Here is a 72089-nt window from a genome sequence, read left to right on the forward strand (position 1 = left end):
AAAAACACATATAATTTGTTACAGATAAACCTCAAATCCTTGCAAATCCCCTGAAATAGGAGAGAGAATTAACCTTGTACAACTGTATATAAGATGCTGGAAATAGTAATTTTCTTTTTCTTGGTCTCGGAATCCAGCTGTATTTGAAGCAGCAAAGTAATTTATAAAAGCATGGCTTTGGGTTTGCATGAGGGGGTCGGTGACCTTTAAGTTTATCCTGCCGTCTGCATATTGCCGTGGCTAATTGGATCACTTCCTCTAGCTTCTCTCTGCCCAGCGGATGATGTATTCTGTACCAGTTTCTGACATTCTTTCTCTATGTATTTGGCATGCCTTTGATCAGTGATCATGTACCTGGTAATTAAGTATACATAGCCCATGGGCTTTTTGCTGTTGTGGTGGATATGAAGTGATCATTCTGGGGCTGCGTGGCCTTGTGTTTGAGAGGTCCTGCAAACTGGGTTTCCAGTCTGGTAGCAAGGCATAACTGGAAGATAATATCTGCCATGTCTGTATACATCAAGCCCTGTTTTTTTGCAAATATTACAACATAGCCTTATGAGGATTCTTTATGTCAAAAGTGGTCTTGGCTGGAGAACCCCCCCCCCCAAGTTAGGAATCATCAGAAATCAATCAGAAGCATATATATGTGAAGATAACAACCTACATACGAAAAATAGGTCACTGGAGTAGAATGGATATAATCAAATGGACTGATGCATCAAATTCTGGATTTTGATTTGGCCAAAGTTGTGAGTACATGAATTGGGATTTGGATTCACTTTGGAATCATGTCCCCTCACAAGCATCTTTGCTCCAGAGAAAACAATCCCAACCATGACAGTCTAACCTCATAGTTTAAATCTTCCATCCCCTTTACCAGTTTAGTTGCAGTCTCTGCACTCTCTCCAGCTCATTAATATCCTTCTTAAGGACTGGAGCCCAAAACTGCACTGCATACTCAAGGTGAGGCCTTACCAGGGACCTATAAAGAGGTGAAATTATGTTTTCATCCCTTGAATCAATGCCCTTTTTATACAAGACAGCACTTTATTTGCTTTAGTAGCCACTGAATGACACTGCCTGGAATTAGACAACTTGTTATCTACAAAAACCCCTAGATCCTTCTCCATTAAGGATACCCCCAACACACTAACATTCAGTAGATAGTTTGCATTTATATTATTTCCACCAAAGTGCATAACTTTGCATATGTCAACATTGAACCTTATATTCCATTTTGCTGCCCAGTTTTCCAATTTTATCAAATCACTCTACAAAGTGGCAGCATCCTGCATGGAACTTATAGTTTTGCACAATTTAGTATCATCAACAAAAATGGAAACAGTACTCTCTATGCCCACCTCCAGGTCATTAATAAACATGTTAAAAAGCAAAGGACCAAAGACAGACCCCTGCGGTACCCCTCTAACAACACCAGTCCAATTAGAAAATGTTCTTTTTACCACCACTCTTTGTAATCTATCCTTCAGCCAGTTCTCTAAATACAAATATTACATTTGAGACATTTAATTTTATCAATAACCTTTTGTTCAGTACTGTATCAAATGCTCTACCAAAGTCCAAGTAGATCACATCCACTACCATGTCAGAGTCGAGGTTCCTGCTCACCTCCTCATAAAAAGGTAATTAAATTAGTCTGGCAAGATCTGTTATGCATAAAACCATGCCTTATTACCATGTAAGAGAAATTTCTTTCCACTATGTACAACTTTTCTTCACAGAAAAAGAAAAGGCTGCCATGTTGCCAGCTTCTTGCAAACACAGTGCCCAGAGTGCCCACCACTTATTAGTGAGTATATTTTCTCAAGCAAACCCCTTCCCTGATCAGCTCCAAATACTGATTAATTTGGGGTGAAATGGTGAGCTGTGGAGGAGGCCTAAAACCCAAGACTTGGACGACCAGGTCACCAGACAAGTAGATCTTGCTTTCAGTTCCAGGCAGCCCTATGATGTCAGTCTCTTTAGCCAAAACCTGTTAGATGAAACCCAAGCTTTGCTGATAGTAGCAAGGATCTGTGTTTAAAAAAGGCTAATTTCTGAAATAGCTCAAATATATTCTCTCTAGCAGCAGGCATATAATTCCCTTTCCTCTTACATACAAATGCTGGTGGAATACACAATTTCTTATTTACATTGTATACTTTAGCAAAAGCAGTCTCCTTAATAAATTGTGTTTGTGCTGCCTAAGCTGTAAATGCATAGCTTGGAGTGCTTGGTGCTCTTATGAATACGTCCACCTTTATTATTGCTTATATTAACCTTTCTTTTCCATATAGAAATAAACCCATTTATATGCATGCCTTAGTTAACCCCTCTGCTGCCAGAACAGACTTTGACTTCAGTTAACCCTGGAAGCCTCTTACTGTCTCTTAAATTCAAATATACGGATAATTACCCAAATGTATTTTTATCTAAGGACTAAGCTTAAGCCTTTTCTCTCACTGTGCAGTAACGTGTCTTTAGTACCAATCAGTTTGCAAGAAGGCCGTTAGGCAGCGCCTGAATAAAACTAATAAATTGGGGTGGTCTGATGTTGCAGCGAAATCCCTATAATCATGAATTTTATTTCTTGCAGAAATGAAGTGAGACAGAGCGAGATAGGGATCAGAGATGTATGGGTTCCATTGACAGCTGCTGAACAAGCCTAAGCTGCAGAAACATGAGAATCGGCCTCTGGCTCGATCAACATTTCACAGGGGGCTAAGTAATATTTAAAACCAATTTAGCCCATGCAGCAAAAGCCGAAGGTGAGATTGTCTGTGCATATGATCTATATTACAAATCAAGTGCTTGTGCTAGCTTTTAATGCAATAAGCTGCTACGATTTCAGTGTGTGCTTTAGATCCTGCTTTCTCTTTCAGTCTATTAGAATTCCAAGGCATCCCGTAATCCTTACTCCATCTTCTGCCTTCCTGTGTTGCTTTTAGGAGAAAGAGAGAAAAATATGTGTGTATAAATATGTTTATAATGCAATTGGCTTATGCAATATCAGATACGACCACTGTGGTCTTACCAGTCTACCTAACACGTTCTGCTGGTCCAGACCACATACTCCCCTATACCCCAAATAGGCAAATAGCCTGTGCGGAGCAATGCCAGGGGAAGCAGGTTGCCAGTGTGGACTCAGGCACATACAGTATAATAACATGATCAGTAGGCCCAGTTTTAGGTTTGTCCAATTTGCTTTGGTATGAACATGTGGCAGAGGTTGATCTACCAAATCATTGTTATAAAATAAACAACACTCATGGGTTTTAGAACTTTTTATAGGCAAACAGTCCTGTCCTGGGATAAAACCATTTACCTTCAAAATTGCCTTGCATTTTATTTATGACTTTTTCCTAATCTCAGGTTGTAAATTTTAATGAGCATTAGCACTTATATGGCTCTGTATTAACAGGTATTTACAAGCCTTGGTTTGTGAGCTCTACTCCTGTTACAGCGCTGAACAATAGTTTTAATTACCCAATTTTTTCTGTACTTTTGGCCAAACCCTTATTCCACCTATTGATTCATTCAGTCATTCCACAATTCTCTCCTAATGCATTACTATAACAGCATCCCTGTTGTCTGAATACATTTTATAACATATTATTGGCTGTACATGTATTATGCATTTAGAATGTTAGCCTGCTTGGTTTGTATCAGATCATGATGAAGTCAGAGTGCAGTAGTGTGACTTCGCTTTGCTGTGGGCTTTCTTCCTCTGCATTGCCACTGCAGAGCTCTCATGTTCTCTTACATCAGAAACAACCTGCATTATTCATTCCCATGCTGGTGAGGTGCATATCAGACCTCTGACATGAGTCCCTGCGTGCGCCATTTGTTCCTCATCATTTCACTATGCAAGACACCATTGCTATTGTGTGCATTATATTCAGATCTGTCAGTGCAATTCCATATCAATCGTGGTACATCATGCACGTTGCTACTGGCTTCAAGCTATCATCATCACTTTCACCCTTCTATCTAGAAGTGTTATCTCACCTATATCTGCCAGTTGTGGTACCTTTTTTGAGTGTTCCATCACCCTTATTCCCATGCGCTTCATACTTACATCCTCTGGTTCCATTCATTCAGATTTGTTGCTGTTTCAGCAGTTATTCAGAGCTAAACCTGTCTACTCAGTTGGTCATTTAGCAAAATCTCAATTTATTAGAATGGAAGCTAGATTTCAGACTTCTAAATAAGGTGAGCCACAGCCTGAGGTGCTGTTAGGGCAACACAACAACAGGAATGGCTAAATATGAAATACTGTAGATTGTAATTGCCTTTCTTTGTTCTTTGCAAACAAGAAAGGAATAGGCACAAAATGCAGAGTAGCATTTTATGTAGTTTGCCTTGAATACTGAAATCTACATCAGATAAGAAGAGGTTGGCAATGCCATCCTTGGCTATTTTGGCTAGTAATTTACTGAAAGGTACCATAGTAACATAGTTATATTAAGTTGAAATATATGCCTATATCTATCAAGTTCAACCTTTTGGTTTTAGTAAAACTGCCTTACTGATAGCTGATCCAGAGGAAGGCCAATTTGGCACAGAGGGGGAAAAATCCTTTCTGACCCCAAAATGGTAATCGGACTATCCCTTGGATCCACGTTGTGCTAAAAGCTAATTTCAGTTTTCAGAATAAAGCCTCTGAAAGTTTATTTTATGGTCCCCTTATATATTTTGTACATAGTAATCATATCGCCTCTTCAGCACCTCATCTGCAATGTAAACAGACCCAACTTGGCCAGTCTTTCTTCATAACTGAGACTTTCCATACCATTTACCAGCTTAGTTGTCCTTCTTTAGACCCTCTCTAATTCAGTAATATCCTCTGTGAGCACTCGAGCCCAAAACTTCAAGGCATATTCTAGATGGGGCCTTACCAGCGCTCTGTAAAGTGGACGAATGACCCCCTCCTCCTGCAAATCGATGACCCTTTTCATACAGTTAAAAAACTTATTAGCCCTTGTAGCTGGCACAGCTTGCTACAGCCAAGTTTATTAACCACAATTACCCCTAGCTTCTTCTCCATCATGAATTTGCCTAACACCTTGGTGAATTTATCAACATCTAGCTAACCCAGATTGCTGGTTTCTCTAGATCCCACATCCTGGATGCAATTCATTGGCCGCCATAGCTTTGAGTCTTCTGCAAACACCAATACATTGCCTATAATGCCCACCCCCAAGTCATTAATGATCAAATTAAATAAAAGGGAACCCAATAAGAGCCCTGCGGTATCCCCCTAAGAACCCTACTCCAAGTAGAGAAGGTGCTTCAGGCAACCACTCTATGAATATGAAACATCATATTATAACACTGAACAGCAGAAAAACAGGTATTTTTGCCACGGTGCTCTTGACAGTTTTGCCTGTGTTTCCCAAACAAGCAAGTATAGTTTTGAGGTTTTGCCTTGCTCAGTCATTTCATCATGGCCCCTGCGTATGAGCTTTCTGATATGAGTACCAAAGGTTTTATGACCTGCTACTTAGTTTACCCCCCGTTTTAATATTTTTATTGCCCTTATGTTGATTCCATCATCACTCTCAGCTGTTTTCTCTTATCTCCTTTCTTAGTCTGATGCTCTATATTCTGGGGCTCATACCTAAGAAAACATGGTGAGGATAGTTGACTTTAGCCTACGTATCTAAAAAAAATAACACAAACCTGTTGTATTACTTCTGTCAACTAATGGCCTCTTTCTACCTTCAGGCATCATTTGTTTTTGCTTCCAGTATGTTTTCCCATGGGTTCCTCTCATCTGTACGTATTCTCTATACATGTTCTGTCACTAGCACTTAGAAATTGTACCAGTTTGGGCTTGAAGTGACAGAGGAGCTGTCAGAAGAAGCTGATCCTTAGCTGGCCTTGTTACCTTTAACAGGAAGTCATCATGTATTCATCTTTCATGCATTGTGTTGTGCCGCGCAGGAGTGATGATAAAAGGGTATTATTTAGAATCACAAGGCCATAGGCTCAGATTTGCTTAAGAAACCCACGCCATTTGTGATCAAATCATTAGACGTGTCTGTGTCTGGGCTTATTCAACTGTAATTGGGCTGTAATGACAGTCGTTCCTATTTTTCATTCGTCTTTTGTTCTGCGTATGACTGTGCAATGGCGAATATGTGAAACATGGGGGGGAGGAAGGAGTAAAGCGATCAAGATTTTCCCCTGGCTTTCTCTGAAAATGCAGGGAAAGAATAACATATTTGTTTACATTTGACTTAAGAGTATAATGTAGCCTAGCAAATTGCGTCTTTTGTTCTACACTGGATCTGTGTATAGAAGAATAACTGGCACTTAGGTATGTATTTGTGTTTATGGTTCGAGTATGACATGATGTTTCTTTATACATCATAGAGTGTTTCCTAAACACTGCAAATGACACATAAGGGGTCAATGCATAATGTGGGGCAAGATGCAAAGTACAAAAAACAAGGACAAAGTGCCATATTGTCATGCTCCTGCTTTAATGCAACACTTTGCTTCTCCATTGAATGGCGAGCTGCACTCTGGCAACATGTGGGTGAGAGTTTGGACCCATATTACCAGTGCCATTCTGCAGGCATCATTGGGGCATATCTTTGCTTGAATGTACTGTGCTTTGCCTCTTGTGATGGATGTGCAAACCAAGTCTTCTATTTGTTATTACTGGTTAGTATATGAGCCCTAGATTATGGAAACCAATTGGCCGGCATAGCTTTAAATCATCAACAAACACCAATACACCAATACATGCATGCAATTGCTCCTATATACTATGAAGCACAGCATTTTAAAGAAAGTGAGCATATAGTGTGTTGGCAATAATGGCTGTGGCTTAAATGGGCAATTACAATAATGGGAACTGGTGCCAACATACTTCTAGCCATATAGCATACATTCTTTTGAAGTAGAAAAAAAAAAGAAGGCCTGTACATGAGTTTCCCTATCTCATCCCTTTCTCTGCCACATTTCACTTAAAAATAGACTTGTCAGAAAAGACAGTTTATAATAATACATGTCAGTTGACTAGCTAGTTCTATTATTTTTAATTAACTGGTGTTTAGTGCCTGGTTCATCATTTAAGAGAAAAATGAAAATCCAAAATATGCCTCTTCCCCCTAGTGGGAACTCTCTCTACTAAAGCAAAGCAGGCACAAAAAAATGAAATCAGAATGTCTGAATAGAAATCATTTGTAAGAGTGAAATAAAATTCTGAATGCATTATGGGATGTCATAATTCATTTAATGCAAACTCTCCAATTACTACTTTATGATAATAGTTAATGTCCAATGAGTATTGAAATGGTTATGATTAGCTAGCTTAGTACTACCAAAGTAAGGGAAATATTGACATATAAATTATATGATAGAACACATTGCATAGTTTTTGTGCCAGCTTACGCAACAACTCCTAGGGAGGGTTATGTAGTAACCTGAACAATAGGGATGTAGCGAACCTAAAAAAAAAAGTTTGCGAAAGCGTTCGCGAACTTACGCCAAAAAGCGTGAATATTCGCGAACTTTGCGAACCCCATAGACTTCAATGGGAAGGCGAACTTTAAAACCTAGAAAAGCCATTTCTGGCCAGAAAACTGATTTTAAATTTGTTTAAAGGGTGCCACGACCTGGACAGGGGCATGCAGGAGGGGGATCAAGGGCAAAAATTTCTCTAAAAAATACTTTGCTGAAAAAGCGTTGCGCAAAAACGGGCAGACCTAGCGGAAATACGCGGTTTTTGCTATTTCGCGCTATTGGCACCATGGAAACGGGATTTGCTTACACCAGTACTAGGCTGAAAAACGCCATGTGTGGTTGTGTGGCTTTTTTTAGGCTGAGAAAAAACGCAGAGAAAAAACGCAGCGAAAAAAAACGAGGTGAACCCAAATTGCGAACATACGCGGAAAGTTCGCGAACTTGCGCCTTCGCGAACACCCGATGTTCGCGCGAATTAGTTTGCCGGCGAACAGTTCGCTACATCTCTACTGAACAATTGTATACCTTCGGCAGGTAAGCTTTAGCGATCAGTTTCCCATTATTTTTACTGTATTAGACCACTTAAAGCTAGATTTTCAGCTGCTATGGAGTATAGTATAGTAACATGCCCATCTTACATGATTATACATTCTTTCTGTTTTGGAAAAGTGTTATTTTGGAGGTATTATGGGAAACAATACCCAGATACAGGTTAAGTAAGTAAGTGATATATTTATTATAGAAGATGATGATCATAATAAGCTTTAGGATATTTCCTTGGCTTTGTCAGTTTAGGCCTGGACTGGGATTCATAACAGGCCCTGGCATTTTTAAGTACACAGAGGCCCAAACAAACCCCTACCAACCCAACAAATAGTGAGTGACTGTCTATGGGAGTGATCTCCAACCAGTGGCTCGTGAGCAGTGAGAAGTGGCTCCCCAACCCCTTGGATGTTGCTCCCAGTGCCCCCAAAACAAGTGCTTATTTTTGAATTCCTGGCTAGGTGGCAAGGATTAGTTGCATGGAAACAAGATTTACAGGTATGGGACCTGTTATCCAGAATGCTTGGGACCTGGGTTTTTACGGGTAAGGGATCTTTCTGTAATTTGGATCTCCATAAGTTAAGCTCTGCTAAAAATCATTTCAACATGAAATAAACCCAATTGGACTGTTTTGCCCCAAATAAGGATTAATTATATCTTAGTTGGAATCAAGTACAAGGTACTGTTTTATTATTACAGAGAAAAACTAAATCATGTTTAAAAATGAGAATTATTTGCTTATAATGGAGTCTGTGGGGGATGGCCTTTCCGTAATTTGGAACTTTCTGGATAATGGGTTTCTGGATAAGGGATCCAATACCTGTACTACCAAACGATCTGCATAAAGGTTACCAAATCTTAGCCCCTATTTGGCACCTTCATGAACGTTTATGATGCTTGTGTTGCTCTCCAAGTCTTTTTCCATTTGACGAGTAAGAAAGGTTGGGGACCCCGGTCAATGGCAGCCCCTTTGGCATTTGCCAGAACCCACAGTCTGGGCTTGTGTCAGTCTAATACAGATTGGCTACGTATAATGGGTTTACACAATGTATCCACCTCCCTTTGTAGTCTCCTGAAACAGTGATAAATCACAGCAAAATGCAATATTGGTCAGCAGTGCGGGTCCTAAAACAACTTTACACACATTTGCAATTTGCATCCATATGGAAAGTTGGTGACCTGTTTGGCGGCAATATGGAGACGTAAGGTGACACTACCATGATAGCTCATACAAAGCAGTGTGACAGCAGCCTGCAAATGTAGGTGCAGAAGAGACTCTCCTTTATAATATGTTTGCACAGTAAAGGCTCAGGAATGTGTGTGTTTGTATAGCTGCTTCATTACGTTCTACCAGTTGCTCCTCAAACTCTGTGCAAATAGGACAGGGCACTTATAGTGTTTTTAAGAGGTGTGGTCCATTTGTCTGAGCAGTGCTAACAACTTTATCTTTACTGTGCAGCTCTGTTTGGGGAACAGTATATACATGACACTTAAGTGGCACATAGAATAGCAAGGTAATATGTAACTAGTAATGTTAACCATTTGTCCCTAAATACGATTGTTGGGAGAAATAAATAAGCATTTGAACCTGGAATATATGCTTAAACAGAGAATATGTAGAGATTTGTCAGTAGTCAAACACCAGAGCCATCTATCAGCGTCTATCATATAAGTTTCTTGGATACCTGATTAAGAAATGATGCATTTTCATAATAGAAATGTACTTATTTTTTCAGTGACACTCCAGGATATTGATAATAAATACTATAATGTGGAAAGAAATTAGTGTGGATCATTGGCATAGCTGGTCATTATTACTGGGTATGTTCTAGGCAGAAAAAAAAGAAAACATTGTACCACAGAACACAAATGAACTTTTGCAGTGATATGATCAATTGTTACTGGATAGTTGTAGTGCTGGGGTCCTAGGTTTGATTCCAAGGTTTGATTTCTATGGACAGGGCACTGTTATTATTGGCATTATTATTATTAACATGTATTTATAAAGGCTCTGTAAAATAAGAGGGTTTATACATTGGACATACAGAATTACATACAAAGCAACCATAAACAGATGCAAGAGGTAAGAGGGCCTTGTCCAAAAGCAGCGCCGGATTTCAAAAGCAGCCGCCCCTAGGCCGTCCCCCATTCGCGCCCCCTGCGCATGCCCGAACAAGCCCCCCATGCCGCGCCGCTTCGACGCAAGCGCGCATGCGCAGGCATTTACCTCCCATACGGAGCAGTGGGGAGAAATCCCCACTGCTCTGTATCGGAGCAAAATTTCAAAATTTCGTTGCGGCGGGGCGGCATGCCGCCCCTAAATTTGTGCCGCCCTAGGCCCGGGCCTTTGCGGCCTCTCCCCAAATCCGGGCCTGCCCAAAAGAGCTTACAATCTACAAGGCCTTTGTATGCTCTCCCTGTATCTGTGTGGGTTTCCTTTCAAAACATCTAGGCAAGTAGGCAGGTTAATTGGTTTCCAATAAAATTGACTCTAATGTGTCAGAGGGGCTTATAAGCTCTCAGTGAACTGTGATTGATGTATAATATCTGTAAAGATCTGTGCTATAAGTGCTGACACTATAAATAAAGAATGACTGGATCTATCATTTCTAAAATAATGGCTCTGGTTGGGAACTTTGTTAACACAAAAGGATAATTTTCCTCTAAATAATAGAAACCATCTATAAAAAACGCACATATTGTAAAAGTAACAGTTTAACTAAAAAAACATTTACATGACTTAATGTACACCAAACTGATTTCAAATCATACCAAGGCATAGCAAGAGTCTCTACACCCCATATTAACTCCTCAGATTGCCTGGAAATCTCGGGGGAGTTGTAATAGCAGCCATTATTTCTTCCTTTACTAGCTTAGGCTAACAGGGTTTGTTTTAATGGGATGCTGCAAGGCTTTGATTTTGTTACTTTTGTTGATTACTGCAATATATCACATTTGTCCTGTTTAGCATTATTGGTAGGCTTGATTAGGCGGTCAGAAAACCGTGAAGTCGATTCACTATCCAAAGACGCTGATGGAATAAGGTGACCTGCTTTGCATTGTGTCATAATGCGGGGCAACCGTATAGAATGATTGTGAGCGAAGGCAGTCTTCTGGGAAAGGGAATTAATGCATTCTTTTTAATTAACTGAGTACTGGGTGAGCATATGTGTGTATACGAGTGTGTTTTTGTATGGATGCGTATATATATATAAAATCTAGAGGGTTATGACAATTATGAGCATACATCCATATGATTTCATACAATGCTGGATCCCTGCTAGGCCATGCCACTAAATTATTGGCAGAAGTACTTCAGTACAAGCTAAATGTTATTATGGGATAAGGTACTGCCCAATGGACTGAGAAATATCACTATAAAATAGCTTGCTGTTTCTCTTATTCTTTTTTGCATATTCCAGCAAAATTAAAGTGATATATTCTGCAACATTAATTAAAGGATAAGTGCCCATTCTAGTCATTGTCTCCATCTCCGTTATACTGTGGAATTATTACAGCATTCAATAGTATAATTTGATTTTGTAGGTTCTCCCTTTCTGGCAGTGCAGCAGCCTTGAGCACCACATGATTGAACAGTGGGAAGGCAGATAACAAAGGGGTAGATGGGCTCTATTATCTGAAATATTTGGAACCTTGGGTCTTCTAGGTTAGGTGCGCGAAGTGCATTAAAAAACAACTTTGTTAGTTTGCTTAGTTAACTACAACAAAAATCCAATAATTAGACTTATTATTAAAGAGGAACATAAAATCACATTTGTTTTTTTTTAAACTACGCTGTGTTGGTTTTGTTGGTTTCCAAAGTATTTGGGTTTGTGATCTACTAGCCTAAGCCCCTTTGTGCTTGAATAAGAGATGCCAGAGCCATGCCAAATGCCAAGGGCCAGGAATATTACTTGGAGCAATGACAGTGCCATTAGTGTATAACATGAGCAAGATGCTGCCTGGGTGGTTGTTTATCCAGACTTGACAAGGATACTGATATTACATTTGCACTGAGATGCCTGTGCTGTGTATTGATCCCATAATGCAAGAGGTTTTACTTAAATAAAGGTACAACGATTAGAGGCTGGGAAGATGCCAATGATACCCTAAACCTAAGCTAAATGATTCTATGGACAAGAGAAGTGAAAGCTATAATGCTAACAATATACCAAGCATTGCTTATATTTGTAGGGCTGGAAGAATAAAGCCACTTCTCACAACTGCCCACCATGAATCAGTGTTGGACTTGGCCTCCAAGGGTCCAACGCTGACATCAAGGGCCCATTCTCACAACACACTTTTTAAAAAAAAAAAAAATTTCAACTGTGAGTCACATTCAAATGTAAAAACAGATAAGGACATATAAAAAAAACATAAGAACTGTGATTGTCTGTCTGGTAGCTTCATGTGTAACTGCCAGCCTATGGTGGGCAGAAATTAAAAAAATTAGCACCTGCTTCAAGGACATTGGGAGCAATGAATCACTGAATTACATGAAGACAGTGCCAAATAGTATAGAGGTTATATAGTCTTATGGTGGAACTAAGAAGGGGCTGATGGGAATTTTCCCAGACTGGGGCCCACAGAGAGATCCTCTGGTATACTTGCAGGACAGCCCAACTCTGCCCCAAATGGGTGGGGTGCATTAGCTTCTAGTTACTGAGATTCAGCAAGACTCAAAAATGATTATTTACACTTACATATATATAGGAGTCCCAGTTTTATCATATTTATGGCATATTGCAGCCTTACATTATTAGTATTGCTTTACCCATTGTATTCCTTTATACAATATGAGAAAGCTCTAGTTAAATGTGAACAATTATTAAACCCCTAGTTCCACTCCAATATCTCCCTTCGCTTCAGCTGAACTTAATGTACTTATTGCTGTGCAGCCTCAGACTGACATATAGATTTCAATAACATCCCTCAAGTGAAATCCATTTTCAGATTACATTTCCATACCGAATTGCAGTCGCATCTGAAAATAAATTCCTTAATCTTATTGCGATTTGCAAAAAAAAAAAAAAAGGAACATTTGTTGCTGAACTGCACAATTCATTGACAGGTTTTGTGTTGGATTTCGGCTTGGCACTAACAAGCCATCATTTATTCATATTTTTGCACAGTTTATGTACTTTCTGGACTGTAATAACTATTTCTGGAAGCTGCATTTCTCTGGTGGAAACAATTGTACTTACCATAAATGCCTTTAGTGCTGTAATTCATATCCTATAATTAATTCTTACGAAGGGTCTCCCTTCTTAAACACTATTTAACACCTCTGAATGCCAGCAGAAGACCAATTGTTTTTGCAGAATGGCCTGAGCGGAGATTTGAACAATGACTATTTGCTTGCTCTGTTTGCAGATAAATATTTCAGAGTAACATCCAGCCTCTAGCTTTAATGTGTGCAGCAGGCATATTTTGTTCTTGTTTTATCTACAAACAGCTTGCTTTTTGCTTAATCTTAATGCAAAATTAATTTCTTTACTTTGGACTGAAGGTGTAGTGGCTGGAACTTGGCATAGGCAGAAGAGGCACATGCCTAGGGTAGGGTTGGGTGGCACTAGGCACAGAGCTCTTTTGGTACTTACCCCTAGTCTGGGCCCATGTCTGCCCATCAGCAGCAACTAGTTTACCTCCCTTCCTTCAGTAATGAATGCACACACGTTCACATGATCGGGGCAAGGTGGTGGGGTGAGTTGCCTAGGGCACCCAGCCAGCTTGGCCCTGCACTGGGGTTGTGGCTGGGCTTAGCATGGACTGACGAGAGCGTGTCTTTGAGACATCCTCAAGATATATGTATGTGTTTGATTATGCTCTGTAATGTTTTAGAAAAGTAATTGCTTTTTATGATTAGGAACACAAAGGGCCTGATTCACTAAAGTTTATCGCATGCTTTTTTGCGGTAAAAAAGACGCGACAATTAGCGCACGATTCACTACAGCATTACCGCATGCGATAAGTCGCATTTTCGCATGCGGTATTTCTCGCGCTAGTTTTACCGCATACGTTCATTTCCGTGCTGAAAAGAATATGATCGCATGATTCACTATAACTTTTGCGCGCTAAATATCGCATTCGGCTATGCGAAAGTTAACACCTACTACAGGCAGGCGAAAAATTATACAAAAGTACAGTAAATGATTTTTTGCAATAAAATATGGACTTACAGTGTTATTTATTCAAGTATGTGTTTCCCCTAGAGTGACGCAGCCACCAGTTTGCAGGGAAATGGTCATTTTTAATACAGTAATTTTCCGCAAGTATTGGCGTGTATGGCTAACATGGCATGCGTTCATTTGCGCGACTATTTATATTTGGCTACAAGTGATGAAATGTTTCGCCAGGCATGGATTCGCAGCGAATTTTTGGACATGCGTTGAATTTTTTTGCGGCGGATTTTTTCATGCGTTTCGCAAAACAATCCGCCAATGGCGAAACGCCTGAAAAAATTTCCCACGCAAAAATTCACCGCACATACAAAAATTTATACAAGCGTCAAAAAATAATAGTCACAGCAACAATTTTTTTGCCCGCACAACATTTTTGCCATTTCGTGGATCTTTCGAAAGATTTGCTAATTTTCACTAAAGATAACCAGAACACATTTGCTCATCACTAGTGGCTACTATTTATAAGCATCTACTATTTATATGATACCATTTATATGCTACCATTTATATGTGGCTAATATTTATATACACCATTTATATGCGGCGACAATTTTTATACACTATTTCTAAGCTACCATTCATATGCGGTGACTATTCGCGGGCGTAATTTAGCACATGTACCAGCAAATACCGCATTGAAATAGTCTTCGCGAGTTAAATAACGCATGCAATATCGCGCGTAAAAAAGCGCGAGTATGCTTATAGTGAATCGTGCGAAAAATCGCCAAAATTAAGACGCGGTAAAAATTTTACCGCACACTATAAATAGCGCACGTTAAATCGCACTTTAGTGAATCAGGCCCAAAGTGTGCAAAAAAAGACCACAATTGGCATAATTTTTTCTGCATTGTACAAATTGGCTCAGTGCCATTTGGAGAATAGAGACCTGCCACTCATCAGTAGCATACAATGCTGACTGTGTTAGTCGCTATATTGATAGGTGGCAGGATAAAGCACGTAGGTGTCCTCCCACCTGCCCCTAACTTGTTTGTCATTCAGACTGGCAAGTTAGAGAGTGGCAGGCAGTAAGTGCAGGACTTGGCTGTGCCTCCTAACACTGCCTTCTGCTTCTGCCTACTGCCAGATTAGGAGCTGAGCGCAGCTTACCCTCAGACACTAAGGGGTGCTCTTGAGTGTATGAGAAAATAAAAGGCCACAGTTAGCGTGAAGCTTTGAAATAAAAAAAAAAAACCTTGTCACTGAAAGGGGCTGGGGGATAGGATTCGGACATATTTTGGAATAGAGGACAGAGTAGTCACAAAGTGCCAGGGGCAAGCAGAGGAAGACTATTCCGGGTAGGGCTGGAGCCTTATAGGAACAAAGTGGTCAAGAAGTTAATTGGGAAAGAATATTTGTTCACCTTTGGGATGAGTGAGAATATTCTATTAGTGGCTCAGGGGTTAGTGCTGGTGCCTTACACTGTATCCTAAAGGAATACTGATTGTGTCACAAACAACGCAAAGTAGTCACTAAACAAAAGAATGCCAGTCAGTATTCTAGGTGGCATGTACAATGAGGGAAGAGAGGTAGAAGCATTAGGGCTCATGTTCTATTCCCTGGAGCACAAATGCACATGCCCCTTAGTGCTCATCTAACAAATCCCGGAAAAGTGTGAGGCACAAATAGCAGTGTTAGGAGGTGCAAGAAAGCCCTATTCTTAATGCCTGTCTTAGGGATAAGTTGCCTGTACCTCCTTTTACTCCCTGATGCACAAAGGGGTGGGAGAGGGGCATCTACATGCCCTTTTGGATAGATAAAATATCTGTACATGTATGTTAGGGATTTCGGTCCAGCCAGAATAAAGGTTAATAGTGTAAATGGCCTCTTCCAATCAGCTTTCACAAGAGGCTTTTTATAGATCCCTTCCCCCTCTGGTTCATTGCCTGAGCAAACAGGTTTTGGTGGGGGATGGTACGCGCACTAAGGGCAGTACGTTGGGTGGGTCGCGGCGCGGGGGCCCCTGCGGGGGGTTAGGGGGCTCAGGTGTGGGCACTCTGGAGAGTGCAGGGCCCCTGGGGCGGTATCCCCAGTGGGCCCTGCACCCCCCAGTCTGACCCTGTGTAGGGAAACAACCCCTTCTTTGTCAGGGCTTGTTAAATTACTACCATAGTATCCCTATCCAGATTAGCTCTTTGTAACCTCAACAAACTATAAAAAACTGTTTTTATTGGGCTTCCTAGCCACTGGCTAAGATACACCAGTATCCTAACAGTAGTGATGAGTGAATCTGTCCCACTTTGCTTTACCGAAAATTTAGCAAAACTGGTGAAAAAATTGTGAAATGGTGAAAAATTTGTGAAACACATTGAAGTCAATAGGCGACAAATTTTATGCTGGACAAATTTTACGAGCGACATTTTTTTTTTAAAATTCCAAATGCATTAAATCACTACCTAGCTGTAACTGTTAAGTATTTAGTTGGTATTGCCATTACCTACCCAATCTGAAACACAGTAATTCAGCTATTTCTATGAAGTACATATTATAGTGTAACATCAAATATTTGTGTCTATTTACTGAATGATATGAGCTATCTGCTACATTAACTTTTCAGCAGAAGAATTACTACTTATTGTGCCCCAAAGCAAGATCATTGGGTCCCAAACAAGACATTTTTCATAAACAAATATAGGAGCTGCTTATTGGTCAAAGTCCCACTGTGCCCCTTATAGTTCCTGGGCCCCCCAGGAGTTGCAGCGCTTGTTTCCTCTATAGTTACCCACCTGCTTGTCAGTAAAATGACTTGTGAGTTTGCTGTAACTGGAAAAAAACACACACATCCATAAAGTTTAACCTTTTATACTAGCAAAACCTATTTACAGTAACTGGTATTTGATCCTTTATATAGTGCACACAAGATGTTAGTATTACACCCTTGTATTCATATAGGGTCCCATATATAAAACCCATACATATACATGTGGCCCTGGGTGCAAGCTTGATAGCTCTGGTTTCAAAGTAATTGGTAGTCTAGTCCCTAATGTTTTTTCCTGTATTTTCCAAACCAGATATATGCTGCTAAAAGAACAAACACTATATTTTGTGGTGACTCCATCTGGTTTTTAGAACTAACCCCTATAGCTGGGCATACATTGGCTAATATAAGATTCAGACTCGGCCCCTCCAGACTGAGTTGCCAAATGCTGGCTCCTAGTGATGAGCGAGATTTTTCGCCAGGCATGGATTTGCTGCACAATGTCGTATTTCGCCATTGGTGATTTTTTTGCGCAACGGATGCAAAAATTGCCCCAACAAAAATTAGGCAAGTAGGCATGGTAGCTGTTGTATCAAAAAAAATCACATCAAATAAATTACAGTTGCATCAAAAAGAGTTGTGGTCACGTCAAAAAAAGTTTTGCTTGTCAAAAAAGTTGTAGCCACGTTTTTCAAATTTTTTACCATTTCGCAAGACTCGCTCATCACTACTTGCTCCATGTATGGCGACTGACCAGTTAAAATCTTGCCAGATATCTATTGTGCAATAACCACATTGGCCTGCTGATCCTGTTCTCTCCAAATGGTTCTTTTATAGTCCCTTATAATTATTTTAATATTATGTTGTTTCCCCTGTAGATCAAATAATGGACTCATCCTGATTTGGCCCCCCCTGGGTTTATAAACAGGCAAAAATCTGCCCATTGCATGACCTCACCAAACAAGTGAATCTTTACATGTATGCAAAGCTTACATCAGAGACACATGAATAAGCAACCCTTTTGAAATATACATTATAAACCATCCTCTCTTTGAAGCTGAGATGCATTGTTCTGAGACTTCCCTTTAGCTCTTTGTTTATACAAGGTGCATGCTAATAGCAACAAATGCATTTGTTTTTTTTCTACAAAAGATGGTGGGAATGGTATGAGTAGATACAATCAAAGAATGTCAGATTGTTTGGAATGCTGGAATTATTATTATTATTATAGGTGATGAGGTCAAAGGATTCAAACATTTCTGCTATTTACTTGTCAAAAAATTAGCCATCTGCAAAAGGTTGCTATGGCTCCCAATATTGCTGCATAAAGCCGCAAATGTTTCATATAGGGGCGTAGTTATAAAGCTGTGTAGAAAGCAACACTGAAATAGGCTCCACTTTTAAACTAGTCTTTACTGTTTAAACTTATGGATATTTATAAGTCAAATAATACATTTTGGAGTATGTGTAGCAGGTTACAAAATTCTGATGTGTTGGCCTTGCACAAGGAAACCATATACATAATATTTGCCTTGATCCAGGGCTCCTTTGCATGCCATCCCATAGGCACTAGTGATGAGCGAATCTGTTTCATTTGGCTTCGCCGAAAAATTCGCGAATCTTTCAAAAGCTCTGCGAAAAGGCGAAAATGTCTTACGGAAAAAAAAGTCGCGTGGCTATTATTTTGTCGCCCGCGGCTATTATTTAGTCGCACAGCTATTCTTTTGTCGCCCGCGGCTATTATTTCAAAATTTTTTGGCGCTGGCGACTTGGACGTGCGGCAAATTTTTTCATCCGTTTCACAAAACAATCCGCCAATGGCGAAACGCGGAAATTCGCCGCAAATCCATGCCTGGCTAAACATTTCACCCATCACTAATAGGCACTCAGTGTTGGGCCAGTTCAACTGTTTGCAGTTGAAGGGTATTAAAATGCATGCACTCGTTCACCTCACTGCCCTTTTCCCTTTCTGAAAGCCTGAGGTTCTGCTTACTAGTCCCAAAGTGCATAGTGCAAACATGCTCATACATGCACAAAGGGTACAAAAAAAGAACCCCCCCTTAAGGCAAAGGCTCCATCAATTCTGAGTCCCACGGCAAGACGGCTCTGCAATGTCTTGAGTCTTTAGGCCCTCCTTCACCAATGCTAGGGGGGGTGCCCCGGTTAAAAAGCACAATGGGGCAAGGGTCGTCAGACCTTTCTTCGTCTAGTGGTTAGGGAAGATCATTTACCTGAATTCAACAAAATCTTCCCCCAGGGTTTTTTGGAGCAAGGTATTCAGGGTAGAGCTGGAACCTGATGGACACACTGCCTTCCCCTAGTTCTGTAGGGCAGAGCCCTAATGGGTCCAGAGCACCAAGAGAAAAAATGACACATGGAAGTACATAATATATATGTACATTATTGTGTTATTCCGCACAAAATGGTAAAATGTATTAAAAGTGGCTATTGCTACACAAAATTGAACAACTCTACAACATTCTCCGTTTTAGCCCTCTATACAAATAAAGGCCATTTTCTTGCTAAACCTAATGATGTTCGAGGCCCCAGCATATTATTATTACATAGAAAAGCATACAATCCACTCCAGGGAAAGAAGATGCTCAGTAGTTTCACCACCACTGAAGTTTTTCTCGTCAGGAAACAATGTTTTTCACTTTGTCTGAATTTATGTAGTCTGGTCTCTAAAATGAAAACTGTTTCTACTAAGATTAATAGAAATATTAATAAGAGCCTTGGCTCTCTGGCTCATAATTACATTTTGTTGAAGATTTAAACCAGGCTATACCTTTGCTTCTTTTATATTAGTTTCTGTCGCTGACACAAGCACTCTGGAGCAGCCAGCTGACACAGGACTTTTAGAACCCTCTTTTAAATGATTACCAGGGAATACTGACAGCTTTGCATACAGTTATTTTTTTCCCTACACTTTAACCTGTATTTAAATAGTTTTAATGTCATATCAAGTTAAAGAATATACAAACTTGGGAGGCACGGACCTTTAATACACAAGCAAAGCACAATTTTGTATATTGTGCTTCTAAAAAAAGTCTCACAATATCTGATTTTCTTCCTATCAAGTCCATTTGGCCTATCTTTATCCAAAGGTTTATATACAGTAATGCTGACCAGATTGGCCTGTGATAGTCTACCTAGATTTAAAGATATTTGGGACATAGCAAATAAACTGAACCTTTAAAATAAATATACAGTATATAAACATGTATTAAATGATCTCTTTTACAGTGTAGTGATGCAGAAGTCAACCCCTGACCCACCCAATCCCAACCCAAAACCCACATGACCAAATGCCTCTTCATTACTTAAAGTGATAGTATACACCCCTTTTTAATATGAGCTTAATGAATAGGGCTTGTGCTGAACATAATTTTTGCCTATTGTTTTAATCAAGAAATATCTGGCACTAAACATAGATATGAAGCTAGTTTTACTTCAGCATATCCTGTCAATTCCTGGTTCACATAGCAATGGATGCTCTGATAAAACCATCTACTGAGAAGCCTCTGATAATGAGCTGCTCAAAGGGTGCTGCTTAGAGAAGGGAGAAGTTTGTTTGTTTGTTCAAGGGTATATAGGGAGCTCTGAAGAAATTGCCCTATTTATAAAGGAGGGGAGAGTATGTTTGGTGAAGAAACCCCAGCAAATGTCAAAATGCAATGCCATCCCTTAAGAGTAAAAGGCTGTTTTAGTAGCAAAGAGTGGGCCAACTTTATATTAATGCCCTTGGTTTTGAAATGAGATGTTGGAAAGGCTGTGGTCCATATGTTTTGCTTCTAGGTTTCTCCATGTGGCTCTATTTCCTCCGCTTGACCCACAGTGCACTGCTAGTTTACCTCTTTCACCAAGGGAACTTATAAAGAATGGAGGGAAGCACTGATTATAATAAGCCCCTGCAGCCCTTTTTTCTGTATGTGTTAGGGAGATGATCTGGCCGGCTTACTTATAGGCAAGGTGTTTTATTGAAGACAAGGATAAATGCCTTTGGCAAGACAAACATGACAGTTGCCATTCCTGTACCAATATACAGAGAAGAATTGATATTTTACATATAATAAACTATGCTTTCATACTTCATCATGGCTCATTTAATAGTTACAAAATTAATGATAAAGATTTCTCATAAATAGCATATACTTTGTTGTTAAAGTGTTGTGCTTTAATGGAAATGATTTACTGTGCGGTATAATCCTAGTTATTTCCGGTTAAACATGTGGCTTGTTTGTAATTAGTGCTGATGAAATCCCAGAAGACTATCCATGCTTTATGGAATAATGTTCCCCATGGAGTACTATTGTCACGCACAAAGATGAAATTCAATTTGTAAATCTGAGGGATAGATTTTCTAAACTAGGGAAAACTGTCAGCGACAATATTGGCGTTGAATAAAATAAAAATATAGCTTGGAGTATTTTTACATGGAGAAGTTTTCCCTTCTCATTTTTGGCATAATTATATATATCCATGTTGTTTTTGAAACAGGGAAAGATCATTTTGGAAGTATGAGAATTAACTACTATTCCAAAGGTCTGGACCCACCAAAGAGTTTTTCAGAAAAAAAGTAAAAAAATTCACTTTTACCCAGCACCATATGTTCCCCTATGCATTCTGCACATTTCTGTACAATTGCGCTTAGTGGCGATCAGTCCCTCCTGCCTTTCATTCTGACCTGCTGCTAGTGAAGAGCAGGTATGTATTTGCTGTGAAATTCTGTATTTCACCATTGGAGGAAAAAGTCTATTGATGCATGGTGCTGTACAAACCCTTGAGCTACCATCCCCTTTTGCCGTTCTGTTTTTCCAGGGTTGATATTTGCTCGCAGCCATCATTTATATGCTGGACACTGGAACTGACATGGAGGAAACCCTGAAACTGATGCCAGGTTGACTGCAAAAATATTTGGCGCAACCATGTCAGATTTATGGCGACGTGCATTTGCAGTTGCGTCCATTTTGATGAATCAGATGCAGTTGCATCTAAATTGGATGCAGTGCAATTGTATCTGATTCAACACCCACATTGTGCATGCAAAGACACACAAATTCAATGTATTGTTGGGAAAAGACATGGCAATTGTGTCCGAAATTGCACTTTGCCCACTGAATCAGAGTATGTGCCCCTTTTACTTTTAAGGGCCATGGCAGATGGGGAGATTAGTCGCCCGTGACAAATCTCCCTTGTCGCGGGCGACTTATTGCCCCGATATGTTATCCCACCAGCTTGAATGTAAATCGCCAGTGGGATGGCATGAGTCGCTGCATATGCCATCCCACTGGCGATTTACATTCAAGCTGGTGGGATAGCATATCGGGGAGATTAGTCGCCTGCGACGAGGGAGATTTGTAGCGGGCAACTAATCTCCCCATCTGCCACAGCCCTAACAATTGCTGTGTTTTGATTTAGGTTTACTGGCCTTATTTTAGCCCATTTCTGCCACTTTCTGCATTATTTCTCTTAATAAAAAGTTCTGCAGTCTAAACTTGACTCTGGTCCACAGTGTTGGATATCAGTGTTTGCAGTCAGCTTAGCCCTCCCTAACTTTTTATTTATCGACAAATCTTGACTGGACCCTTCGAAATTTAATGTAGCAGACACGTACAGCTTAGGAAGTCCCTAGTCTTTAACCTATGCCCTCAGGGAAGGTTTCCCATTTGGCCCAGGGATAGTGTGACTTATTTCTGTCCTTAGTTTATATAACTAGAGGGAGTCCTCTCATCTGCTCATCCTTGGACTCCACCCAGTGCCAGGATGTGCTGCACACATAATGCTCCAGTGCCAATCTTTCAGCCCTAAGTACCAAGCTTTCAGCCCTAAGTACCAAGCTTTCAGCCCTAAGGTGACCAAGAACCTTAGTAAAGTTAGGGAGCAGGGGCCAAGTGAATAAGGAAAAGGTGGTGGCAGATAGCCCTGTCCTACTAGGATTAATGTGATTGACACAAGATTCAGTATTTTCCTCCATCGAGAAATGAAGAGATAGAACTCCCCACCCACCTAAGTGTTGGACCAGGGTCTGGAATGGTACTCCGGCTCTCTATTACCCATGAAAGACTTTCACTGGAGCAGTTCTATTTCCTTTATGGTGAGACTATTCCTTCACAATTTTTGTTTCCAAAAGATTTTGATGCATGAACCTCCGTAAACTGACTCCTTTACTTCATTTATCGTTGTATGCAGGTGTATGCAGGTGTGCGAAGTGCCTTTTTGGTTATGAACCACTGGCTGCTAAACTTTTTTCCACTTTTTTTTAGTCTTGTATTACATCTTACTAAACCTTTCCCCCAGCTCCTTGGGAGGCCCCAGCTGAGAGATGGAGTTGCAGTATAAAGGTGCTCTGTTGTTAGCAGCTGTGGTCTTGAATGGAAATCATTCGACCCCTCTTTTTCCAAGGTACATTATTAAAAATGTGCTATTTTTGCAAACCTTTCCTTGGCTTCACATATGCTGCTTGGAAACCATGCACTATATAGTGCACCTGCAGTGCCAGGTGTTTGCTGTGCAAATCAATGGGGAGCAAATCTGTCGCTTACCCATGGAGCTGTTAATTGCCAGTAAAACACCAAGCATCACTATGCATGCCATTGCCCTTACGGTGCCTTAGACTGATCATTCATTTTATAAAAGATTTTGTAAGCAAGGTATGTAACAGACCTTCGAGTGAATCAGGAAGCTTCTATACTGTAAAGACCAATAAGAAATACAGTATTCTGCTTTTCTTTTAGATTTTGCCTTTGATCCAGCTAATTGGCCCCCAGATTGTTGTATTGATGGATACTCCGCATAGCTTGTAGCAGAACACTAGTTGGACTGGTGTTCGATAGCTTTATTCCAGCCCCTTGACTGATCACAAAAGGCCAGTTATGCCTGTCTGGCAGTACAGTTCAAATTATCTTTCCAGACCAGTAACATCGACGAACTGCATGAAATACTTTCTACTTCTATCTGTTGCTGCTGGAAGTTGCACATAAGTATCATAAAACATATCCTAGAAAAGATTTTATTTGAGATTTATATGGTTTATAAGTGTGTATTCTCAACCTTGCTGTGTGTCAGTAATGTTCTGTATTTGCTCATACTGGAATCAGCCAATTAGAGCAGGGGAAATCAGTCAGCAGCTCACATCATGATTGTGTTGTTTGCTGTCAGAAATAGGTTAGGTTGAGGAACTCACAAATCATTAAATAAACAAAAAGCTGCAAGAAATATAATACGTGTGTCATTTGTGAAGGAGATTTATTAAACATCCGACCCAGTGCAGGGCTGAGATATGAAGAGATGAAGTTATTAAACCAATGGTCGAATTCAGAGGGGATTTGGTGAGTAGGATGAATGCCTGTGAGAGAGCTGGGAGAGGGGAATTGGGTTGGATTGGAGATGTGCCAGGGGTGGAAGGACTCGCTTTTACAAATTTACCAGCAAGTACATTGTCGATATATTTGTAATATCAGCCTTTGCCTTGGCTGGAATTTTACTGCTAGGCCAGTAGGAAGGTAGCCATAAGGTTAGTGGCCCCTCATACGTCTCTTTTGACCCATGGTCCTGCTCCATGTATCACTGTCATAAACCTCTACTTACTAATCTCCATTACACACCTGCATACCAGGACTCCTTACCAAAACCTAACCCCAGGCCTATCCCTCACACCCCATGTTCCACAGGGGGAGAAGGGAACAGTCCATAGTATGATGGCTGACCAGCCTTCATAGCCTATCCATTTTAAAGCTCATAGACCCTTCTCTTTTCCAAATTCCTACCCAAACTACAATTCCCATATTGCCTCTCCTTCAATCTACCCAGCCATCTCCTGAAAGCTCTGTTTATTAATTCCTTAATATGCCTCCACAATTGAGAGTTGCATGGTTAAATTAATTGTCCCCAAGAGCAACAAATATGATTGCCTTTTGACTAGATAATACCGGTCAGGACAGGTCACTAATCTACCCAGCTATCTTCTGAAGGCTCTACTCATTCCTTCACTTCCTCTCTGCCTGTTCAAGCTCACTTTCCAGGGGGTCCTAAATATGCACTATTTGCAGTTAAAATGAACACAGTTCTAAATGTCTTATGAAGAATAACTTTGTGAATTGCAATTTTTTTTTAAGTTTACATAAGATCTGCATCAGTTAATAGAGCTTCTCCAGCAGAATCCTGCATTGAAATCAGTTTTTCAAAAACACAAACAGATTTTTTTATATTTCATTTTGAAATTTTACATGGGACTAGCCATATTCTTCATTTCCCAGGGTGCCACAGCCCTGTGCTCTGATAAACTTCAGTCACACTTTACTGCTGAGCTGCAAGTTGGAGTGATATCCCCCTCCCAGCAGCCGATCCACAGAACAATGGGAAAGGAGCAAGATAGCAGCTCCTAGTAGGTATCAATAGCACTTAAAGGAACAGTAACACTAAAAAATGAAAGAGCTTTAAAGTAATAAAAATATAATGCACTGTTGCCCTGCACTGGTAAAACTGGTGTGTTTGCTACAGTAACACTACTATAATTTATATAATAAGCTGCTGTGTAGCCATGGGGGCAGCCATTCAAGCTGGAAAAAAGGAGAAAAGGCACAGGTTACATAGCAGATAACAGATAAGTTCTGTAGAATACAATAGTGTTTTATCTGTTATCTGCTATATGCCTGTGCCTTTTCTCCTTTGAATGGCTGCCTCCATGGCTACATAGCAGCTTATTTATATAAATTATAGTAGACTTTCTGAAGTAAACACACAACTTTTACCAGTGCAGGGCAGCAGTACATTATATTTTAGTTACTTTTATACACTTTCATTTTTTGGTGTTACTGTTCCTTTAATAGTAAGAAATACAAGTCCGGCTTGGGACTCCTCCAGTTACATAGGAGTGGAAGAAACAATAGGTTACCTGAAAGCAGTTCTAATGTGTAGCGCTGGCTCCTTCTGAAAGCTCAGACTCAGGCACAATGCACTGAGATGGTGCCTGCACACCAATATTACAACTAAAAAAAATACATTTGTTAGTTCAAAAATAATATTTTGTATGGTAGAGTGAATTATTTGCTATGTAAACAGTGTCATTTAGAAATAAAAAGTATCATAAAAATAATGACAGTATCTTTTTATATATATATATATATATATATATATATTCACAATTCAGAGTTGTATGGTCTATTAGTGGCCCGCTACGGCACAAGGCATTCCTACAAGCAATGTGCAGTCACGCAAATCAGCCATGTAGAAGAAGCAAAGTTCACTAGTCGCATTGTATTTTCCATTCTATTGTTCTGTCTGGCCCTGCAAATGCTTTGAATATTTTCAGAATACATGAAAGGGAACTGAAAAGATAATAACAGATAAAAAAGATAAGAATATAATGTAAGCCTGCAGTTAGTTAACTCATCCAACATTCCCAGCATGCCTGTAAACCCTCCCCGGCCTTGGAATAATACCACTAAATAACATACAATATTCCCTACAACATATCTGTGAGTGATGGAGGAATACTCTCTACAAGTTAAAGATGGCCATCTAACTTGCACATTGATCCACCGGTACAACTGCATTTGGCAGTGGCAATGAAACTTCTGCATTTTAAGTGATAAAATTAGAAGCAGCAGATTAAGCAGCAGGAGTCCTAGGGGAGAGCAGCCAGAGCTAAATAAAGGGAAATACATGCTTGGCACCAGCAGAACATTGCTGACTAGGAAACTGAAACTGTTTGTCCTAAGATTAGATGGTATTTATTAATATTTATCCTATTTTAAAGAGATAATCAAACCTGCATCTGCATTTGAAGGAAGCAGGCTGGACTAATACTTTATTGCTTACAGGGCTAAACACTATCCAGTGGCTCCAGGTGGCATGGTTTTTAGGGATGCAAAATAAGAACAATACACGGGAACACTTACCGCTCAAAACCCAGGTGTGCTACTCGCTAAACCACTCCCAGATGGGTCCCAACAGTAGAAATACAAAGAAAAAAGTAGCAGAGCACCACAAGGGTAAAAAATAAAAGTCAGTGTTTATTCCATCATCAGTAAAAAGCACATGTACATCCCAATGGACCTATGCTTTATGCGTTTCCTGGCATCCCTTGGTCCTGAGCATTCTGGATAATGGGTCCTATACCTGTATATAGGACATTAAGACATTCTAGGGCTGATTCACTAAAGTGCGTTAAAACGTGCGCTATTTATAGCGTGTGATAAAAATGTTAGCGCGTCTAAATTTTCGCCACTTAATGCACGATTCACTATAAGCATGCTTGCGCTAATTTACGCGCGATATTGCATGCAGCATTTACAGCATGCGCGCTAATTAACGCCTATTATTATGTGGGCTAATAGTCGCCGCGTATAAATAGTAGCATATAAATAGTAGCCACATATAAATAGTGCATATAAATAGTAGCATATAAATAGTAGCCACATATAAATAGTAGCATATAAATTGTGCATATAAATAGTAGCATATAAATAGTAGCCACATATAAATAGTGCATATAAATAGTAGCATATAAAAAGTAGCCACATATAAATAGTAGCATATAAATAGTAGCCACATATAAATAGCAGCATATAAATAGTAGCATATAAATATTTATATGCGGCTACCATTTATATGCTACTATTTATATGCACTATTTATATGTGGCTACTATTTATATGCAGCTACTATTTACATGCTACTGTTTATATGCAATATTTATATGTGGCTACTATTTATATGCTACTATTTATATGCACTATTTATATGTGGCTACTATTTATATGCTACTATTTATATGCACTATTTATATGCACTAGTTATATGCGGCTACTATTTATAGCCTACTATTTATATGCGGCAAACTGGAGGCTACATCACTCTAGGGCCAACACAGACTTGAATATATAACACTGCAAAGTCCATATTTTATTGCCAAAAGCTCATTAACTGTACTTTTCTATAATTACCGCCTGCCTCAAGTAGGTGTTAATTTTCGCATAGTCTAATGCGATATTTAGAGCGTCTAAGTGTTTGTGAATCATGCGTTAGTATTCTTTTCTGCGCGCTAATTAACGCATATGTTAACATTACCGCATGTGGTTGCGCGCAAATTAACGCATGCGATAATACTGTAGTGAATCGCGCGCTAATTGTCGCGTCTTTTTTAATGCAGAAAAGCGTGCGATAAAAATTGACGCACTTTAGTGAATCAACCCTATTCTGTGCATTAAGCTACCAAGAAATGACCTCCCAAAACAGGGATTGTTTGTCCATATATTGCAATATACTTCAAGTTGGCCAACTACATCAAAGTCATCCCATCTGGCGAGTCCTACACTTTTATCTGAATTCTACTGCTTCATTATACATTTAACAAAGGGACAGATTTTTACCTACAACTTACTTGCTTTCAAGGTTTAAACCGCCAAATGGTTGCCCCTTTATTGGCTCCACTGGGATCACCTGACTATACCTGCCACTGATGGGGTCCATGGGGTAGCAGCCCCTGTGGCCCTTGCACACCCCAGTCCAACACTGAATATAACACATTGTCATTATTAATTGTCATTATCATTTCCCAACACTCATCTCTGTACTCATACCCAGACACACAACATCTGGGGCTTAGCTGCTTGTATTTGCTATACGTAAGCCCAGTTGCTAGATAGAGCTCATTTCAGCCCACTAACATGTCATCTCATTAACCATCTGCTCACCACAACAGATAGCCTGACTGTAAGGCAGAAAAATACCAAGAATGACAGCTCTGTACTGAAAATGATATTACTGTATACCTTGGGGTATACAGTACTTTTATTTTCTACATCCTGATGTAAATGGTTTTCTTTTTTCCACTTCCCAATTATTATTACTATTATTTGAGTGTGAACTCCCCAGTTTAGGGAAACTGAGCAAGGTCTGTGGGAACAGTAGTTCAGTAGCTGCTACAGAGAAACACCAGCCCCCCTAAAATCTTTGGGGAGCCCACTACTGGTGCCTTCAGGCTGCAGCTTCACAACCATTAGCTGTACTTGATTGCTGCTGGGGAAATGCTGAACTATATTTAACCATTACTGCCCGTGTCGGTACAATAGGCATTGTCTTTGTAAACCGTGAATAGCGCAGGGATATTTCATGGCGGTGCAGCCTAATGCATTGAGGTTTATGAGGACATAAGCAGAGAGATCACCGGAGCTGACCGGTCAACACCTCCCCTGCCCACCCCCAGCCATCCGAAAGATAGGGCAACTAAGTTGACTGTGTAGCTCATCCTCTAATTGCATTTCTGTCTTGCAGAGACATGTTTGCTTCCTGTAAGGCCAAAGAGCATCTGCTAGTACCTTTCCTTTTCCACAATTAAAGGACTTGTACAGTGAAAATAGCCAGTAACCCTTTACTTGCCCACAAATCGGCTCCTGGTCATGTTGCGGCACACGCATGAGCATAATGAGCAAATTTCCCATCTCCCTTATTAAGCACCAGCTTGTTACACGGGATCAGGACACATGCAGACTAATCTACATATACCTGGCCAGGAAATCAATTTTTAGGTGCCCTTTGCTAAAGTATAATTCTGTGGTTTGTTTCCCCTTTAGGAGCTCCCTGGTACCTGGTAACTTTTGTATATACTAACAAACCCTGTTCAGCAGCAGTATATCTGCCCCTGAGCCACTGGACTGTCTAAAACGTATGCTGTCTGGCATCTATTTCTCTCCTCTGTGCTTTGAGATCTCACTCCATATCCCATTCCTTCTCAGGGAATCTCTGAACACACTTGACTGCAAGTGAAATTGGATTTTCTTAACTTCGGGGGGAGAGCAGTCTATAATGTAGTTTCTCCTTTATCTCCTTCAGATTGTATCCCTCTCCTTTATAAGATGCTGATGGGCAGCTGGAGCTCTGTACAGACCCACTTACGAACGGCAACAGATTGCCGAATGCCGTATGTCGCTCTTCAATATATTCTTCTCGTAGATGGAAAGAGATTAAACTTCCTGCAGATTCCACTTTCTGCTTAATTCTAGCTTTTGGCTCACCTCCTTGGGTTCTCTGACAAAGAATGCTGGAATTTCTTTCATTTTTTCCAAAAAATATTTATGTCAAGCCCAGATGTGTAAGCTCTAAATAACTACAGGTAAATAGCTGCAGTTACACAGTGGAACTGTCACAACAAGGTGAACAAACTGCTGTATAATTCATGGACTTTTGCATTTACACAAAAACACATTTTATGGAATTTTTAAACATCTTTGCAACCACTGACTTCAAATTGAAATAAAAAGGTAATTTTGAAAAGGTCAGTTATAATTTAATCACTGGCCACTGGACTGTGGACTGGACATGTTTCCCATGATTTAAACTAACACATCGCCTGGGCTCGTGATTAAGTGGGATGCCACCAGTACAGCAGTTTCTTCATAAATACCATACTAAATATCAAAATAGATTTTTTTACCTGCCACGCAGTATTATTTCTGTAGAGCCTAATCTGAATGTTTCTGGGCTGGGGCACAGTTGACATAATGCTTTTTCTTCTATGTCCATTCCGCACCTCCTCCCATCCATATTATTTCCTAGCAGTCCCCTACTCTTCCTATGTAAGGATGGTGGTTTTTGCCTCCCTAAAAGTATTTAAAAAAATTGGCAAATACAGGAATACCTTGTTTTTCTCCTCTTTTATTCTCAGCTTTCCATTGCATTATTAAAATTATTGCCATACTCTGACTTGTGGACCAAGTCAGCAGCTTTTCAGGCCATGTATGGGCCCTTTAACAGGTTCAAAACTCCTGTAGGGGACTGCATTGGCTTGTTAATGTGGTCCTTGGCCTGATGTCTGCATTTACTATTGTTGTGATCCAACGGAATCAGCCTGATATCAATCAGCTCAAGGTGTGTGGCGAGGTGTACTTGCCTTTTTTGTCAGTACATGTCACATCAACTTGGCAGGTGGTGATCATTGGTAGGAGCCCATGCCCATTGCACATTGGAATGGCTGGCATCTGGTCATCAGCATTCAGCATTCAGCAAAAATACAGTTTCATTTTTATGGTAATTGTGGGTCAGAATCAGGATCAGAATCAGTTATGTTCTATGTTAATAAAGCTGTGGTCAACCTCCATGTAAAAATATACACAGTATAGCTCTGATGTGCTACTATGTCCACATTGGTAAATCAAGCGCAAGTTTGCTTGCATCAATGTTGGTGTAAATGGCATCATTTATAGGCACCTCAGTGTTTGTGGAGCATGAAACTGCAATTCCCAGGGCTGGAACTCGGGGTAGGCAGAACTCGGCGTAGGGGGGTACATACAGCTTCTGCTTACCCCTCTTCTGCAACTTTAGCTGCCTCACTGCCTGCCAATGCAATGCATGATGGGGGCGATGTACTTGTCAGCATTGTGCATCACACATCCCTGCATGGCCCCCGCTCAGCAACCACTTTTACTGGGCCCAGCACTGGTGTTACCTTAAGATTTATTAGGTGCCAGTCACTTTGATGAATAGGCACAAGACAGAGACAGATCCTTGGAAATTAAATCTCAAGCTACGTTTTAATTCCTGGGCACTGTACATCACTTTCAAGCAGATGAAATGATCAATTTTCTGCAGGACACAAATATAGACAAGCTATAGCCCTATGGTGTGGGCAGAAGGTTTTTCCTTGGATACATTTAGCCTTACACTATTGGATGGATGCAGTTCTATAAGCAGCTTGTGGGCTGCAGGTCACATATCCCTGATGGCTGTACAGGAACAACCCAGCAGTTGCAATGGTGCAACACTTATCTATATCAACTTTCCCCAAGGGGCCTCCATGTCAGTGGGTGTTAAAAATCAAATGCTTTTTTGTCCTACTGTAAATCTAGCATTGGAGTTTATAGTCTCTAAGCTTGGTTTGTTCTGATATTTGCCAGTAAGACTCACTGCATCATGTTCTCCGCATAAATGCAACAACATGGACGCACACCATTACGCAGCTTTGTATACAAAACCATTTCTGTGGCGGTTTATCAGCAATTCCCAATTTGCAGTGAGCAGGACTATAAAGGGCTGAACTGTTAATGGCTGATATAATCAGTATATAAAGCAAGGACGTTTAGAAGGAGAAGTGACAAAGGAAACGTAGATATAAAGATCAATGATACACAACACGAAAGTAGTTTTTTGTCAACCAGATAAGGTGTTAATTTACTTCTGAGTGATAGAAGTTGAACAATATAGTGAGTGACTAACATATCTACATAAAATGGGATTTATTTACATATCGGCCTCAAACACATGGGAAATGGGGGACATTGGATAGAATGCAAGAACAGAACTGGCCAATAAATTTACATGGGGATCACATGTAAACCTAGGTCTTATTCATGTTATTCAGGCATAACTCATTATTTATCATATGTATATGTGCAAAGCATAAATATCCTGGAAAATAAAGTGACTCATTAATTGAATAAGGCCAAGGTGCAAAATAAAGAAAAATGGCTCTATACACAAATCTTTTACACTTGGCATGGGTGTATGTCTCAATGTGTACCAGGGCATAATTATGCCATAGTATTGAGACTCCACATTACCTGCTTCCATCTGTTTCATCCCATTCAGGGTTTTGGGTCCCTCAGTGAGCCAAATGGCTGATGACAGTGTCAAGGGTAGTGAAGGCAGCAACCAATGTCTGCCTTTGTATGGACTCCAATATTAAGCCCTCCAATCAGTTTTTCTGATTAGGATGTTCAGATAGCGATTGAGCAGACTGGGAAACTCCATTGGCTGGTGGTCCAAGAGGGCTGTAGATATTTCCAGCAGCCACCAGGTCTAAATAGGACCCTAATGTCATTGGTAGCTTAGAAGCTGAACAGAAACAATACCAGGAAAAAAAATAATATTATCTAGACCCATCTCTTAGCATTTGCATTATATACTAAGTAGAGATACAGTAGCTCTTTAAAAGGCTTTAGTAATGGAAGATCCAAAGAATATACAACTCCGAGGATTCTGGGAACTCATATAACAGCTGAAGTGTTCTCTGTCCACTGACAACTTTAACAACTCGCACTTTATAAATCAAAAGATTTGGAGATTTGGAAACAATCTAATTTAGCACTTAGATTTGGCCACCGCTCAATATGATGCATTTGACTATAAATCATCAAGTACGGAAATGAAATAAAAGGCCAGGAATTAAATCTGGCATATTGATAGATGCAGCTTACTAAGAAAAGAACATCAGGGGCAATTTCTGATACAGGGACACAACCAATGTGAACTACAACACCCAGCATCCTCAGCAAAGACTGTTAAGGAATACGTTTATAACTAATAAGAGATTGGACATGACGTGAGGGTGGAATGTACCGGGAATGTTGATTAGAGAGGAATAATTTGCAGCCGCTGAGCTTAACAGCAATTACAAAGTATGTCTGAGAGCTTTATTTTATTATGCCTTTTCACCATTATTGTTTGTCACAAGTACAATCCAAGCTTAAATGGAGCTACCGCAGCATTAGGCATGTCATTCCATAATAAAACTTGTCTGACTATGGGTAGCATTGTTAAGAACGGTTTAAGGCTCTAATCCTTAGACCAATCTGCTTATGGCTCAAATGACTTATTCCGCTGTAGCATTTAAAGGGTTAGCATGGCCTATTTTAATACAGACAAGCAACCATTTCCATATGGGTCAAGAGATCCCCCCGCCGTTCGTTCTTCGTCCTCTCCCGTGTTCCTGCAGCTCATTAGTTATTTATAAATGTAATCAAATCTATTATTCTTAAACAAATTAGCGTTTGAGGCAAGCAGATTGGGAGAGGCGGTATCGATCCCCCCCGTTTGATTATGATTGATTCCTTCGCTTGTCTGTTTATAATAGGAATAATAAGTATATTAATAACAGGCAGCTAAACTCATATCCTGTGTTACGTGCTACTGGATTGCAATTGCTTCAAAGTCCAGGCTACTGTCTCTGCCCATTTGCTTCAGTCTCGCCAGCCCTGCATTTCAATCTGCTTGAGTTCTCTACATGACTTCTGTGTTACAGGCCATTCCGTTTTTTAGATAGAAACCCATAAAAGTTAGCTCTTTTTTTGTATATGAATAGTGTTGCATATGGAACTAGAGTTTACTATTATTGGATCTAGGGGCCACTATATTAGAAAAAATCTTGCCAGGTTAAATATAGGCAGCATTTTTATATTGCTTAGGCTATGCACAATGTATATTTATGTGACTGCCAGCTGTCTAGGGCAACGGGACTCTGGCTGCCTCTTTACGCAAAATTGTGAGTGTCTCAATAGTTGTTACTGGAATGGACCTACAAATATATGATATCAGTGTAAGGCAATGGTTCCAAACCAACTGTGGTGGTTCAGCATACAGGTCAGTTAGGATGGGATGTGGGGAAAACGCCTATTGACTTACCTAGATACACATGGAATTCTAACTTGAATGTCAATTAGGGTGGGATTTAGGCTGAAAACTTCTATGCTGCCTTAGATATTTATGAAAATATGGCTGGAAATCTGATACAACCAATATTTTCATATACATGACCTTGCTATGAGCTAAGGGGGCCTAGAACAAAAATTGGATTTCCAAGGTGGGTTTAAACTGATTACTGGTGTACGGGGCAGCTACTTCCCAAGCCATCTGACACGAATCAGAAGTTTACATATAATTGTCTAAATGGAAACACAGTCAGGTCAGTAAATGGCATAATTTACTTAGTGCAAATTCACTTAGGGGCACAGTGTGCCCTTTATTGCTTGGTTGGCCACTTCAGCTAGCACCGAATTGGAAATCCACAGTGCAGGTGGTAGGTACAACACTCCTTTGTGACCATATACCCACTGGTGTTCTGTAACTTGACTGTAGGGTCTGACTGGGGTGTGCTGGGCCCACTGGGGCTGCCACCACAGAGGCCCCACACCTCCAAGGGGACACCACCATCATCCCCCCGCCCCAGTGCACATAGCTCATACTTACCTAGGCATGATCAGGGGAGGGAGGTCAGCGGAAAAGTGATGTTGCTTTTTGGTGGGGATTGGTTCTGAGTCCCCGAGGCCCACCGGGTTTTTTCCCGATATACCCCGCTGGCCCAGTTCGACCCTGGAGGGCAGTTGGGGAAATGTCTATGTGCCCCCCCTGCTGCCCCTAATAAATACAGTACTGCAAAATGTAGACAGCCCTAGATTTATTGAGCAAATACAGGACTCCATTTTGGAGCAAAGAGACATGGGGCAATTCATCTATGTGCAGGGTTGCACCCATTTTTTGCACTTTTTACCTGGCCCTACATTTATTAAATGAGCCCCTATGTATGCTATTCACTAGTGGTTGGCAATGGTAAAGCAAGGTGCTTACCTTATACAGTAAATGCCACTGCACTAACAATATAGAAAGAACACAGTATTTATCAAGCTCCATAATCATGGGCAGCCAAGTATCAGCATGGATATGGGGGTGTCTGTGTGAAGCACATATATATAGTGCAAGTGGCACTCACACACATTTAAACCATTAAACTGTTTATTGAACTACAACTACCAACTTTTCCTCCCTAGAAGTTTATGGTCACAAAATAAGAATCTGGGAGGTACTAGGATTGTAGCTGAATGGCATTCTTGGAGTAAAGGATATTTAGGATATTTCTATAATAATACAGAAATATATGGCACAGGATATAGTAAGTTTCTCTGTCTGTTCTCAAGATGAGAATTTGTGAATAGTCATTGATAGTCGTTGACATAATTGTGTAAGGAGTGTTCTGCTATAATCAGCTTATATTTCAATTGGCTCTTGGAAAAATATCTTGTTTGTTTATCCCTGTTCCGCTTCTTATTCCAATCCTGTTATTTCCTTGCATGAAATATGCTGCTGACATGACCGGCCTTGCTCAAGCAAACAGACCAACCAACCAACCAAGAGCAGGATGACTACAGATGGCTAGTTCATGTCAGTTTTCTCCCTTGATCATATAATGGGACCTGAGGAAGCAGAGACTCTATTTTGCACGTTAAGGGTCCATTGTAACAATTAATCTTTCTGTTATTAATCTTGATTCCGCTAATGGACATAGGCCGGAAGGCTACGAAAAAAATCAAAGAAAGATCACGGTTAGTGACTCAAACATTGTCAATACATTTACTGTTTGCATCATTCATAAACTGTGAGCAAGCATGGGCTCCTTTCTTTCAGTTGTGTAAATACATAGGGCATAAAGTAGACTACCCTAACAACTGGTATGTTTGTTTAAACATTTTTTTCAGTGAATTATTTTTCTTACATTATTCATGGAAAAAGGATGTGCAGAGCAGAGGGCAGAGAACCAAGCATTTCAGACAATGGTTATGTCTCTGAATAACAATAATATTTCTATTGATTACACAGCCACTGGAGCTAATAAAGTATTATTATTATTTTTTTTGGCTCCTGAGGCACAGGAAGATAAAGTGATTTTTTCAAGGTTATTAGAAGCTGAGAGTGGGAATCGAACTCCAAGAGCAGTGGTCTGGTCTCACCTACTGAATCACCATTTTCCTATTGTCAGAATAAAGTGCTGTTATAGAAATGACTCGCGTGCAAGATGTATGATAGCTCTAATTAATAAGTTACGTGCTAAAATCCAATATACATAGGGAATAATGAACCCCATTTGCCATATATAAGGATATTAGAGGGCACAGAGAAGTTCATTGACTAAATAATGACTAGACAATTATTTTCTCTATCGCTATATTATGAATTGGATGCATTAGTCCCAATAGTGTTTTTTTTTAATTATAAACACAAAGATCCATAAATCAGGTGCCAATGGTTTTCCAGTAGAAAAGGATTGAGAAAGGTCACCCCAAGTAATTCTGCCTTAAATAGACAAAAGGAACTGGTTTATGTGAAACTAAAGTAGTACAGGTATGGAACCCATTATCCAGAATGCTCGGGACCAAGGGTATTCCGGATAAGGGGTCTTTCTGTAATTTGGATCTCCATACCTTAAGTCTGCTGAAAATCAATAAAATATTAATTAACCCCAATAGGATTGTTTTGCATCCAATAAGGATTATTTATATCTTAGTTGGGATCAATTACAAGGTACTGTTTTATTATTACAGAGAAAAAGGAAATCAGTTTTAAAATTCTGAATTATTTGATTAAAATGGAGTCTATAGGAGACGGGCTTTCCGTAATTCGGAGCTTTCTGAATTCTGGTTTCCGGTTTCCGGATAAGGGGTCCGATACCTGTACATTTATTTCTGTGTACTTACCCTGAGTGTCTCAGGAATAGTCTGTATTGGAAACAGAGCCTGTGTACATGAGTAAATTGTAGACTTTCAATAGAAAGAGATATATGTGACTTTAAGTACCTTTTCATTAACAAGAGCGCCAGCACTCCAGCTCCTTCCACCAAGTCACAGCATCATTTTAACTTTCTCACAAACCGGCTGCTTCAACGGTGATTAAACCACATCACAGCAATTGTTCCCAGTGAACCTCTGTGCGACATGTTATTTTTTTTGTACCTAACCTCAGAGGCAAGAGTAAAGGATACTGGCAAATGGGCTGATAAATACGAATTTTCATGGAAAAAAATTGATTTTCTTTCACTATTTATTAAGGGTATTCTGTCATGATTTGTTTTTATGTAGTTTTTATTAATAAAATACACTGTGCACATTGCAAATCATTCATTCTACCAATTAAATTTGTATTATTGGACCAATAAATGTATCTCTTTATATTAATATTGGTGTGTAGGTGGCCTTTTCTGGCCATTCTGCCTGATTTTGAGCTTTCAGAAAGAGCCAACACTTTACAATGCAGCTGCTTTCAGATAAGCTATTGTTTCTCTGGACTGGAGGAGTCCCGATCAGCTTAGGTGTTTTACTGTTGAGTGCTATTCTCATATTTAACACTAGGTGGGGCATAGGAGCAATTTTAGCAATGCAGGTTAGCTGTTATTTTGTTACCTGCCCATTGTTCTGCTGATCGGCTGCCAGGGAGGGAAAGGTTGGGGGGTGATACCACTCCAATTTGCAGCTTAGCCAGGGGCGCTGCTACCATAAGGCAACTTGACAGACTCCTGGCAACTTTAATAGCCGAATTTAAATTTTTTAAAATAGATTGCAATTGCGCTCTCTACATTAACAATACGGCCCCCTATGGACCCCTTCCGTCGCTGCAAAGGTAAGCGTGGGGGTCCGAGGGAGGAGGCAGCATATTATGTTTATAATGTGGCTTTTCATAAAGTCTCTCTATGTATCATTAGTAGTGATGAGCAAATCTGTTCCATTTCGCTTCGCCGAAAAATTAGCGAATCTTTCAAAAGATCTGCGAAACGGCGAAAAATTCGCGAAACGGTGAAAATGTTGTGCGACAAAAAAAATTGTCGCCCGCGGCTATTGTTTTGTCGCGCGGCTATTGTTTCGTCGCCCAGGTATTGTTTTGTCGCCCGCGGCTATTATTTTGTCGCACGGCTATTGTTTCGTCACCCGCAGCTATTATTTTGTCGCGTGACTATTGTTTTGTCGCACGGCTATTGTTTTGTCGCGCGGCTATTATTTCGTCGCCCGCGGCTATTATTTTGTCACGCGGCTATTGTTTCGTCGCCACAATTTTTGGACGTGTGGCGAATTTTTCCGCGCAAAATTTTTCATCCGTTTCGCGAAACAATCCGCCAATGGCGAAACGCGGAAATTCGCCACGAATCCATGCCTGGCGAAACTTTTCGCCCATCACTAATCATTAGGGGCATATTTTCTGATCAACCCAACTGCATCGGCCCCCTTGTCTTCAATTGCAGGGAACCATGGTCAATATAGTCCACACTAAACAAATAAGGTTGTTTACATGTATTTTTGTGCTGCCCCCCCATGATAAATGTACTCTGTATAATTTCTAGGCAAACAAGAAAAAACAGCAAAGAAATCATCCCTACAGTTTTATGAGTTTATGGAATTATGCATATATGTCTTTGAAGTTTATTAAATGCCCTTTCATAGAATGCAAATAGCCTCTTCTGCATAACTGCCCCTTTAAAAATCCGTGGGCTCTCTCAACAGTTTCCCCTACAAAGGCAGGCAAATGAAGGCCTTGGGGCAAAATAGAACCTTCTAACGTTTCTGTGTGATGAATTATTATCCTTCCTGTATAATACAGTACACTTATCCATGTAATTACTTTGTGAGGAAAAGAGCAGGAATGATGTGTTCATAAAATAAATGATATCAGGCAATGTTTTCATGAATAAAAGAAATTTGCTGCCCGTAACGACTCGCGGAGATTAGTGTATTTGTGTCCAATCTTCTTCTAGAGAATTGTTAGCTCATTCAGTATGTACATCTATTACCTGCTAAATCAACCTTTGCACTCCAGCACTAACTTCTAGCCATGCTGTATGGGAAAAACCATGGGTCATACCTGTGTTTATAAAAGCTGTATCATTTTTTAAGGGTTATTTATAAAGCTTGTTGTTTTAAAAAGTCAATATACATCTTACATAGTGTAATTGCATAAATAATCCATTATGATAAGCTAGTCTCAGTATTTATATACATATAAAGATTCAACATTCAATAATTCAACATTATTTTACTCAAAATGTAATGCCTTCTATGCATGGCTTTTATTGAGCTGATACCTTTTATTTCACTAGACTTTTATGCATCTCTAATAGTGATGTGCAGGCTGGCTCAATACCTGCAGGACCCCCAGGTCGAGCAGGTTTGGGCCGACCTCAACACATCACTTGTGCATCGCGGACATGTTCAGGTTGAGCTTTTCCGCTCGGCCTCCCTGCCCGCGACCTAACAAAAGCAACTGTCTCTTCCAGCTTTTGTATTTATGGGAGCACCCGCCCCTTTTTTGACCTCATTGCAAGGCGGGTTGGGCATGGGTCGATGAATAATTTTGCCATTCTGTCTACACTTGATTTGGGGCTTTCCTGTTATTGGGACACATGGCCAAGGAAAAGACGGTGCCAGTCAAGAATTGGGGTACCAATAGACTACGGGGATTATGTAATATCAGGAGCAAAGTTTGCTGCACTTCTTAACACCTATAGCAATCAGGAGCTGGCAATTACTTTTCCCCTTATTAAATGGAAGCATCCTATTGGCGGCTATGGACTACTGCTTCTGGGCAATTTTTGTTGCATTACATATGGGGGTATGAGTACAATTAAGTCTATAAGTGGTTGTAGTGGTGTAATGCTGAGAAAAGAGAAAAAGAGAGAGACACTGGGGCTCATTTATATACTTTGTGCAGCGCAGAATTATTCTCTCAATGAACATAATTGCCCTGCCCGTGTTTATATTTGTAAAGCGGGACAAGACTGGTGGATTTAATGTGCAAACCTAATTGCAAATTTTTGTTTGCGGTGTGATTGTCCTTACAAGCTTTTCAAATATGCCTTATTCACAAATTGTGAATATTTATGCGCACACTTTGCATTTAAGTTGCACCACAGGCAGTGAACCTGTCGTAGGGATAATATTTAAAATGAAGGTATCAGTACCACTGTGATAACCTATTATGATAGTTGTGCCCATATCCCTGAATTATCACAGCAATATGATGTTACTCTCACTACTGGGTCCATTTATCACTTTGTAGCTGCTGGTCCCCAATGCAGTTGAACAGAGATAGCATCCCAACTAAAGTTTCTAATCATATAAATTAGGGAAATCCAACCTGTCATTCTCCAGCTGTTCTTAGTATTACGAAAGGTTACCCGGGGAGCTCAGAATTCTCATTTCTCTTGTTTCTCATTGTTTCAAGGGAAAACATACACATACAAAATACAATCCTCGAGAATAACACATTTCAAGAATATTGATAATTGGAAGCACCCTCTTTATGAACAGAACTTCTTTATTGCAACAACAAACTTTAAACAACATTGTAGCACTGGCACTATAATCAGGGCCCACCCTGCAGAGAAAGTTACTGTCCCACAGAGCCTGGACTCTTGGCTCACACTCTTCCTCACACAGAGGCAGATATCTCAGCATCTACTCACTGCCATTTACTCTCCTCCTGCTTGTAAAAACACACTTCAAGAATAAGAAATGTAACAATAGGGTAGACCAATAATTCCAGTGCCTTAACTATAGTTGAAACAGCCCCTGAGACTACTGGGTGACCCAGGACATATTGGGTGCCCACTAGGGCATTGGTTGGTCAGCATTTTCAATATATGCTTATAGAAAAACATTGTGTGTGGGCCCTAAAATGATTTGCTGTGGGGCCCAGTGAATACTAGTTTCCCGAATCTTTCAAAAGATTAGCAAATTTTTCGGCGAAGCAAAACGGGACAGATTCGCTCATCCCTAATATAAAGTAAATGTGCTATGTTTTTATAAACCAGGGATATTTTCCAGTTTTTAAAGGACCAGCAAGAACCAAAATAACATTTATTAATTTCACTTGCTAATTTTTTTTAGTTTTGAACATGTTAAAATGTTATATATAGTTTTTTTGTGGTGTGGTTGCTTTCAGGTACAGGGTTTCTAACCAAAGACCTGTCTGTCCTCTTAGGTACATTGATGACTTAGCAATTATATAACCTGTCCCCATAAGCCCTGAAAAAAAAAATCACATTTTACATACTTAACTTGGCATGGAAAAAGGCCAACAGTCATTAGGTTTAACCCTTCCAAACAAACCCCAGTACCATGGCCATATCCAGGAGTTAAGTTGGGGGGGAGACACCCAAATGCCTTCATCGTCTGTCTGGTTCTGTCATAGTCTGAATGAAACACATTCAGCAGTAAGTTAAACTAAGTTATTGACACATCTTTATGGCTTTTTAAAGGGATCCTAAAACCAATTATGTCCAAACTTTCCCTTTTTACATTTTATTTCTACTTTGATTGGGGGGGGGGGGCAGCAGCCATTTAGCGGGGCTGGATACACCCATGCCCAGTACACATGTATAACACGCATAAAAAGACTCACAAACACTCACATATATAAGCTCACATATATAAGCACTCATTCAAGCCACTTACCATCACAACATCACCCAGCAGAGCATTTCATAACCTCGCTACCCTTACAGTGAAGACCTACATAAGAAAGCTCATTTTAGTGCATGTCTCTGCACTGGGGCCCAAAACTGCAATGCATACTCAATGTGAGGCCTACCAAATTACAAACATATGCTTTCATCCCTCTAGTTAATGCCATTTTTATGCAAGACAGCATGTTATTTGCTTTAGTAGTCACTGAATGGCACTACTAAGGGGCTGATTTACTTACCCACGAACGGGTCGAATGGAGTCCGATTGCGTTTTTTTCGTAATGATCGGTACTTTGCGATTTTTTCGTATGTTTTGCGATTTTTTCGGATTCTTTACGAATTTTTCGGATCCAATACGATTTTTGCGTAAAAACGCGAGTTTTCCTATCCATTACGAAAGTTGCGTAAAAAGTTGCGCATTTTTCGTAGCGTTTTTACGCTACGCAAAATGCGCAACTTTTTACGCAACTTTCGTAATGGATACGAAAAACTCGCGTTTTTACGCAAAAATCGTATTGGTAACGAAAAATTCGTACGGAATCCGAAAAAATCGCAAAACATACGAAAAAGTCGCAAAATGTTCGTTTTCAAGTCGGAACTTTTCCAATTCGGGTCGGATTCGTGGGTTAGTAAATCAGCCCCCTAGAGTTACACCGTTTGTTATCCACAAAAATTCCCAAATCCTTCTGTGTTAAGGATGACCCCAACATACAACCCCATTTAGCTACTTGCATTTTAATTATTTCTAACTAAGGTGCATAACCTTGCACTTATTAACATTAAGCCTTATTTGTCAGTTTGCTGCCCAGTTTTCCAGTTTAGTCAAACTGCTTTCCAAAGTCGCAGCATCCTGCATATGGTATGGTATAAGCATATAGTTTGCATATTTTTAAACACTGCTGCCAGAATTCTCCTCCTCTCATCCAGGAGAGTTCAGGCCCTTCCCCTGCTAAAGGCCTTATCGTGGCTTCCTATTAAACAAAGAATAGTTTACAAACTCCTCCTCTTAACCTTCAAAGCCCTCCATTCCTCTGCCCCTCACTACATCTCTTCCCTTGTGTCTCTGTACATTCCTGGCCGACTCCTTCGTTCCTCGCAGAGCAACCGTTTGGTTGCGCCCCCCACTACTACTGCTGTTTCCCGCCTTAAATCTTTCTGCCTTGCTGCCCCTTACATTTGGAATGCCCTCCCCGATCTCCTCCGGAGAGAATCCTCCCCCAGTCTTTTTAAAACTAAAGACTACCTTTTGGAGCATTCACCCAGCACCTGATCTGGAAACTGGCACTTATACTGTAATGTCACCCACTGTGACCTACAGCACTTACATTTGCCCATTTGTGTCTGTTAGTTACCCCTCCCATATAGATTGTAAGCTCTACGGGGCAGGGACCTCCTTCATCTTGTGTTTCTGACTCTTATTGCAACTGTACCTTGTATTTACTTGTATTTATTGTTGTACTTTGTATTTATCCATTATCTTTAACCCCCTGTTTGTATTAATGTATTCTACTGTACAGCGCTGCGTACATAGTAGTGCTTTATAAATAAAAATATATAAAAAATATAAATAAAAATATACATACATACATACATACATATATCAGTATCAGCAAATATAGAAAGAGTACTTTTAATATCCACTTCTGGGACATTAATAAACAAGTTCAAAAGCAAAAGGCCAAGGACAGACCCAAATGGTACTCCACTAACAATTAGAAAAAGGGCCATTTAGCACCGCTCTATGTTTTCTTTCTCAGCCAGTTATTTTACATGCATTTCACATATCACACTTTCTGGAAATGAAGCAGAATTTCCCAAACTACAGACTAAGGGATGTAATGTACTACTAGCCTAGAAACCCATAGCAACCAAGAAACAGGTCGTGTTTCCTTGTCAGCTGGTTGCTATGGGTTTCTAGAGTCAATAATTGCATCTGTTATTACAGTAGCCTGTAAGTGAATATTGCATGTAAATGAATTTAGGGGAGTTTCACCTACTGGTGTAGAGCCATTGCTAGGGGAATGACAAATATATTCCAAACACAGGCAAGCACAATGTTTAAATCAGCCAAATTCGGTAATAAAAACAATGAATGCAGTAATGTTTTTGTGCTTTGCCATACAAAGGAAACATTATGTAAAAAAAAAAATGTGAATTTCAGATCAAGGGCAGACTTCCATAAACATTAACCCATCTATCAAATCCAAAAGTGCATTAGAGGTTATTGTAGCAGTGCTGTTGTTAAGAGCGTTTTCAGATTGAAAACACAAAATATTATGAGACTTTGTTTTTTTTACTGCTGAGCAGTCTGTGTGCAAAGTGGTGTCAGATGTAACATTAAGCCGGCGATAAATCAGGGTGAGTCCCACCCGCTAACATCTCCATAGGGAAAGCTTTTATTGTCCTTTTAACTCAGCTGGATCTGCAATGGAAATCATGAGTCTAGCTCACTAGCTTCCTATTGTGCTTATGAAACAGGAGCAGAATGTGGCAGTGACCCCCCCTCATAGCTTTTTAATGGACAGGGTCCCCCCATTTGTCACTGTTCCTTAATTCATCATCTGATTAATGTTTTTATAGCTGTAGAAGAAATAATTTGTGCATAGATAAAAGGGCAGTTGTGTTTAAAATAGTGACTTCTTGTGCCAGAATGGTCTTTTTTTTATAACTAGAGAAGAGTGAAATTAACTTTCAAAACTCAAGAGCTTCTGCAATTTACTGTTTCAAGATCATTATGGTGATCTGAGGGTAAAGTCTGGGGAAAATAGGTGCTACTAGGGTTGCTACCTGCCTGTATTTTGACCTACCTTGCATAGTGTCAATCAGTTGACTTTAAAAAGAAGTGCAAAAACCAAGGAACTACTAGCACCCTTGGCACGAATGGGAGTCACCACTAATTATGCAAGAGCACTAGAAAAGTGCTTTGTGTATGGGGTTCTAAATGTGGGGATTTTGCACTTGTCCCTTCATAAATGAGTTCTAAAGTCATCATAACATATACAAAGTGATTCTTTTTGTAAATGGAAAAAGATCAAGTCAAACTTTTTCTTCCCACAATTTAGCCAATAAAGCCCCTAGTTCCATGGTTATTGCTCAGTAACAGTAATAAACAAACAATTTACATGATCATTTCAGTCCTGAGGGTATCATTGTTATTAGACACTAATTGGGGCCATTTACGGACCCAAATGCAATGTGCAAAGTGCAATTCGGGAAGCAACTTGAAGGTGGAGTTAGCGCCAGGGTTCTCATGCATCAACAGGAGATGGTGGGATGGTTGCACTGGTTTTGAGTTTGACAATATATGTTCTTGTACACATGTACCTTTAATAAACGGCATTGTTGTGACTGCAGCTGTGGTTGTAAATGATCCTGGAGGTGTGCAATGTACTTGGTACAGGTATGGGATCCCTTATCCGGAAACTCGTTATCCAGAAAGCTCCGAATTACAGAAAGCCCATCTCCCATAGACTCCATTTTAATCAAATAATTTAGAATTTTAAAACTGATTTCCTTTTTCTCTGTAATAATAAAACAGTACCTTGTAATTGATCCCAACTAAGATATAAATAATCCTTATTGGATGCAAAACAATCCTATTGGGTTTAATTAATGTTTTATTGATTTTTTAGTAGACTTAAGGTATGGAGATCCAAATTACGGAAAGACCCCTTATCCGGAATACCCTTGACCCCGAGCATTCTGGATAATGGGTCCTATACTTACATATGTGGTCGATTTTACCTTTAAATGTGATTGTCATTCACAGATTGTGATAAGCAAACGACTCAATATGCACAGGTTGGATGTACAAAGATGAATAATCATTTCAGCCCAAGTGACATGGCATGGCCAGCAATTGCACAGGTCTGGGCGAAGATGGCCGCCTGTAAATGGTTTTCCTCTGATAACAACATATGCTACAGCAGCATCACGGCCCTGGAAGCTGGAGTGTTTGTAAATGAACATTTTCGAAAGCTTAAGAGACAGAAGAGAGGATGCTGCTTGGAAGTCTTTCAAATAACCATTGAGATGTCTTGAATTGCACTTTGGAGACCACTTTTAAGCTTTAAGTGAACGTAAAGGCATTTAAGGTAGCGAAATAAAGATTAAGCACATCCCAAGCATTCCTTTATTTGCAATGTATGACTGGTCTCTCTGACAAGGAAAATGTCACAGAGCTGCCTGCCCTACAAAAAAAAGACATAATAAATCTGAACATTTTATTTCAAACGCTGGCATGCAAGCAACTCAGGCCTACGTGCAAAGGAGGAAAGCTTATGATACATGATATGATGCATCTGTGCAACCTATTCTGTGCTTCTGCTGCCAATGCTGTCATTAGTGATCATGGGATTATGCATTCTTGCAAGCTGTCTATATACACACAGATCCACTTGTTTGGCAAGGACAGTGAGTCAAATTGGGTTGATTCTATTGTTTGCCCCTGGGCCAATGAAAATAGATTAGAATTTAAACCTGTTTTCAAATGTGCCCAACCCTGTATACATATCGGTGGGTCAGGATGTCATTTTGCCCACATACAGGGGTTTATGAGCTTTAAAAGCAATTGCTGTTTATAAGTATGGAACATCTACCTCTCACTGAATGGCAGTAAACAGAAGGCAGTGTCTAGCATGGTTGCCTTGCTGCTCTGGGGACTTGATTTCAAACCTGATCAGGTCTTCTTGTTACACATCCCATGCAACTGTGATTGTCCTACAGGATTTTGGGATGGAAACGAATCAGCTCAGCTGGGGCAGGAACTGAAAGGGGGTGACTGTAAAGCTTGGCATCTATAATTTATAATGGGTTAGATTACCTACCTCCAAGCTTTCTAGAAATTTCAAGTGCATCAAGTTAAGGAGATAGCAACTCTTGTAGCATTATTGCTGCCCAACATCATCCAAAGACCTTGGTGAAAACCAAGAATGATTTAATAAATGGGCAAATGGGGCACTTGCTCAGGGCCAGCCATCAAATTTTTTTTCTGGTATAAGCTTTCCAGACATGTATTATGGACAGATATGACATATCCCTTGGTTTAATCATCTGAAAGAACTTTTAAGCTCCCATAGCTGTTGAACCAGGACACCATACCTGAGAATCATGTCTACTTCAGTAAGTACAGACCACTAACATTCATCTGCTTGAGTGTAGTTCTCACACAAATATCTTGGGGCAGTGGGGGCCCACCAATGACATCTTTCTCCTGGGCCCACTGGTACGTTAAAGCAGCCCTCTCTCACAGGTGCAGATATATTAGTCCAGTTGGCCCCATTTGTGGCTTTGGAAATCGGGCTACTTCATCCCTTTCCCATAGACTTCCACTGCTTCTAAAGGGGTTTAGGGCCCTGATTTTTTAAGTTGTACAGGACACTTGGTCTATGAGACAGTACAGTGCTATGTATACAAGCAGTGCTATGTATACAATAAATATGCTGTATTAATATCCATTTAAGCCACTCCCCCAGTCTTTCATCCAACTATTCTCATTTTATTTGTAATGATTTACTTTTGTCCTACACCTTTTTTTTTTCATTTTGAGCATGACTATTGCACCCCTCTGCAAGGCTGTGATAGGCTGGAGACAATTTGTAATTTGCTACTATAGCAGTGGAAGGGACAGAAACATTAAGGATTATCCCAACTTTACCCATAGTGAGGATGGAGTACAGCAGAGGAAGGAGTCTTAATTAAAAAGAATCTTGAATACTGACTCAAGTGTTTTATTTTTAAAGCAAATGCTAGAAAGTCAGGGTCCCTTTAATATTTTTCCATGACTTATTGTACTCACTGTACCCACTCCACGGAGACTCTTTTGTGACCTTTTGCTGGTTTTTCAAAGAAACCTTCTGGCCAATATATTGAGCTGTAGTTACCAGAGATGCATTAATGTGTCCATGAATCTTTTTTTACAGTGCCTTGATAAAGTATTTATGACTTCAATATAAGTGTCGCAAAAGTCTTTAAAACAAACCCATCGTATCTTTGTGCTTTAATGAATCTTTTTCTTTTTTTTTTACACATTCATGCCCTCAAGTAACCCACACACACAAAATGCTGGCTTTTAACTTGTTTTGCAGCATAGCACTGCTGGAAAGGAACTCTGATTGGATGTTTTGCTTCTGCCAATCAAATGAACTGGTGTGCCTGTACTTAGCTGACTGTGTCTGGGAAAAAAGAGATGGGGGTCATTTACCAATGAAAAGTGGTAGAGTAAAATTGTGCAACATAGTTATATGTTTGTATCCAGGGATTTTGGCATTTTTAGCTGAATCTGGCACAAAGTGGGCACAATGCAGCCCTATACTAAAAGCCTGCTGAAGGCTAACAGATGCTGATGCCCGCTGTCCTGCATTTGGATTTTGTAAAATGAGGACTAGAAAATTTCTGTGTCTTGATACATAGTAAGAAATATGTGCATGAAAAGCTGGCCACATACATACCAAAAATATTGTTGCATGGATTGGGAAGGTATATTGTGCCATTGGCTGTTCTAACTGTTCAGGTCGTAAATAGCACATGTGGCCCCACGTATACTCACTATCTTTTTGGCCCCTGGGCTGATTAGTCAGAGAAAGTACCCATAATGCTTCATTTTGACTACTGCATGGGTCTGTGTGCTACAGAAAATATACCGTTTGGCAACCCTGACCCAGATATTAAACATTGGGTGGCACTGAGGAGTCCTGTACATAGTCCCTTTTTTTTTCTTTACCTGTCATTTGTTTATCTGATTCCCTTTCTAGCAAACAACAACAGCCCAGTTTTGGTTTATGGCAGAGAGTCTACATAGGTAAAACATTACCCTAAGTCAGACAGGCCATTGGGAAAGGGTCTTAAACAGGCCAATTAGTTGCTGACCCTGTCTGGAAGGACTGAATTTGCAGCTTATTCTAACCCAAGTATGGACAGCTTTTATACTGTATGTCTATGAGAGCAGAAGAAATAAGAGCTGTATTTGGTTATTGAACTTTTAATAACGTAACAAAAATATTACTGGAACAGAATATAACAGTGTTTCCAGCTACAGTAACAGTATCCTTGTAAAAAGAAAAAAAAATGTTTTTTAACTCAGGACTTAAGAGTTTAGCTTTACAAGCCAAGGCCTCTTTACCTTAAACTACAAGTTTTATTACCTGGATTTATACGATTTATCCAATTCCATCTCAGATTCCCCTAATGAATGGGCCGTCACTAGTTCCTGTGAAAAGAAATTGAAAAGTCTTATTGCGGGCGCACACTAGCGGCGCACTTGTCAGTCTGATTGGTTCTCCGACCAGTTTCGCTTGACTCAGTACCCGCACGTCTCGGCTCTGCTCTGACAGTCCTTCATCCATTCCTGATAATATCCCATTTATATATTTGCAGATTGTTATCGTGGTATCCCATTTCATTTTCTCCATGGGAAATACAGAGCACATTTCCGCAAGAACAAACAATGAAATTCTTTTTTTTAAGCATATTTTTGGAGACTTTTCTTTCCCCAGACCGCAGGCTAATTTAATTGCTTATTGCTGAGATTTGGATCATTGCTTTCTACAGTTTAAAAGCTGATTAAAGGTAAAATACGCATTGCTCATTTTAAAGATAATGTAAAGGAGCAACTAAATGGCTAAAGGGACTCTATCATCAAAAAAGTATTTTATTTAAACATTATAACAGTATGCAATGTTGATTAGATTAATGATATTAAACAGCAACTGATTTAGTAATAGTTATAGCTAGTGTAGGGGCCATTAGGGTTAACTTTATTCCGGGTAGTTCCCTGTCAGTAATCTATCTATACCCTGTGGTGGGACGTATTCCCCATTGATCCAAGGGTAGTTTACTAATTCCTGGTTCATGTGCCTTATCTCTTTCTAGCTTCTATCACTCAGGAGGTGGATCTGCCAAATGGAAAAATGTGGAGGTCGGCTTCAATACAGGAGACCAAAACCAAGTACAAAAGTATCCAGTCATTAGTGAAGTTAGGGAACAGGGACCCCTAATTCCCAAGTCTATAACAGGATAACATGTGCTTCATCTCTTTACAGCTTCTATCACTCAGGAGGTGGATCTGTCAAATGGACAAATGTGGAGGTTGGCTTCAATATAGGAGACCAAGACCAAGTCCAAAAGTATCCAGTCATTAGTGAGGCTGGGGAACAGGGACCCCTGATTTCCAAGTCTATAACAGGATAACATGTGCTTCATCTCTTTACAGCTTCTATTACTCAGGAGGTGGATCTGTCAAATGGACAAATGTGGAGGTTGGCTTCAATATAGGAGACCAAGACCAAGTCCAAAAGTATCCAGTCATTAGTGAAGTTGGGGAACAGGGACCCCTGGTTCCCAAGTCTATAACAGGAAAACATGTGCTTCATCTTTTTCTACCTTCTATCACTCAAGAGGTGGATCTGCCAAATGGACAAATGAGGAGGTTGGCTTCAATACAGGAGACCAAGACCAAGTCCAATAGTATCCAGTCATTAGTGAAGTTGGGGAACAGGGACCCCTGAACAAGGACCAGGGGATTGTGTAAGTACTTTTTGCTGCCTGATGTTGTCTTTTTGAATTGCCTTAGCCATTAAGTGTACCAATGGTTCAGTAAACCTTCAGTTATGGCTTAGGAACCAGCAGTGTCCATTCCTTTCATTCTTTATACTGTCACTGCACCTTACGTTACAGATCAGCACCCTTTCCAGCCAGAAGTGACAAAGAGGGGGTGACTATGAAACAGTTTTCTGCTGTTTAGCTGCTAAGGGACATTTTGATACTCCCCATTTTACCCATTACACTAGGGCAAATGATCAGATATTTGCCTAATTTACTTGAATTGGAGTTGAATTTGGCACAGGGGCCCAAGAAGACTTGATTGAAAAGGTCAATGCATTCCACGCCCAACTGCATTTTGCAGCACTGCCAATGAATATTTGAGCGTGGGCCACTTTCTGGTCCTCTTAGTATTTTGCCATTTACATTTATTTTCTATTTTTAGTGGTTTCTGAGATATTAGCAGTTTAGATTGCTAATATGCTGTTTCAGGTCTCTTTGAAGGTCAGTATTAAAAAAGCTGTCTGTTTTGATATGTTTCCTGCATATTCATATAACCCTAGGGTTACAGACTCTCATTCGAGTTTTGCTGAAAAAATTAGCAAAACGCAGCTATCGGGCAACTTTTTTGATGCACGGGTCCTTTTTCTGACTGGGCGGAGATCCGGAATTTTGTTGTGAATCCATGCCTGCTCTTCACTAATATTTAGAATGTGTACTGTATTCGCACTCATGATAGTAAATGAGCCCTCATTTAGCACCTACATTTCTGATTTCTCCTAGCTGGTAGGTCTAAGGGAGGGGGAAGACTTCGGCAGAAGGGTGGGGTGGCAGTAGGTGCTTGTAGCTGCAGGTTGTGTGATTTTAAGTGCAAAATGCCACAGACTTTATTCTTTAGGGAACAATTCATACATAACTCAAAAAAGCCTTCACGGTCTCATTCTGACGCCGAATGAAATAGGACTGATGTAATGGACAAAAACAACAAATGCAAGTGAAAATCAATATCGCTGTAATGTGAACAAATGAAGGCTATAAAATACAGAATCTGGGCAAATATGAGTTTGGATAAGACAGCAATAAAAGGAATTATGGTCAGTGGAACTGCGAAAGAGGATACGGTTTTTACCAAGAGCACGGCAAGGTTATTTTGGAATGGAAAAGTCATAGAAACATACAAGCAAGGCACCTAGGGTTTAACCCTATCCTTTAATGCAGGATGCACCCGAAAGCAGTAATCACTGCTGGTTAAAGGGTGGTTCAACTTCAAATGAACTTTTAGTATAATGCAGACAGCGATTGTGAGACAATTTGCCATTGGTCATTTTTTATATTTTGTGGTTTTTCAGTTTTTTAGCTTTTTGTTTATCAGCTATCTGGTTGCTAAGCTCTTACCTAGTAACCATTTAGTGGTTTGAATTAGAGACAGGAATAGGTTAAGGAAAGATAAGTAATAAAAACTAACAATAACAATCAAACTGTAACTGCACAGAGCATTAGAATTTTGTGTGCTGGGGTCCGTGACCCCCCATCTGAAAGCTAGAGAGAGGCAGAAAAATAAGGGAAATAAGTAAATAAAAATAATAATAAATAAATGATGAAGGACAATTGCAAAGGAATAGGATATTCTATAACAAATGTGTTCACAGTGGGAATCATTCTGCGCTGTGCGAACTTTATAAATGAGCCCTACCTATCTAAAAAGCTTTGTGTATAATATCATGTAACACCTGCCCGAACCTTTAGCCTGTCTTAATTATTTATAATCATGAGCAATATGGTGTGAGCTGTAGCCATAAAATGATTGGTAATACCAGCCTACCACTGGCTTGCACTCCTATAATTAAGAACTAATGGGGTTATGTAATAAAGGCACTAAGTTTGCCCATGGGCAGTAACTCATAGCAACCAATCGGCAGGTAGAGTTTACGGGTCATCAGTTTAAAAGAAAAAATCTTATCGATTGCTATGGGTTACTGCTTTTTATTACGTATGGGGGTAAGAGCTTTGCTTCAATCTGTAAGCAGCACTGCATACATGGGGGAGGGGCAGGGTTTGGGCAACATATGGCATTCTGTATATGCAAGCTGGGTGCACACAGGGCTGTATTTATGTCTGTTGGCACCTTACACACAGGACCTAGCTGTGCCCCTACTTTGCGGAAGTGATGTCACACATATTGGTACGCATGATGTCACTTCCTTTACTCGTGAAATCACTTTGGATCATCGTGGGAAGCCTCACCCCCCCCAGCTCCGCCACTGGGTTTGGCCAGGTAGTATCTATGTTCTTCTTTTTTTTTTTTTTTTTTAAATTATCTATTATATAGGCACCCAATGGAAGCCCCCCCAGGCACAGGTCCTCTGGTGTATATATATATATATATAGAAACAACAAGAGATCCTCTGAACTCACCCATTATCAATATATATAGGACATTAAGACATTCTGTGCATTAAGCTACTAAGAAATGCCCTCCCCTTTAAGCAAAACAGGGATTGTTTGTCCATACATTGCAATATACTTCAAGCTGGCCAACTGCGTCAAAGTCATCCCTTCTGGCCAGTCCTACACTGACTTATGTGATTCATTAAGAATTCTACTGCTTCAATATATGTTTAGCCAAGGGACTAAGTTTTACCTGCAACTTACTTGCTTTCAAGGTTAAAACCCCCATATAGTTGCCCTTTTATTGGCTCCACTGGGATCACCTGACTGCAGCTGGGAAATTTTAAACCATTAGGCGGGGGTGCAATGAGTTTTTTGCTATATATATATATATATAGCGAACCCAGGGTGGCACTCTGCTTCAGCTCTTAGCTCGGGTGCAAGGTAAATGATTTAAATATCCAAAAAAGACCAGCAACACCGAGTTATATTCCAAAAACAGTCAATTGTGTATTAAAAATGCATGAACAGCCAACGTTACGTTTTGGTCCCCATCGGGGAAAGGTCCCGATTGTTTTTGGAATATAACTCGGTGTTGCTGGTCTTTTTTGGATATATATATATATATACTCCCTTGCTCCCTGCCAATAGTACTTGGTTTATTACCCATTACCCCTTACTTTCTAGCCATAACCATTGCTGTATGAGCCCTTACATTGAAACAAGTCCTCTATAATATCTGTTTCCTCAAACCCTCCAGATAGATGCGTTATTAGTCATAAAAATATTCCAATAGGACTCAAATGCATTCCATGAAGGAGTAATGGCTATACCTAAGCAAGAATGTGCTATTTGGATACTAGGCATATGCAGGAAATAAACAAATAATTCAAAGATACAATGTGCCAAATACAGGAAAATTATGCTTGCAATTAAGCACATCTTTTTAAAGATTTTGATTAAAATTTATTGCATCTTGGTCACTCATGTTTAAAATTGTTGTTACAATACATTTAGCCAAGCCACATACTGTATACTGCAACTACAATGTTCATTAATGCAACAATTCATTTTGTTTTATTGACTATGGCAAAGCATTGATGTTCCCTGCGGCAATGAAGTGATTGTTTTCTTTATAGGATTAATAGAGCATAAACCTTTAGAAAAGATGGTGTCCGGAGAGCACTGGTATTTAGTTTAACAGGATTGCGTGCTGCGGCTATGAAGACAGGACCTTTCCTTTAAATATCATTATCCCATACAAACCTAATATGCTTAGATGCTTCCATCTGTACAATGAAAAATATGGTAGCTGTCTCTGAATGAGCAAATTCATTTATTACCCATAATCCTTGAGCATGGACTAAGCTCAGTGTAATATGCGGATATAGAATAAAATGCCATAAATATGTCTATGGCTCCGCTATCATCAGACAGATCTGCTCTTGTTTTTTTCTCTGTGTTTAGTGTCTTAGACTAACGGATTGTTTTTTTCATGATTTTTATATTTTGTAACCTCTATTGTGTAGATAAGAAAGGGATTATTGGAAACTATGCACTAGGAGTGCAATAAACAAATAAAATGCCTACATTTATTGTAACTGACTGGAAATGATAGTAATTGGTTGCCATTATGCTGGCCTTGGGATTTACACAAAGACCCAGTAGACTGGACTGTTTATGTATACAGTATCGTGAGCATCTTTTAGGTGTTTGTAGAGCTCCCACACCCAGAGCAAAAGAAAAGAAAACAATCCAAAAGAAGGAATGCGGAGCCCCCCAGAAAAGTGAATTAAATGCACACCTTTATTAATCAGAAAAACATAAAAATATTCCCCAATAAAAAACACAGAAATATGGAGAGCAGGTAAATATATTGTAAGTAGTGATGAGCGAATCTGTCTGGCTTAGCTTCACTGAAAAATGAGCAAAACATCAGGAAAATTTGCAAAACGCCCCAGACACAGGTACCTGGGTACAGAAGCTGCAACACATTCAATCTTAAACCATGTAGGCATACATAGAAAATTCTTAATTTTAGTCACAGACTTGAGAGATCAATAGTGACAGCAGTGAGCCATAACGGACTTGTCCCGTGTATGTGTATTTTTTGCATCATCTATTCATATCTGATCTCTGAAGTCTGTGACCAAAAATGAATAGCATATATTCAGGCAACCACTCCAATAAACTTTGCACAACCGCAACTGAACTTAGTGGTATACAGTTCTAAAGTGGAGCATGGAGAAATTCATTTGATAAATGAAAAAATATGGATTTGAAATCCTCCATTACTTAGAGCGTATACCTTTCCTACCTAGATAAGCGTGTTGCATTTGGATATTAAATTTAGTATCTGCCCCAGAATTTTATTCTATGGGACCCACACACACCTGGTGTATATAGATCCATGTTTTTGTTTCTCAGTTAACCAGGCCTCAGAGTTAAGCAATGGTAGGGTAGCCATTCGATATTAGCATATCGAGTAAAGATCTTTGTAATAGAATATCACCTGCTACAGGTCTGCCTATATGTCTTATGCATGGAATTCATTCATTCTTTTTTTTTTGTAACTTTTTTTTTTTAATTTTTAAAAAAAATTTCCACTTACAAAAATTAACATGGCATATTAAGGCATTTTCTACCGTTGTTCATACATTTGTCATCAATAACAGGTACATATTAAAAAAAAAAGAAAGAGAAGATAAAGGAAATGTATAAATCAAAAGGGGGGGGTATAGAATGAGGGGACAGTGGTTAACCAAGGGTGAGGGGTGGGAGGAACAAGGAGATGCTTAGTTACAGTTATATAAAAGTACGCAGATTTATATTGCGTTGGGTGGGCAAGTAAATCCCAAGGTGTCCACACTTTTAGACATTGGGGGGTTTTGTTCTGTAGCCGGGCCAGACTATATTCAAATTGTTTGATGTTATTGACTTTCTGTTTTACTTCTGCAAGAGAGGGAATGGTGGGCATTTAGCTGCAATAGAGATGCGGACAACCGAGAGCACCTGATTAACCAGCTTTTGTGTGTGTTTTGATAGTTGTTTAAGGGGCTTGCCCAGAAGTAGGGTGACAACTTCTTTTTCTAGGGCTACGAGCGTGATCTGACGCAATAGTGTCAGGATCTCATCCCAGAATGGTTGGTTTAGAGTGCAATGCAAAAATATGTGGGACAGGTCCCCCGGCTGTCTGCATCCCCTCCAGCAGTTTTGTGTTGTGTATGGTACTAGAACATGATTATTTTATAAATATTTTCTTGCTGTCTCACACAGGTGATAACTTGTTTCATATTGCCCCATATGGCTTCCCATTCATTTTCATCAATTACTCTGCCAATGTGGGTATCCCATTTTCACATGTAACTATGTTTGTAGTTCTTCTCTAGAAAGGGGTTGGCTAGTGGTTTGTAAATAGATGAAATCAGGCCTTTTTGTGGGAGGCCATGGAACGCTAAATACTCAAAAAAGTGTTTTAACTGGAGGTATTCATGCCATAGTAGGGAGAGGCTTTAATTCTGTGTCTTTTTTTTACCCAAATAAAGGTATGGAATAGAGCCGTAAGGGTCGTGGAAGTAACGCAAATGGGTAAAGTCTCAAAGAGATAAAAAATTTTTGGGAGGATGGACATTTTTACTGAAGCTATCCTGCCAAACCAAGATATTGGGTGATCTGTCCATTTCTGGAGCTTAAGTTTGGTTTCTTGCACTAGGGGGAGGAGATTGCGGCTATAAAGATTCTCATACCTGGGAGTAATGTGCACCCCCAGGTATGATATCTGGTCTTTCTTCAAATTGTATTTGAAGGTGGACTGCAGGGCTTCCAGCACTGGGGGAGGAATGTGTAGAGGAAGTGCTCCTGTTTTTGTCACATTAATCTTATAACCTGAGATGGTGCTATATGTGTCTAGCAGCTTTTGTAAAGATGTGAGCAAGATCTGAGGGTTTGTGAGTGTAAGGAGTACATCATGCGTGAAGAGGGCAATTTTGTAGTGGTCTGGGCCCATTTCTACCCTTTTGATGTCTGGATGGTTGCAGATATTGGCTGCCAGGGGCTCTATACTGAGAGCATAGAGGAGGGGTGATAATGGGCACCCTGTCTCGTGCCATTGTGGATTGATATAGGAGTGTTGAGGTGGCCTGGCAGTTTTAGGGTGGTAGTTGGGTTGTTATATAAAGCATGTAGTGCTTGGAGGTAGGGGCCTTGTAAGTTGAGGTGCTGAAGAAGAGCAAATAGGTATGACCAGTCTAGGCGGTCAAACGCTTTCTCAGCATCTAGGCTTTGAATCAGGGCTTGTTTTTTTCTGCCTATTCAGTATATCAATTAGATTTATCACCCTCCTCGTGTTGTCCCCAGCTTGGCGGCCTAGTACGAATCCTACTTGGTCGCCATTGATTAGTTTTGTAACAATGGGGGCTAAATGGTTGGCTAAGATTTTAGAGAATAATTTTAGATCTGTATTCAATAAAGCAATAGGTCTGTAATTTGTGCAGATTGTTTGGTCTTTCCCTTCCTTGGGGATCAGTGTGAGAAAGGATGTAAGATCTGTTGGAGGGACCCTTGGAGATAGCTATTGTACAGTTAATGAGGTGGGGGAGGAGAGTGCCTTGAAGTAGTTTGTAATATTGGTAAGGGAGCCCATCCGGGCCTGGGGCCTTGCTATTGGGAAGGGTTTTAAGGGTAGCAGACACCTCTTCCTGGGAGATTTCTGCATTTAAATGTTCTAGATCATTCTCTTGAAACTTGCGCATGTTTGCTTGTTGAAAAAACCTCAGCAGTGTAAGGGCTCAATTGGGAGGATCTAGAGTTCATTCATTCTATGTTCTTAGCAGCAATAAATACCACCTAGGAGGAGATTTGAGGAAAGTATACACTGATAGTGTCCCACATGATACCACCTAAGCAGTAGATTTGGGGAAAGTAAACTCAGAAAATACTCACACAACATGCTAACATTGCCATTTTACCTAATCAATGATTAGAGGGTTGAATGGCTAAACTGCACAGTGTTTGAAAATCAACAGAATTATGCAAGAAATCTGTTCATGCCCGGACAGCTTGACTCCAATATTCCCTAACTTTCTCCACTGTAATGAGAAATGCTAATTTCAGTATCTAATTTCATGTTTAGAAAAAGGTTTTACAAAGTTTTTTGATGATAAATGAGATAACTTGCAGTGACAAACTCCTGTTCATGAGTGGAAGTAATACAGCAATAATAATTAGTCTACTAAACTAACAAAAACTATTAATGAATGTAAATACAAATTATTATTTTTTTTGTTATATACAATTTTATTAAAATCAGCAATGGTTTACATGTAGAGAAACCTTGCTAGCTCTATCCGGAATTTTAACAAAGTTTGATTAAATTGCTCAAAACCCAAACTCCATAAATAGCCTATAATTCTCTCGAGCTGAGGCTAATCTCCAACCAGTGGTAGGAGAAATGCATGTTAGCTTTGCTCACTGAAAGACTTTCCCTTAAATATTTCATGGAGAACTTCATGAAAAATTAAGCAATTAAAAGTCTTTTCCTTTGTATAATTAACCAGAGTAACAACAACAGGTCAAATGGGGATGAAGATTCAACTTAAAATTACTAACAGGCTACAAAATTCCTACAGGAACATTTTGAAACTTAGGGTGACTCTAACTTCTCGGGTGAAGGTGGTTACTGTAGTTTCACTTAATGTAGGCCATAAAGATTGCCCTTCTCACTACTGTGTGTCCATGCCTCCTAGCACTCTCACAGGGAATTGTGGAAGGTTAAAGAAGGAGCTCTACATTTTCACAGAGAACCAGACTTGTGGGTATATAGAAGGCGAAGATTTCAGTCGATATAAACAATATTCACAACAGAAGAAAGGAAGTAAGGGTAAAAACCTTTATACTGTACATTAGGTGATATCTTTTCCAAAACTAAATTTGGCACATGAAACACAGAATTGCTCTACTCCAGATCACTCTATTGCCAGGATTGAAATATAATCAAGTAACTTGATTAATAATTGTCAGTTTTAATAATCACCCCATCATCATTCTTAAAAGCAGCAGGGTTTTGGTTTTGGTGTCTTAGGCTCAAGCCAAAAAAAGTTTACAAATATATTAAAATGTCAACAAAGTTGTGACTCCGTACTGACTCCCTGGATGGACCCCTCTGTCTATTAGTTGGTAACCAAGCCCTGCAGTCTGGAACGCCTTGGCTCAAACAACTATAGCTAGTGTATGCTCTTTAAGAACTTGAGTTGTATAGCCTTGATCAAGTCCAAGAGTGGAGCACCAAAGTTTGGTTTAACTGTATGTTGTTAGTAGAACAGAAAAAAAGTTCCAGGTGCCTCCTCTTGCCAACATTGTATCCTTGGCCAGGACATGTTGCTTCTTTCCCAGGAACATTCCAGAATTACATCCCCTGTTTTTTTGGTCTATCTCTAAAACATTGCTACAGAAATTACTTGCTAGTCTCCCAGATTCTCATCCATTATTAAACTAGCTATACAGGGGCACATTTAAGCTGCTGATTTGACCCCTTTAGACCAAGTTGGCAAATTTTCTGCCCATGTATGGACCCTTCCCATTTTTTACACCTTACCCAAATGTAGAAAATTCACTGCATGTTTTTTTGGCATGCAACATTTTCGATGTTTCGCAATTTTTTTGGCAAAACGCGACAGATTCGCTCATCACTAGCTACTATGTGGGCAACTCCAACCACTTTCAAGAAGTTAAGTAAACCATTTTAATCAAAATAGGTGGCTTAAATATATATCATTTTTGAATATTTTAAACATAGGATAAGACAGACCTGTAACATACTAGTGCTCTTCTGTTAAAGCTAAGAAAGGATTATGTTACTCTGAGCAAGAAGAAATAGAAAGTGACCAACGCTGAAGTAGATTTATGAAGTGGTCAGAAAACACAACACTAAGAAAACAATGGTTTTGTTATTACATGAAGTCAATTTTAAGAAGTGCTCATACTTGACACATCAATAGCAAACTATAAGGACAAGCTGATAGAGTTTCAATAATTTTGTTCTGCAGGCTACTTCAGGGAACCAAACCTCCAAAAGCATTATGGGTAATGCCACAAATTACTCACTCCTTTTTTCTTTCCAACAAGACAAAAACTGCAAGGAAATCTTCACCACCTAAAAAGGAAGTAAACCTTAAAATTATATTTTAGGATGTGGTAAATGTTATTTTAAGGCAGTGTGACATTGAATGTTATTATTTCCTTTTGTTCTGTAGTTGAGGTCTTTGGCTACGTGTCTGGAAAGTCTAACCATACATTATACCTGGGCCATGTTATACACCAACCACACCCAGACTGTGCACCCAACTCTACTTTATAAATAAATGCAGCTCCTGAATTTGAAAGGTCTGGATGTCTAAATGTTATAGGAATTGGAGAGAAGGAAAAATAAGCTATAAAAAGTAACATTACCAATGGAAATGTGGCTTTGGGCTAATGGCAGCCAGTACTTTTTAGGGTCATTGACAGGACATTTGCCCAGGGACCCCTACAGCCAAAGTGCCACCATTAAGGGGAGAGGATATATATTGTGTAGGGCATGTCTGACCTAGCTGTTCTTAAATTACAATGCTGGGTGACTGTTAGGAGGTGCTGAGAGTTACATTTAAAAAAATAGAGGCAGCGTAAACTCAATTGACATATTTTTTCTCCTTGGGTTGGGATTGCAACCTTTCTTCATTGTTCTTTCTCTTCTGATGCAACCTGGAGTCAGCTACAGATGTACAAACACTCAGAACTAAGGAATTTTTCACTAAGAACAAATCTTTATTGATCCATTAAAAACCAAGCGCCTAATGCGTTTCGTGCGCGTGCGCTGGAAGCCTATGATTAAGTGTGCACGCGCACGAAACGCGTTAAGCGCTTGGTTTTTAATGGATCAATGAAGATTTGTTCTTAGTGAAAAATTTCTGAGTTCGGGGTGTTTGGAGCTCTTTTCGTTTGTGTGCAATGACGCATTGGGCAGAGCAGGCAATCAGCAGAAGTAAAGCCAAAAAAGCAAATGAAGGTTCATCTAATTACACTTTAAATGCAGCTGAATCCTCAGGACACTCTGGAACAAATGCGATTTCAAAATAATCAGCTTTTCATGATCAATAAGATGCTAAAGAGACAGACTGTAATCTTTATTGATAATCGTGATCAGTGCATCTGTCCCCCCATCAAATTACTGTGCAACTAGGTCATCCCCCCGCCAAAGTTCATCGAAAATGAAAGTGCATGCAAATAATCTTCAAAGGACAATGATGGTGCTTCAAGGTTGAGCCAATAAAAATCCCTGTCATCTGTAATTAGTAAAAGTGGTGTGAGACCCCTTATCTGCAAATACATCTGATTTTTAAAAATGAATTACTTTTTCTCTGTAATAATACCTTGTCATTGATGGTAACTAAGCTGCATAAATCCATATTGGTGGCAAAACAATCCTATTGTGTTTATTTAATGTTTAAATATTTTTGGCAAACTTGGTATTTGATTCAAATTACAGAAAGATCCCTTATCTGGAAAACCTTTATAACATGTTTATATGTAGGGTTTATCATGTGTTTATTTCCCCTAGTGACACTCTCACCCCTGTAGCTCCTAGTGAGCTGTTCATACTAAGTAGGGATGCACTGAATACCAAATATTTTTTAAGATTTGGCTGAATCTGTCAAGATTTGGCCAAATCCAACTGCCTGTCTGAAGGGACATTTCAAAAATGTTTAATGGTTTCAGGATTTTGATAGCGTATCTAAAGGAGGTAGTTTTGCTCATAACTAGTGCTCATAAGCCTGGTCCTACCCCCTTCTTTACTATCTCTATTGATAGCACTCTCATCAACCCTGTCGATTCGGCGCGTTGTTTGGGGGTGATCTTTGACTCCTGACTCTCCTTCTTTGACCATATTAACACCACTGTCAAAACCTGTCACTTTTTCCTGCGCAATATTGCCAAAATCCGTCCCTTTCTTTCTACTGTAACAGCTAGGCTGCTCATGCATGCTTGACTACTGTAACCTGCTACTAACCGGCCTCCCTAACTCCAATCTCTCCCCCCTACAGTCTATATTAAATACTGCTGCCAGAATTCTCCTCCTCTCATCCAGGAAAGTTCAGGCCCTCCCCTGCTAAAGTCCTTATCGTGGCTTCCTATTAAACAAAGAATATCTTACAAGCTCCTTCCATCAACCTTCAAAGCCCTCTATTCCTCACTAAAAGCCAAGACAAGCCAATAAAATTGCAAATCTGATCCTAACCAGAAGTACTCAGGCTTGAAAGAGGTGGAATGGTTCCAATTTCCTTTGCCCCAAAGTGGTCCCATATACCCATATCAGGCTTGATCAGTGTTGGGATTACCCATTGATGCTCAGTGGTTCATCATGACAGTCCTAAAGCAATGTTGAGCATCAGTGTTTTTGCTTGCTGCAGTACTGGGGTGGAGGCACCAAGACAAAACATATTTACCTCTAAAAGAGATACTATAGGTATATGCTCAGTTTCATCTATATTCCCCTCTGACTTTGTTTGTCAGGCAGTAAAATCTATACTAGCAAAGTGGCATGACTAAATCTCTACATGTATAGGCACTTTCATCTCTCATTTTTGGATTCAGAGAGGCAACGTACAGTAAATGCCTTCTGGGGTAGCAGGTAGCCTTCAACAGTTAATCTTTTATCATATGTGAAAAAAAACACATTTTTGGGTCCTTCTGGATAAAGCAAAGGAAAATAAATCATACAGGAACAAAAGTAAATACGCCACTGGCAGATGGACAATGACACAACTGCAGTATCAGGCAGTGTCCTCAGTTCCACGGACGCATTCCAAGGCATTTCAAGCTAAATCCTGCCATTCTTACTATGGACAATGGCGAGCAAGAAATTCCATGTGTCTTCCTTTCATCCTTCCTCTCCTCAAAGAAAGCAGACTGCATCCTTCCCAGCTGAGTGTATTTTCATCTGTTTCCGACACTCGGCCCTCAGAGGGTTCTATTTCAATGGGGAGAAATAAATAAATATATAAGATGTATTGCCTGACAAACAATGGGCCTAATCATAATAATTGCAATAACAATGTATAGCATTGAACCCGGAGCCTGCAAGTTTATATGGAGGCTGTTGTTGAATATACAATCAAGTACTAAAGACAAAAAAGTTCTCTCAAAAATGTTCCTTCTCTGCAGTTCTGCATATATGTGGGATCTGCCACGTGACTACCATAGGTTAAGGCTTCCTGGCAACTGGGGAAGGGAAAATCTAGTGATAAAGGAGTTATATGGTTGTGGTATTTGTCTGTACAGAAAGCCTTTGGAGAGGAACGGCAAATCTGCAAATATTCAGAGAAGGAATATTCTGTGATCACAAGCTGTGCCCTTATACTTTCCTATCTATTTAGGGGAAATAATTGTGGGTAAAATATACTGTATAGATACAAAGGAGTTGTGACAATGCACTGAAAGTTCATTTATTTAACATAGAAGTGCTACTCATGATCAGTTCCTCTCTATGATCATAAAGAGGTAAAGCCTGCACTCTAAGGCATCTTCTCTATGGTTGTCCTAAGTATTTTCCCTTTAAACCTGCACTCTAATGCATCTTCTCTATGGTTGTCCTAAGTATTTTCCCTTTAAAACCTGCACTCTAAGGCATCTTCTCTATGGTTGTCCTAAGTATTTTCCCTTTAAAGCCTGCACTCTAATGCATCTTCTCTATGGTTGTCCTAAGTATTTTCCCTTTAAAGCCTGCACTCTAATGCATCTTCTCTATGGTTGTCCTAAGTATTTTCCCTTTAAAGCCTGCACTCTAAGGCATCTTCTCTATGGTTGTCCTAAGTATTTTCCCTTTAAAGCCTGCACTCTAATGCATCTTCTCTATGGTTGTCCTAAGTATTTTCCCTTTAAAGCCTGCACTCTAAGGCATCTTCTCTATGGTTGTCCTAAGTATTTTCCCTTTAAAGCCTGCACTCTAATGCATCTTCTCTATGGTTGTCCTAAGTATTTTCCCTTTAAAGCCTGCACTCTAATGCATCTTCTCTATGGTTGTCCTAAGTATTTTCCCTTTAAAACCTGCACTCTAAGGCATCTTCTCTTTGGTTGTCCTAAGTATATTCCCTTTAAAGTCGGCCAGTCCCCTTCTGGATAGTATTTCCTAGAGGGCATTTTCCTGTTTTAATAATTTTACAGTAATGGCATTAAAAATATGTAGGACAGCAAAATAAATATATAAATAAATGTTTATTAACTTGCCTGTGTGGTGCTGTTCAAAGCCCTGTAACTAATACCTCATGGAGGTTGTGGCCTGGCCTCACACTTTGAGGATAAGTATGCAGAAAAATGATTGGAGAGCCCAGAGCTGTACCCAGTTCTCCCCTTTTGGGGTTATGTAATAAAAGGCATTACGCTTGCCCAGGGGCAGTAACCCATAGCAACCAATCAGCAGGTATTTGTAACTTTTTTAAAAGCAGACATCTTATTAGTTGCTACAGGTTACTGCTTCTAAGCAAACTTATTGCCTTTTATTACAAATGGGGGTAGGGTTGCCACCTGGCAAGTATTTTTCCAGCCTGACCAGTAAAAATGATGCATAATGCCAATGTTATTAATAGGAAACTGGGATTCAAAATAGGCCCTGGCATTTCAAGTACACAGGGGCCACAGAAGCCCCCCACAGGCCCAATAAATAGTGACTGTCTATGGCATCTTACAGCAGCCCCTCTGGCATTTGTGAGAACCCACAGATTGCCAGTCTGGGCCTCGTGGCGCTGCTTACAAAGTGCAAAATATTGATGTGATTGACTATGGTTTTCACTTACAGTCATGCCCAGCTTTCCCAGATGTGCGGCATCGGTAACACCATATGTGTGTGAATCAAGTGGGAGAATTTGTAGGTGCAACATGCAAAGGGAATACTGCAAGTACTTCTTCTTAAGGTAGCTGGTAATTCCAGGACTAACTACCACCTACCATACCTCCCAACAGTCCCAATTTTATCAACTCAACCCGCAGTCCCAGATTAGTATTGAAAAGTCCCTCATTTCCTTTTGATCTCCTGCACCGAATGCCAAAAAAGATACTAAGTATCTCCAACTTAATTAAATAAGTTGGCTTTTGGCAGACTTTGTTTTTGGCAGAACCCAGAATACTTAACACCCGCACTTAGATACAACTGTAACTAATGAGCTAAACAGGTCTCTTGGGGGAATTGAGACTTGCAGCTAAAAGGGCAATTTTAGCTTCATTAGCAAAAATGTACACATAACATAAAACAAGACCCCCAAACCCCCAAAATAACCTGCCAAAATTTGTAAAAATGGGAGTGGTATTTAGGGCGTATTGTTGCAAAAATGGGTGTGGCCAAAAAACCTTTCACCATATTTTTTTGCCCCTCTTGTCCCTTCTTTGTGTGCACTTTTCAAATGCTGGGAGGTATGCTATACACCTAGAAGCTTGTATGGTGCACCATATGCTAAACAGCGGGGGGCAACTGGCAAATCAGCACCCCATACAAGTATGCAAGATAAAGGGAGTCGTATATAGGGGTCATTTTCTGCTGCACCTACCGATCATAAATGAACCAAGAAGCCATGTCTAGGAGACCACACAATTCTATATACAAATGAGCAAGCATGCCATACATAATCATTTTTTTTTTTTAAATAAGGCAAATTATCACATAAATGCAGATTGAATTATTTGAAATTGAAACTTTGTAGCACTGAATATTTTTCCCCACTGCACGATTATGTGAGTTCATGTTCTAATCAATTTAGCAGTTTTATTTTAGATAAATTAATTTTTACTCTACATATTTTAGCATCAATTTATGAAACTACGGCGTGATCATTTTTTCACCACACTTCTCGCTTAGGTCAGGGTATGAGGATGAACACATAAGCGAGTAGAAGTGATGATTGTAAACTGGGATAATGAATTGCCACGTGGCCTTTGTTTTTAGCAGTTTCGTTGCATAGTGAATCTCAAAAAAGTTGCAACTTTTTCTTGGTGACCTTTAGCAATAAGACATGGAAAAAAACATATCCAGCCATTAATAAACGGCCCCCCCCTAATGTATGCTCATGCAGGGAATACCTATGAGTCTGAGGCAAGTGGGAAGTGACCTGTTCTAGATTAAATTACCCTTCGGTACACTTTTTAAAGAAGCTGAAGAGTTCCGGCCTGGGGTAGAATGTAAGAAGAGTTATGGGTTGGGGAACCTAAAAATTTGCAACCCATCTCCAGTGATCAAAAGCCGTGCCACTACTTCAAGCTGTCAATGTATGGCAGCTTCTCAGTTTGGGAAATACTCCATTTGAGTCTCTAGAGAAGATGTCATGTAAACCACAAAGAAAGCAAAGGCAGAGCAGGGCAAATGCTCAATTATTTTATCTCATTCAAATGCATTGTTTGGTTTCTTATCTTGTCTAAATTTAATTATAGCTGAAAAAAATAGAGTATCTAAAAAGTATCTGAATATAACATACAGGTATGGGACGTGTGTCAATCAAGGGGAATCAACACACAAAAACTCATGAAACAAAAGACTTTGACAGAAAGCAAAATCAGAGATCCTGCACCCCTTTTTGATGGGATACAGTCACCCAGCCCCCCCCCACATACAGTCCCCCAATCCCTCCCCCACACACAGTCACCCAGACCCCCCCCACATACAGTCCCCCAATCCCTCCCCCACACACAGTCACCCAGCCCCCCCCACATACAGTCCCCCAATCCCCCCCCACATACAGTCTCCCAATCCCCCCCCACAAACAGCCCAAGCAGCATTATCAGTCAATCTGAGCTACTTCTACATATGTTAATATGCACTGTAGCTTTCTCACACAAGCATACTGTATTTTACACAATTCCATTAAAACACAAAGAACCAGAAGAAATTCACACTGTGGGAATAAGTGGGTCCTGGGAGAAACTTTGCTCTGCAGCCACTTTTTACTTTTCCCTTTTTACTGTTTCTTTAATTCATAAATAAAATGATTCATTAAAAGACCTTTTCCTATCCCTGAGCAGACATTCCTTCCGTTATTGCAGTCTCTGCTTACTTGGCAATGGACAGAAAGTTTGCACTGGGTAATGGACGGAGGTAGGGAAACAGATATCTAGTTTACTAAATCCGGGGATATTTTCTTTCAATTTTTTCAATTTCAAAAACTGTCCTAAATTTGAACATCAGGGTGATCAGGAGCCAGAGGCCAGTGCCATTGCACACATCAGGTATGTTACTTGCTAACTGTACCTGTTCTGTTCTTCTGCCTTGCAGGGAGATCTGGGGAAGGCCTCTAGCAGCCAGGCTTAGCACCTGATACACCTCCATGGACCATTAAATCCTTCATTTAAAAAGTAGATAATGAAATTCTTCAGGGAGGCAGACCTGTCAGCATCCAGACTCCATTAGTTTTAGGCTGCTACAGAGTTGTACTTGCACAGCTGCCTTAACCCCTCCACAGCAGTTTTAGGCAATTGGAATGTTTATCACTTACTTTTTTCTAATGAAGGGTGAGAAGGGGTGAATAAAATATTCCCCAGCAATGACTTGTGTGCTAATGACTTGGTGGCAGCAAAGTGACTGACTGCCCGTGCCAGAATCAGCACCATCTATAATCCAGTTGGTGTCATCTTTGTCTGACTCTTGTGTGAGTTTTGTGTCCCAACTACCCTGTGCTCCTGTCTCCTATATATCCTGGCTGTAACAATAAATAGGCTCGGCATATAACAGCCAGATTGACATTTATTAGTTTTTTTTTTTGTTTGACTTTTTCCACTATGGTGAATATAGGATCTCTTGTTCAGAAATAACATACTTTCTTTAATAATAAAACCTTGTACCTTATGGTAACTAAGCTGCATGAATTCATACTGGAGTCAACACAATTCTATAGGTGTTTTTTAATGTTTAACTGTACATTTGAGGTATACATACAGAAAAAAAACCCTTATCCAGAAAACTCAATCATTTTGGAATTGAATGTCATAGGTTTGGGGATGGGGACTGCTTTTATATTATGGACTTGACTGATGGTCCTAAGGGGGTTTTAGTGAAGTAAAGAAGAAGCTGTTTCACCCCCCAAAAAAAGTAGCATGAAGAGGTCAAAGCAATATCCCAAATGCAGGGAATGGGGTTAGGACATGGGTTTTAGAAAATCATGGACCAGGCACAAACAGATATAGGAGTCATTTATAATGTATCCGGGTAGAAGTACAAGTGCACTAAAGAGGGCAAGATCACTTCTGCTTGGGGAATGGTTGCCCTCTACACCTCACACTGGAAAAATTGTGGAAGAGTGCACTGTCCCTATAGTGTGTACAATCTGCCCATTCATGGGAACGGCCCAATAGCGTTTTTCCGTTCCTTTAGGCTTAGGGCCCTATCTGTTAAAAGTCAGGTGTCCCTGGCACCAAACCTATACAAATAGATACTGCATTCACATCTTGCAAAAATGTATGACAATAAAAGCCACATCTCCCATAGCTGGGAATATGCTGTGGCTCATATGTTCCTGCAATGCCGCTCTCATTACCTTACATCAATCATAAGATGCGCTCCTGTCTTTTTTCATTTGGCTGTAATGTAATTGGCGTGACACAAGATCAGCATAGGGGCTGAAATGTCAAGTTATATACTGCAATAAATCAAAATAAATGGGAATTACCTTTTTTTCTTATTTAAGTAAAATCATGATCATTGTTACTGGAATAAAGGAGAATAGGGGAAAAACAAGCTAATAAAAAAAATCTAAACAATCACAGCTGAGAATGATGGAAAGAGTTTTAAAAATCTATGTATTTTTGTTCATCTTTATTACTGGGGAAGAAAAAGAAAGAAAGAAAGAAAGAACTAATTTGCATCAAATGCAGAAGTGTGTTGAAATAGCCATGTAAAATACAACCAAAGCTGTCCCTTAATTTGGCCTGGTTCGGTAATTTGGCCAATTTTGACCATTTGACTAGGTCAACAATATACATAAGAGGTTCTCCTTCTCTTTGCGACTAGCTCCACTTTGTGGTCTGACATTCTGAGCATGCCTTAGCTCATAAAAACCATTATCTTTCAATATTTATATGAGAAAATGGTTGGAATAGTCACTGTTATAGTTCCAGGGATATCCGGACATATCTGCTTACCCCCAATTGCACCATAACATGCCTTGTGGCAGGACTGCTCTTAGTTTATAACAGGGTTACAGGTATATAGAGCCACTAGTGTAGTTCCAGGGGTATCCAGGGTAGATATGGTTGCTTCCTTTCTTAACAAATAATACCAGCCAGGGGATAGGTTAGGGGGGCGCGTCAGGTAGGGGGTGGGGTTATTATATAAAATGGGTGGAGATGTTACACAAGAGGGGAGGGGCAATGACTTAATCAGATCTAGGTAATGGTACAGAATATTTGGTGAGTTGGGTGGGGAGAGCAGTATCAGAGAGGACAGGGCTGACCTCAAAGCAGGAATTAGGTGAAATAGGGGGGGAATTGGGATTGGGCCCAGGATCGCCACTGCTCCAATGAGAGACCTGTCTGCTTTGTTTACACTTGTCTTTCTCATGTTGGTATCAAAGGGTCATTGCTGAAGGCATAAAACACTTTTTTTTCTAGTAACAAGCACCTAATTAGCAGTATATCCATCGTTCTGAAGTTTGCTTGCAGTGCAACATTGGCAAACAAAAACTGCTGGGTAATCCCATTACATTAGGTAAGGAGCAGATGACTGATGCAGGCTGCTGCCTATTTAAACTATGATGAAATGGAATGAAGCTCTTATTGTGACAGTGTATATAAACGAGCTGATTTCTGTATAATTGCTGGGTCAAAATGGTATCTTCCATTCTTGCTTAGCTTATCATATTTAGAAAAGGACACTATTTCATAGTTATATGTTTTACCCATTGAATTGTTATATGCATTTATGTAATGCTAAGAATGGCATTATATCCTAAAGCCTTTGGCAGGTACAGCACTTAGAAATCAATCAATTTTGCCTGTTTTAGTGTGAATTTCAGTTGCTTATTTAAGTCCCTAAAATGATATTACTATCACCAGTTATGGATTCTGAAACCAATAATGGATGTTGGTATCTTTTGAAGAGACTGCAGGATGCTTCAAAACATAAAGTCAATTGGGCATTCTGCCATTTTCAGGCTCATTTGGACTAGTTGGGGTTCTCGAGGGAGTAATAACATTTGCAGGAAGGCATAAGTGTGTTTTAGTGATTGTGTGAGTGTGTAAATGATTGCATGAGTTTGTAACTGTAAAGATATGTTTAATATGACAGGACAAAATAAAGGGTAACTGCACCTCACACTATTCAGAGCAATGTTGCTTATTCACAAGGGTTGTTTATACCATGGAGGGATCCAAATATACCCTGACTGCCAGGGTATGATCCTTTTTTTCTTTTTATGGATTATAACAAGTGATGAGCGAATCTGTCCCGTTTTGCGAATCTTTTGGATGAAAAAAAAATTTCTTTTGACTCTCACAGCAATTCTTTTGACGCAGGCAACAATTTTTGGACACGCGGTGAAATTTTCCGCTGCAATTTTTTTTACCCGTTTCACGAAGAAATCCGCCAAATGTGGAATGTGGAATCGGCGAAATGTGGAAATTCTCATCGAATCCATACCTGCCGAAACATTTTGCCCATCACTAATTATAACAAAATAGGGAGGCAATGGGAGATCATAAGGAAGAATGTGGCCAGAAAAACTGCAGGGCAATAAAAGCTGTAAAACAAGTGAAGTAGAAGCAAGTGGAAAACATGAAAATAATTATATATTCACCAAAAGCCCTTTGGCCTGATAAAGGCACTTCATGTAATTTGAGACCTGGCTATGGTCCCTAATCATGTAAAGAGCAGAACATCTAGGTGTTATACAAAATGATGTCTACTGTGACTTCATGTTTACTCTGACCAGTCTAGTGAGGTTAGAATTTGTTTGTCAATGGCATTAGATACCCCCCTTTAAAAAAATAAAAATATAAATGTGATTTCATTTTTTTCTGTGATAATAAAACAGTACCTTGTATTTGATCCTAAATGGAAAAAAAAGATGATTCCTTATTGGAGCCAAAACAATTCTTTTGGGTTTACTTAATGTTTAATGATTTCTTATCAGACTTAAGGTATGGAGATCCAAATTATGGAAATATCCCAGATCCTGAGCATTCTGGATAATAGGTCCCGTACCTGTATGTATATATATATATATACACCACCCTTTCGCTGCCCACCCACCATCCACCCCTTTGCGCGTGGGCTCCACTTAACTCACATTTGGAGCAGTGGGGAGAGGTAACACTAAAGTTTCTGTGCGTCCGGTCCCCATTGCTCCTTATGCGAGCAATATTTCAGTGAGCCTGGGTGGCTGTCCTAGGCCCGAGCCTTTGTGGCCTCTCTACAAATCCCGGCCTGCTCTTGCTGTGAGTGCTTTGGACTGTGTGCATAACTATTTTATGGTGAGCACCCATGTTTTGATATGTGATCAGTAATTGCAGTTAATAGAGGATAAAATAAAAAGGTAACGCTGCCGTTAATAAGGTAAAATAAAACACCTTCTGTGTATTCAGCAAAACACTGCCTCTAGTGGACAGTTTGATCATGGCAAATGGCTACTTTGGTTCTCAAATACCCAATGGAGAAACCAGCTGTCATGCAAAGGTATAATATTTATTGAGTGTAAATCCCACCAATGCAGCCTTTATTATTCTAAATGACTTTTTAGTGGGAGTTTGAGTGATGATGGGCCGTTGAGAGGTAACTGTATGTGTTGGGGGGGAAGGGATGCTGCTATAGTAGATTAGGCAGGAATGTGCAGGTTATATTTGTCACTTTCTGCCATCAGAGAAAGATTTTTCTGTGTGCACACTACCCTCATATATCACTTTCTATTTAAAGGAACATACATTAAAGGTAGTATATTATTACTTTTTTTTTTCAATTTCCCACCACTTTAATAGAAACTATTCTAGAAAAGGATCTTGCTGGGCAAGGTCAACTAAATTTAAAGCACCAATAGCATCAGAAAATGAAAATAATTTATTGGATGGCATACCAGTTATTTCTAGCTAGTGCATAAAAAAATGATTTACTTGAATCAATCCTGTTTTTTCCTATTTTGCTGTGAAGTGTTTGCTATGAGCTCTGGTTTCTGTAGGCATCCTTTATCTCTTACCACCCAGTCTGTGGTATTTACATTAAATAGTAAATATATTTCTGTTCATATGTGCATGCATTAATATAGTGAAC

The 72089-nt window shown here is 39.8% G+C and overlaps 1 long non-coding RNA gene across 1 annotated transcript; it reads left to right on the forward strand.

The window, feature by feature from the left end:
* The first annotated feature begins 2605 nt into the window (after positions 1-2605).
* LOC116409476 lies at positions 2606-29888 on the forward strand. Its single transcript, XR_004221867.1, has 2 exons — positions 2606-2771; positions 29737-29888. It is a non-coding gene; the product is annotated as an uncharacterized LOC116409476 (long non-coding RNA).
* Positions 29889-72089: the final 42201 nt, after the last annotated feature.

The sequence above is a fragment of the Xenopus tropicalis genome, chromosome 3 (assembly GCF_000004195.4).
Source record: "Xenopus tropicalis strain Nigerian chromosome 3, UCB_Xtro_10.0, whole genome shotgun sequence".
NCBI classification, from domain to species: Eukaryota; Metazoa; Chordata; class Amphibia; order Anura; family Pipidae; genus Xenopus; species Xenopus tropicalis.